Source organism: Nuphar pumila, chromosome 6 (genome assembly GCF_984573655.1).
Source record: "Nuphar pumila chromosome 6, dmNupPumi1.hap1.1, whole genome shotgun sequence".
NCBI classification, from domain to species: domain Eukaryota; kingdom Viridiplantae; phylum Streptophyta; class Magnoliopsida; order Nymphaeales; family Nymphaeaceae; genus Nuphar; species Nuphar pumila.
This window is the reverse complement of record NC_143254.1, coordinates 29,378,492-29,440,247: the sequence shown is the minus strand read 5'-3', so window position 1 is coordinate 29,440,247 and position 61,756 is coordinate 29,378,492. Positions and strand designations below refer to the sequence as shown.

The 61,756-nt window shown below is 38.1% G+C and overlaps 1 protein-coding gene across 2 annotated transcripts; it reads left to right on the top strand.

Annotated features, from left to right (window-relative positions):
* The first annotated feature begins 18,015 nt into the window (after positions 1-18,015).
* LOC149834515 (glucose-6-phosphate isomerase, cytosolic-like) lies at positions 18,016-40,498 on the top strand. Of its 2 annotated transcripts, none has more exons than XR_016432779.1 (23): positions 18,016-18,251; positions 18,372-18,448; positions 18,562-18,643; positions 18,753-18,800; positions 18,892-19,047; positions 19,134-19,230; positions 19,357-19,399; positions 20,377-20,444; positions 20,540-20,624; positions 20,722-20,770; positions 22,501-22,573; positions 22,736-22,796; positions 23,779-23,845; positions 23,927-23,983; positions 24,092-24,145; positions 24,230-24,358; positions 25,805-25,868; positions 25,982-26,055; positions 26,135-26,188; positions 26,299-26,367; positions 27,097-27,272; positions 39,195-39,284; positions 39,616-39,662. XR_016432779.1 is itself a non-coding variant. In XM_090011454.1 (23 exons), the coding sequence occupies exons 1-23, from the start codon at positions 18,198-18,200 to the stop codon at positions 40,241-40,243; spliced, it is 1,710 nt and encodes a 569-aa protein (XP_089867580.1). In that variant the 5' UTR covers positions 18,016-18,197; the 3' UTR covers positions 40,244-40,498. The 2 variants fall into 2 exon arrangements, 1 of the variants encoding a protein (XP_089867580.1); XM_090011454.1 differs by lacking the exon at positions 27,097-27,272 and adding an exon at positions 40,193-40,498 and having other exon boundaries at positions 39,616-39,723.
* Positions 40,499-61,756: the final 21,258 nt, after the last annotated feature.

Genomic DNA, 61,756 nt, shown 5'->3' with positions numbered 1-61,756 from the left:
ATTTATATAATTGTTATTTTTTTATGAATAATAAACATTGTGAAGAAAGTGAGTTATTAAAAGATAATGAAAAAAAAATTAGCCATGTTTTCTATGTGTGAACTCTGTATGTTTTCCCTCTGAGAAGTAATACCAACCGAACTCAGACTCTCGAGGTCCCAGATCAGGGTGTTACATCTACTTTATCATTTTTAAAAATATTATGAAAAATAACTTGATAGTCAAATCAAGATATTCCATAGTAATGGTGGAGGAAAATTTGTTAGTAAAAGCTTTACTCATTTTTTAAATGATTGAAGCAACAAATACTGGTTGTCTTGTCCTCATACTTCTGAACGGAATGATACCATAAAAAGAAAACATATACATGTGATTGAAACATGATTGACTCTACTATATCATGCCTTTTTGGATCATAAATTTTGGGTAGGTGCCTTTAGAACTGCAGTACATCCCATTAACTGGCTCCCTACACCAAATCTTGGCCAAAAATCATCATATGAACTTCTCTTAAAACGGGTGTCTGGGCATGAGCACATAAAAAAATTTGGATGCACATGTTATATGGATTTGGTTCGCTATGCCAAGTCCAAACTTGATTCTAAATCCAAACCTTGCATTTTTTAAGATATGACTCCAATTACAAAGGATATAGATGTTATGATCCTATGGCCAATAAAACGTTAATTTTCAGACATATTTTCTTTAATGAAGGAAAATATTCATATACAGGGAAGAAAAATCTTGTTACACTTTAAGAAGTGTCCATGTGAATACAGAGTAAAAAATCCAGTCCTATTAAGAGTCCAACTTCCATTGGGACTGCTCAAGAGACACCCATGAACCCAATACTCTTACCTAGTTTGGCTGAAATTGTCTCCTGTTGAACCATCATGTATGTTCATTTTTAAAATTGTGTTGCCTACTGAATCACCAACTCAACCGTGCCATGGATATGAAAACTCAATGCATAACCAACTCTGCCATGCCATTGGTTGTGACGTATCTGAACCCTCGTCCTCATGTGGATTCTGTTGTTGATCTCCCAAGCCTAATGCTTAATGCCTCCTAGGACCCATCATATGGTTACTGAGTCATAGGATGATATATTAAAACCTAGACTATTCTTTGGTTTTAAATATTTCATTGCACTTTTAAGTACATTGAGTCAAGAAGAACAAGTATTGTCCGCTTTTCATGAAGTTGTCTATGAACCTAAGTGGTGTCATGCTATGGAAGAAGAAATCGAGGCTCTTCACCAAAATAAAACTTGGACCCTTGTCCCTCCGGATAAAGCCTTTAATCTTGTTGAAAGGCACTTGTATGGAACCATAGCTCGATATAAGGCACGTCTAATGGCCAAGGGGTACAGTCAACCATTGTGACAAATGTCGCAAGATTTATGAAAATCTCATGATAATGTCGCAAGAAATTACCTAAAAGTTAAAAATGATAATTTCTTGTCATATTTTCAAAATATCATGTTTTTTTTGGCAAAACATAAATATCATGATTTAAATGTGATTTTGACATTATACATGACTATTTATCAGAAAAAAGCATATGGTTTTTATTTTTAAATATTTTTATTTATATCTTCTTATAAAAAATGTATTTTTTATATCTTTAATTTAGTTTTTATTGCCAAGATTTTGCCTAAAAAATGCGAGAATTTAAAAAAAATCAAGATCTCGTGAGTTTTTATTGCAAAAAAAATGTATTTTAAATTTTTGTCAATATGCAGTCAGCAAGAGGGGATCACCTATTTAGAAACTTTTAACCCTGTTATCAAATCCACATCGGTCAAGATGATCTTATCAATTTCTATTAATTTGAGTTGGCCCATTCACCAGTTAGATGTTAATAATGCCTTCCTGCCTGGTATTTAAAAAAAAATAAGTTTACATGAGTCAACCCTCTAGTTTTAAGAATAAGAAACAACTTAATTTTATATGTAAGTTGAATTGTGTCATCTATGGTTTGAAATAGGCTCCTCAAACATGGTTTTAGAGGCTTCATATATACATAAAAAAATTGAGGTTTATTGAATCAAAGGTCGATCCATTCCTATTTATCTGCCATAATAATGTTTTTTATATGTTTGTTCTCATATATGTTGATGATATCATTATTATAGAAAATTCTTATAGGAATGTAAGGCAAGTCATTCACAATTTTGGTAGTGAATTCTCTATCAAGGACTTGTGTCCTCTACATTATTTTCTTGGAATTGAACTAGATCATGAGCCCTTAGGGATAATATTGTGTTAGAGAAAATATATTTTGGACCTTTTGCTTAAAATAGGCATGACTAGGTATAAATATGTAGTTACTTCTATCAATCCTAATGTGGTTCTCTCTAAGCACGAGGGGACACTACTATAAGACGAAACCCAATACAGACGTTGGGGCATTGCAGTATGTCACCTTCACCAGATCGGATATATCATACTCGGTCAACAACACCTCTCAGTTTATGCATGAACCTATTGAAGGTCATTGAGCCTATGCAAAGTGAATTTTGAGATATCTCAAGAGAACATTAAATTTGGGCCTACTAATTCAAAAGTCCGAGACTATTTGTCAATCTGCATACTCTGATGTTGACTGAGCAGGTGTAAACACCCCAAATTTTCACTCACCTCCCTGATATTTTCACCAAACATCATCATCCAGCCTTTGAAATCACCGGAGGGCAAAATGGTCATTTTCTGAGCCCAGACCTGGCAAAAGTCCAAATTTCATCTAGAGCTCTCAAAATTTCTCTATTTTTAGATCAGATGTTCAAAATTTTATTCCTGACAATTGACAGGCATCTCCAAGTCTTGGTTCGAGATTACATTTCATAAGACATGGCATTGCATATCATTGCATGAGCATTTCATATCACTGCACTGCACAGCATGTCATTTCGAGGTCCAGAACTCTTGATTTCAAAATTTTCAATCCAGATTCAAGTTTCAACTCTTTTCAAAATTGATTTCAAAACCCTGGGTCTTAAAAATTATCAATTCTTCCCATTTTACCCCCAGGGCTCTGAATTTCAAAATATTTCCTCAGAAAAATAATCTGGATAGTTTTCAATATGGATTTCAGCCACTTCAACTCAGATTTTGCCCTTTTGTTAGCTATTTCAAATATCTTCCTTTTACAAAATCACTCTACAGGGGCCAACTCTTTCCAAAAATTCTTGTTTTACCAATTAGTCCAGATTTTATGAAAATTCCAAAAAGAAGTTGTTTTATCCTTATTTCAATAAAGAAACAATGTGGGACCCACACTGAGGTGGTGTCACACAGGCTTTTCTTTTGAAAATTTGAATTTTGAAAAACCCAAAAATATGGGAGCTACTTATCCTTTCTCTCTCCTCCCATTTACCTGCCATGTGGCAGCATAGGGTTCACCTAGAGTTGGCGCCACATGTCACCTTCTCTCTTCTGCCATCCTTTGACACGTGTCAGTGTGGGGCCACCTTAAGATGCTGTCACATGTCATTAGTCATCCTCTTCATTTTATGCCACGTGTCAATGTCTACCATCTTCACCCTGTGCCAAGTGTCATTCCAAGGTCACCATGAGATGCCACGTGTCATGTGTTGTCCTGTTCAGAAAAAGTAGAACTTGTCTCCTCTGAGGTGGCACCATTTGAATTATGTCTCCTGCAAGTGACACATGTCACTCTCTCTCCTTTCCTCAGGAAAAGCAAGCGACACGTGTCAATCTCTGCTCCTTTCAGAAAAAGCAGAGGACACATGTCTCCCTCCTATTTTTCTCAGAAAAGTAGATGACACATGTCATATCCAGCTTCCTTTAGAAAAAGTAGAAGACACATGTCACCCTCTGCTTTTCTCAGAAAAAGCAAGGGACACGTGTCTCTCTCTGCTTTCTTCAGAAAAAGCAAGTGACACATGTCACTTTCTGCCTCCTTCAGAGAAAGCTAGAATTCAAATATTCAAACTCCAGGCTGAGGTGGCGCAAATCCTGAACTTCATCTTTTCTATTTTGTGTGAGATGATGCCACGTGTCCCTTTCCCTCCTTTTCCTCCCTCTTGCCACATGGCATTGTAGGACCCACCCTGAGGTGGTGCCACATGTCCATCCTTCATTCCTCCATTGCCAACCTCCATTTGAAATTCAAATCCCCCTCTGAGGTGGCGCCATCTGAAGAACCTCCTCCAGCAGGCTGACACTTGTCAGGTATGGAACCATCCTGGACTGCCACATGTCCAGATCTCCTTTCATCAGAAAAAGTAGAATTCAAACTCCTCTGAGGTGGCACTTTCTGAGCCCACTGCTCTGTTCTTCTGACATGTGTCAAACACCTTTTGAGGTGGCGCCATTGCAAAGCTCCCACTTGGCTTCATTTTTATTTTATTTTTAGTAAAAGCAGCCCACCATGAGGTGGCGCCACCTGAGGGCTCCCTGCAAAAGCCAAATTCGAATTTCAAACCCCCAGATAGCACCCCCTGAGATGGCGCCACATGGAGGGCTCAGATTGAGCCTGTTTGAAATTCAAAATTTTTCAGAAAATCTATAAAAACAAGGCTCCACACCCAGCATAGAGAGACCATTTTTTTTTAGATCTTGTGAACTTGGAAATTCGACCTAGCCTTCCTGAAAATCCGAAATTTGCACTTTGGAATTCATGCCCCCTTTGGCTCAGTGAAGAAGGCACGGTGAATCGATCTTGGTGAATCATTCGAAGCCCGAAGCGAAGGACGAACGAAGCTCATGATAGCTGTCCCTTTCAAGAGCTTCAACGCTGCCTAACGAAGCAAGGTGCACCCCTTTTCCTCTTGATTTGATTTCATAACTCAATTCGGGAGTCGTTTGAAGAAAGAGCTCATCCGAGTGATGGATTGAGCTATTCTTATGAAACGACATATATAAAAATATTCAATCATGCCTCCTTGATGATTCTTAGCATTCATGCATTTAGCTAGGTTTAATTTGCATTTTATTTCATTAATTTAGCATGTTTCATGAATTAATTAGGACTAATTTAGCATTTATTTCAATTCTGCTCATTTTCAGTAGTTCTCTATTTTTGTCAGTCAGTCCACACGTCATTTCATGCATTTATTTTTTATTAAAAATCCCAAAAAAATCACGGAATGCGCCCTTAGGTGTCCCTAGAATTGTGCCAAAAATTCGGAAGCATTTGAATTTGTTTACTGCGGTAAACATTCAAAATGGCAAGTCGGGTTTTGTTACCCGAGATGCGTTTTAAAAATATTTGTCCGACTTGTAAAATCGAGATCTCCCTCATGAGAGATCAGATTTTCGATCCGAAAGATGTTCTGGACTCGGAAGATTTTCTCAGATTTTTCTGAATTTTTTTATGTCTGACAAAAATCCGAGAGTTCGGGACACGTGTCAGAGCCTGATTTAGGCCTCTGAGATTTTGGATCGACTTAGGGCTATGGGTTCTCTTTGTGTGTTGCTCTAAATCCAAAACTGTAAAAAGTGAAAGTCATGTCCGTGATGTCCTCTATTTGTATCTAAAAGCCTGTGGTTTTTAGAACAGCTGTGATACCTGTTTCGGATTTTTCTTGTCAGTCCTCTGTTTTGTCACATTTGTCCGTCCTGTTGATTTAGGCATAAAAAGTTATATTTTTATCTGTGTTTATGTTGATCAAATGCCAAAGTCATGAACATGAAAGTTGTCCATGTAGGTGTCGTGAATAACACTGATTAATATCATAAATTTCCATGGCTTTTTTCTATTTTTTTGGCATTTTACATCCGATTAGAGTGATTTTTACCTCTATCAGAACTAAATCCCTGTTATTGAACTCACCATGGCTCAAATCCTGAGGCTGTAAAAACCAAATATGTTCCACTTTGGGTCCTTTATCAGTCTGCAAAATATCAGAAGTTTTCATGGTGTAAATCTTGCATTATCATGTTAAGCATTGCATTTGGTTCAGATCCATGGGCGAAATCCACCATTTTAGGATTTTCTTCAAATTTTAGCATTTAAATCATATCATTTCATGATTTTTAGCATTCTAGGTTGTTTATCAGAGTAAGTAGATGCTTCATATCGAATTTTATGTAATTTGGAATCCATTTGAGGTTCGGTTTAGCCATAATATCAAAACAGGGTCCCGCAGGTCCTGGATCCAAGCGAAAAACAAGCGAAATTCGTTATTTTGGATAAATTGCAAAATGTCAAATTCTGATTTTACAGTCTTAATGTGTTTAGCAGCATGTCATCATGTCTCTTACTGCATTTCATGATCATTTGATTCAATTTGAATTTCAAAATCTCAATTTTATCAAAATTTCCTTCAAAAACCCCGATTTTAAAGGTATAACTTTAATTTTAGGGGTATTTTGGTCATTTTGACCCCAATTCCAAATTTCAAACTATTTTCCACTGAATTTCTTGCATTTACATCATTTCAAATATCAAGGAAGCATGAGAATAGGGTTTATATCCAATTAAATTCAATAATTTCATAATATTATTAGAAAATCTTGGAAAAACCCACATATTTGAGTTAACCCTATTTCAAGTTTGGCAGGGACATTCAAAAGAAGGAGCTAAAGTCTTCAAGTTGTTTTTATTTTATTTATTTAGTGATGTAATAATGTAAATTTTGGAATAAGATTTTAATTTCCTGCTTAGACTATGATGCATATCATATAGTTTAAATTTATGCAATATCCTGCTTATATGATTCATGCATTTTTATTTCAAAAGCACTACGGATGTACACGAATGGCACGTGCACCAACTCTTAGGGAGTTGATGAACTCGGTGGAATCCATATTTACGGCCCTAGTCGGAATATGGACGAGACCCAGATCCATCATCTTTCTACTAGTCACATTGAGCCTACACTCTTAGGCTATCTTAAAATGCACATCATATTTCCAAAGTTTCCAAAATCATGTGCATTAAATCAAATAAACTCTGAACATATTCATGGCCACAGTCAGAATATGTGAAGGATTTATTTTGACTTAATACACATTTTTCCAACAAATTTCTTAGAAAATCTTTCAAAATGCATTCATTCATTCATATCATTTGCATCATGAAACCATTGGTTTTCCCATGATTTTCTTAAGAAAACTTCATTATCAAGAAATCGATTTCTTAAGAAACTCTAAGAATTTTCCAAAATCGATTTTCCCCAAGTCAATTTTTTCACAGTTTTCCTTGGAAAATGTTATTTTCTTAAAGAGCTTCAAAGGAGTTTTTCAATATTTCTCCAAGATCAAAAAATCGATTTCCAAGTATTTCAAAGGTAAAATTCTCAGGATTTCGATTTCCCAAGTTTTGAATTTCCTTCCCCAATGAGTTTTCCTATAAATTTTCCCTCACTTTCCTAAGAAAACTCTCAAAGTCCAAGTTTTCCTAAGAAGTGTTCCCCTTTTCAATGGTTCACCCTTTTCTCAAGAATCACTTCCATTTTCCCAGAATTTTCAACCATTCATGATTCTCCCACAACTTCATGAACTTTCCCGTGTTTTCAAAAACCCTTTTTCACATGAGTTTTCTTGAGAAATTGACTTTCAGCTTTTTCCTGAGAGAATCTTTTCAACTCCAATTATTTCCCAAGCATACATCATGTTTTCCCAAGCTGCATTTTCCCAAAACCTCATAGCACATGCCTGAATTCTCTGTGCATTTAGGATAGAACATAACTTCAATGATTTCGCTAAGTCAAGCACAATTTTGGTCCTTGGTTCGATTACCCTTGTTAAAGGCGGCAGGAACGGTCGAACCTCGTACCGACAGGTCGAGCCTCATCCCATGGATTTTCCCGCAATTTTCAAAACGGAGGCGAGTATTTCAAAACAAATTCCAAAATCCGGTCAACTTTGAAGCGCGAAAGCGTTTTCCCTCTTTCTCTTCCGCAAGGAAGGGAAGACGGGGAAAAATTTTGCGACGATAACAACAGGGTACCCTTGGAGCTCTACCAAACAACATAATGTTGCTAGGTTTAGTACTAGAGCTGAGTATAAGGCAATAACAAGTGTCATTTTTTAGCTTGTTTGGCTCAAGCAATTGCTGACAAAATTGAACGTAGTATCAAACAAAGCCCCTAATCTATGGTATGATAATTTGGATGTCACATACCTAGATGCTAATTTTATATTTCATGCTCGAACCAAACATATTGAGATTGACTATCACTTTGTTTGCGAAAAGGTTTCTAAAGGTGATATTATTGTGAAATTCATCTCATCTCAAGATCAGGTGGTTGATATCCTCACAAAGTCTTTGGTGAAGATCAAGCCAAATCTATGCAAATGAAGTTCTCTGAAGACTAGATTTTTAGGGCCATCAAAGGTTTGTCAGGGTGGATAGCTCTAGGTTTTGATGGGTTTCATGTGGATTTCTTTATATTTTTTTGGTCTTGTGTCAAGCCTGATGTTTTTAACATGTTTGATGAGTTCTATCGCAACTCTAGATTGCCTATTCAAACCCACTTGGCAATTATATCTTTAATTCTGAAAGATGTTGCGGTCACTAATATCTCTAGGTTTCACCCGATTTTTGTTATGAGTGTCCTCTATCGGATGATCGTCAAGGTGTTGGCTAATAGGTTGAAGGTCGTAGCTCACCAAATATTTTTTGAACTCTCAGTTCACTTTTATCCACAATAAGAGGATTCACCATTCTTTCATCTTGGCCTCTGAAGTCATTCACTCCTTACATCTTAGTGGTCAACCCTATTTTTCTCTTAAATTAGATTTTCATAAAGCCTTTGATTATGTGCATTGGCCCTTTTTATTTCAAATGTTATCTAATTTTGGCATTGGTCATTGTTTTTCTGGGTGGGTGAGGGAATTAGTCTCTAATGCTTAGGCCATGATTAAGATTAACAACATCAGAGGTGGCCAGATCAAGTTGAGGAGTGGATTACGGCAAGGCTGCCCTATCTCGCCTTTGCTGTTCAATGCCGTTGTTGAGACACTCGTGGTATTGCTTAAGCATGTTGCAGAGAAGCGCCTGATAGATCCTTTAGATGTTCTGGATTTTCTGGAGTATATTCTTATTTATGCTAATGATATGATTATTTTTGGGTGAGCAAATGTGCAACAAATGCTTATATTCAAACTTATTCTCCAGTTCTTTATCTCTCTTTCTAGGCTTTCTCTAAATGATATCAAATACTCTCTTACTATGTTCAATGTTGAGTCTTCTATGCTTGTAGTTGGACAACAAATTTTTAATAGGGTGATCTCTAAGTTGCCGATGGCGTATTTGGGTCTATCGTTACAAGTGAAGCACCTCTCCTCCGATGCTTGTGCTTCAACTATTCAAAAAGTGAAAAACAAGCTTTTTTCATGACAGACATCTTATCTCTCCATCGCTGGCCATCTGACTTTAATCAGACATGTTCTTTCCTCTATCTTTGAATTTTTTATGTCAATGTTCGTGATGCCTGTGGCTGTGGAGAAACAGATTTGTCGTTTAATGGTGGATTTTCTATGGTCGGGGTGTTAACTCTAGGGTAAGCATCATTTGGTTAGTTGGCAAACAATGGTGTTGCCTAGGGGTATGGCTGGCTTAGGTGTTTTTGCGCTCAGACAAAGGAGTATTGCTCTTGTGGCCAAGCAATGTTTGATGGCCTATCAACCAGGTTCTTTATGTGCTCGTTTGCTTCATGCTAAATATGGTGCTCTTGATTTATTTCTTCTTTGTCATAGAACCCGGAGGTTGGCGATATCGCACCTGCGAAGCATGTGGCTGAGAGCCTTATCGTTCTTCAAAGATCAAATTGGGATGCAGAAAATTATGATTAGTGGTCATAATGGGCAATTGCGCCAAATGGTGCGTTCCACACCCATAAAGTGTATAGATCGTTGCTCCCCTTGAGGGTCGATTGGTTCCCTGAGTTCGTGTTATAGGCTAAGGGCCCTTCCCTAAGATCTTGGGTCTTGGCTTGGTTAATTTTGCAAGATAGGATTCAGACTCATAGTTATTTAAAGAAGTTGAGTTTTCAATTTCCTAGTTGGTATGTGCTTTGTCAAGCTGTTGAAGAAACTACTTTTCAATTATTCTGGTCTTGCTCAATCTTTGTGATCCTTTTTAATAGGACGTGGAGATCTCTAGATATGATTGTCAAAGAGGAGTCTTTCGCGCTTGATCTACTCCTGAGCCCTGTTCAGATTAGACGATGCAAGCAGTGGACGCTGATCTGGAAGACGTGGTTGCTTACTACTTGGTGGTTTGTTTGGATGGCACACAATGATGCTATTTTCTGACAAATTCCAATCGTCCTTAATAATCTTGTCCGTAAAATTCTGGTTGATGTATACGTGATTCTGCGTATGCATCTTAGAGACCTCCCCTTCCATCTGATCAATGTTCACTCATCGGTGGTGCCTTCTAGTGGAGCTTGACTTTGTTGTCTGTCTCTCTGTAGTTTCTTTTTCTTTAGCTTCTTATTTTTCTATTTTTTTATTTCTATTTTCTATCTTGTTCGGTTCATGGGTTCAACATTTTGTTGATCTTCATGAGTGCTAATGTTGATCTCCTTTCGTCCAAGTAGAGAGCGACGACATGGTTCCCGTGGTTTCTCAGATAAAATCATCGGGGCCGTCAAGTGTCGTGCAACCATCTTTGTGGGAAAATGTTAGGAGTTTATATTCTCACACTAAGATGGTTGCACGACACCTTAACGAAGAGTGTTGCATGACACTTGACGACCCGATGATTTCACCTGAGAAACCAAGGGAACCATCTCTTTCTTCAATTTTTTAAAGAAGGAAAAATTCAAAAAACACACTTGGCAACGTTTAGAAGAGTGAAAAACTCGTAACGAGATTTTTTTTATACGAGAAGTTCTTCAAAAGAAAGTTTTTTTTGTTTGTGTAACACGAGAAAATAGAGCGAGAAAATATAAAAAGATAGAGAAAAAGAAGAGGGTGGTGGTGAGATGGATGGTGGTAGTGGTGGTGGTGAGATGCAGGGAAATGGGTGGTGGGAGTGTAAAAATAAATTCTCTCTTGGTATAAAATATTCCCCGACCACCTCTCATGGATGCATGTTTCCTATCAAAAACTATACTTTTTACAAAAATTCTTTCAGCGAAAAAGTCTCTCTTATTTGAAAGGGTTGAAAAAATCCGTAAGGGATTTTCATTTTGCATCATTTTTTCTCTTTCAAATGTGCCCATAAATAAATTGTTGACAATAAAAAACATACTTAAATTGTATTCTCCCAATAATAAATATACTTCCATGAATTTAACTTGGATTATCATTAACTCAAGTTGAGTTTAACAGGATGAAGTTTTTGATCTAGCCTCAAAACAATAATTTTTTAAATAATTTCAAAACCACACCAAATGTTTTGATAACAATAAAAAGTGCACCAAATTTTGGTAATTACAGCACAATTTAAAGCCAAACTTTGATGGAAGTAACCATGAAAAGGTTTAGATGTGTTTTTAACAATATTGAAAAATTAGGTGTGTCTTTAATTATTGTTCAAAATTTATATCAGTTTTTAAAGATTTTCCTTTAGAAAAACACACAGGTGATTGATAGTTAAAAACACACTTAAGTTTTTTTTATATTGATGAAAACACACATAAAACTTTTAACACTTAATTAAAAGAATTAGAGTTTACTTCCATCAAATATGTTAAATATGTGTTGTTGGGTATGATTTTAATTACTAACAAAACTTTAATTGTGTTTTTGAATTAAAAAAAAAATTGTTTTGAAGGTAGATAAATAACTCATCCTGTAGACTCAACTTGAGTTAATGATAACCCAAGTTAAGTTGAAAGAAGTGTGTTCTAATATTATACTCAAAGTTTAAGTTGTGTCCTTGAATTTTTTTCTTTTTTTAGGAAAAAATTAATTACTTTCTCATGTAGTCCTAGTTGTGTGACACTTGGAGTCTTTTTAAGAATCATACTTGATGCTAGATAATTAAAATATGTGATATATGAAAGTGCACTAGGATCGAGGCAACGAGCACTAGAGGGGGGTGAATAGTGCTTTTAAAATTTTCTGCGGAATATTGAATGATTTTGCAAATCTCAAAGCAAACACACAAAGAACACAAGATTTTATCCTGGTTCGGTCAAACCCGACCTACATCCAGTCCCCAAGCAAAACCCGCTTGAGATTTTTCACTATCAACCTTGTAAACTACAAGATCACACAGACCATAACCGGTCCCACTTTCAGTAACAATCCTACTGAAAGCAAACAACTCCTTTACACCAAGGAGTCCTTCTTTTTACACAAAAGAAATAACAACTTACAATACAACCTATGAGCCTTCCTTTTGAATGCAAATGAGATGCAATTGGCTTTTGAGGTTGTTGAAACACTCTACTCACGAATTCACTATCTCTCAAAGTGATTTGAGTGAAAAACTGAAGTGAAAATATCACGTGAGTGAGAAAACAAATACTTGAATGAATAGGAGTGAAAAGCAAGAAGTAATTCAATATAATTCTATTGAATTTCATGTTTTTGAGTGTAGGATGTACTCATATTTATAGTTAAAAGATTCCATACGTTGAGAGTATGAAAGGGTGTCAAAACTGTCCATTTTGAACGATCAAAACGTTTGAAAAATGAAAAGACACGCCTTTTTTGAAGTTTCAGGAAAACAGCAAAATTAGTCGACTGAAACATCAGTTAGTCGACTAATAGTTAGTTATTAGTAGACTGACCGTTATCGTCGGTCAACTGATCTGTTAATCGAGCCGTTTGAAAATCTGAACTTTTGAAACTTAGTCGACTTAAGAAAAGTTAGTCGACTGATAATATCATCAGTAGACTGAAAAACCTTTTAGTCGACTGCTGCTAAAATCTTCTGAAAAACAAACATTCTGTTCGGTCGACTGATAAAAAGTATTAGTCGACTGCTGCTAAATTTTCAGAAAACATATGTTCTGTTCAGTCGACTGATAAAACCATTAGTCGACTGCTGCTAATTTTCCAAAAAACAGACATTCTGTCCAGTCGACTGATAAAATCTTCGGTCGACTAATTTGACAAGAATGACTTTTTTTAGAAAATATGGCGCGAAAGGATTAGTCGACTGATAAATTGATTGGTCGACTAATAAACATGAAAATTTAAAAAAAGAGTTTTCTAAAAAGATTTTCAAAAGAGTTTCTTTTAGAAAAGTTTTTCTAAAGACTTTTAAGGTGAAATGCAACCTAAATATGCACTCTAAGTAAGGCTCTTACAATAATCTAAGACTTTTAATGAATTAAATATTTGCACACTAGTCTTCAAGGATTCTTCACTGAATTCTTCAATTTCTTCATAGCCTTAGCTGAAATGCAGTTGATTCTACTTGCTCATCATCAAAACCTTGTACTTAAAGTATCATGTATGGCTTCATTGTTGTAACAATATATTTATAATGTTAGATTAAAATGAGTTTACGTACAAACATAACAAAAGAACAAACAAACTATCCTACAAACCTAACACTTAGGTCACTAACATACTTCTTTCATAAATTCATGCGCCTTTGGTTGTTGCATATCTTTTTCTTTCTTATTAATTTATTTTTACCATCAATTAAAATTAAATATAAATACCATTAATTTTATACACACATAACTTTAGAACACCCATTATACCCTAGACACCACAATTAGGTCCTTGCTTGGGGGCAGGGTGGGAGTTGATTCTTTTTCTTCTATGACGTTTTTCTTTATATATATAAGTATCTATCTCAAAATACTTAAGATGTAAATAGAAGACATAAAATATTAGAACAATTCATTAAAAAATAATAAATAACTACAAAGAAGCAATTCATTAAACAATTCTTATCAAATACACATTTTTCATAGGTACTCAAACATATTGTTATTTTGTGCTTCTGTCGGTTATAGCTAATCTTACCACATACATTACACTTATACGACACAACATCTTTGTATTTTGATCTTCCTTTTCACCTTAAGTCGCCGTACTTTAAAAAACACTTTTGATAAATAAACATAAATAAGAGTTGATGAAGTGATGATTGAGATATTATCAGTTGGACATCACTTGTCTTGTGTAAATAAGATGTCCTTCCAAACTAATTGGTCCATAGTGGACGCTATGGTCTCCCAAAGTTCCATAATAATGTAAAAATTGAAAATGGACATCAATAAGGCTTTGTTTGGGAACACGGAGATGAGAGGTGGTATGAAGAATCCCTAAAACCCTTTATATTTAAGATCCATTATTTGGCATAGGGAAGTGGAGATAAGAGCTAATATGGCTTCAAATCTAAATTTAGGCTATGTTTGGGAGGAGACATTTGGAATGACTCAGAGGGAGTTTGAGGGAGTACAGTTACCGGGATTCAAGGGAACTGTATTTGAAGGGAAACATGGATGCACTTGGTTGTTTGGGAGTGCTACTACTTCCCTCAGGGATCCAGGCTTACAACTCCACCTGATTCGTTATCTTGTTGAGAGAACTTCTTTACAATATGGATTTAGAGCGTGAATTATCTTGAGGCTCTGCACAAGTCCGTGTAGGTTTAACTTTTGGACATTATATTATGTCCAAAATAATGGATATGATTTGACCCAAAAGGTTTAAATAAGCAATTTGCTTAAATTGGATTACATAGGCAGGTTTTAGATCCAAACTGGATCATAATTAGGTTATAAGGGTTTAGAACCGGTTCAAATATTTAAATTTTAAGTAAAGATTATAAAGACCAAGGGGTGATAGAGAAAAATCAGTTAAAGACTGAACTAGTTGGGTAACCCAAACCCATCCTTAGGATGGTCCGAGGGTGGAGGAAGGTTGGCTTAGGGTTTTGAAGTCAGCTTCTTCAACTGACCACCATGTGGGCAGTTGACCCATAGCCCATCATTGGATATGAGTAGGGGTGTCAACGGGTTGGGTTTGGTTCGAACACAGGTGAAACTAGACTTGGACCAGATTTTCGGTTATGATATCGGGTCCGGATCACTGGGATCTACTATAAGAGAAACCTGAATCCCAGCCTACATTCACGGTTCCCAGCACTCCCTTCTCCCAAAAGATCTTCAATTGCATTGGGAATAGCTGCCTCCGAGGCCCTCTCATTTCCGCCGACAACATCGGTCCAAACACAGCCTCAGTGTAGATGTTGCACATTATATATAGATCTCATAAATCTCACAAATCGTCAACCGGAATACAGGTCTCATGTGTCATATCGATTGAGCAAGATCTGAAATGATGTATCTTATTTAAATGAATGACACATATTTCTAATAACATATCAAAATCGACAACATTTATGACCGCATAAATTGCGATTTGTGATTTGTATTTAATGACGACGCGAAATATTGCAATTTCGGAACAACAAACATTCCTTATCACTTCTTAAATTATAGTAGTCAACAGCAATAAGGAACGTTTGTTATGTAATCGCAATATTCCATGTTGTCAATAAATACTAAGATGCCCTCCCATCTCCCATTTTCAACTGCATCCTATGAAAAAAGTAGTTGACAAATTCACTCATCTCCCATTTCCACCTCTACTCCCATCTCCATTCTCTTTCCCATCTCATCTCCCATTTCCACCTCTACTCCCATCTCCATTCTCTTTCCCATCTCATCTCCAACTCCCAAACAGAACCCAAATTCTCACCTTACATTGTGCATGGTGTTCCATATATAAACATAAATGGGAGTTGGTTTTCAACTTGTTATATTTAGTGTTGGTAGAGCAAATTATTTAGCAACAATCTATCTTAAGATTAAACATCTGGTGTATTCAGCATCTCTACTGAGCTTCTTAATAACTTATAAGCTCACTTGAGAAGTACAAAACCACACATTTTCTCTACATTTCTAGAATTTTAAAAATACATGCTTCCTGAAAATGATAAGCTGGCTACTATGGATATGAAAATGAGCTTCCCTGGTATCATAAATATCTTTCTCATGTTGAAAGAATTGTACTTTTTTTAGTTTGCATTATAACTAAAATTACATATACATTTTAAATATTTATTGTAAAAATACTTATTTATTTTATCTAGTGAATTGCATGTTTTGACTACATACGTTATTTTCTACTTGTTTTTTCTATTCTTTCTTATAATCGCTTGCCCCCAAGCTTCTTAATTTTCATGCTTCACAAATACGCTAATTTTTTAACACTTCATGCTTCATTCATCTCTGCAACTGCTTCAATACTTACTCTAAAAGGAATGCTGTCAGTGCTGCATGGTTAGACGACTCACCGAGCCAACTTGGCAAAGTGTTTCACATTATAAGCAGCGGTTCTGCATGATGCAACCATGGTGACAAACGTTTTTTTCGGCAAAAATCTTATTTTGCAAAAACTTGCGAGAATTTATTTATTTTTTCATAAATCTCGTGTTTTTGGCAAAATCTCGGCAATAAAAAAATAAATTAAAAAATATAAAAAATAAATTTTATAAGAAAATAGTAATAAAAATTATTTAAAAATAAAAAACACTGTTTTTTCACAATAAATAGCCATTTAAAACATAAATATCGCATTTAAATCACAGTATTTATGTTTTTTCATAAATCTCTAGATGTTTTGAAAATCTCTCGAAAAATCACCGTTTTAAACTTTCAGGCAATTTCTCGCCATATTTGTCACTATGATCGCAACGCTACTCTCCATCTCGAGAGATGTTGAGATGGGTGGAGCATGACCCGTTGCAGAAAAACTGTCCTCATTGGCAAATCAGTCCAAGACATGAAACATTTGTTACAAATGCTTCAGGTAAAAACTTTTTTTTTTTTTGCTAAAATAAACTTGTATATAAATCATCACATTTCAAGCGATTCGTTTTGGAGTTACTGGCTGAGGAATTTTTTCTTCTTTTTTATTTTTTTTTTAAAAGGCAAGCAGGGGTTTATTCAACCATGGATATTTTTTCTATTTATAACTCGAAGAAACCGCACCCAGCGCGAAGACTGGCCACGCCGGCTCGGCTTGCCATACCTACGGTCATCATTCTGGTGGCGTAACCAATGGGTTTTGAGCTTGCAAAGTCTCATCACATGGTTTTGGAATGGGGAAAAAAACCTTTTTTATTTCCTCTTTTGGCGACTCTGACTGCTTGAAAGCGAGCAAGGGCGGCCCGCAAGAGCCAAGAGTCTCTCTCTCTCTCTCTCTAATCACCAATAAAAATGAACTTGATATGATAAATTGCACCATCATTGGGAATATTCTTATAAACCATCTATTGGGTTTTGCATAATTTGTCAAGTTTTTCATGAGAAACATAATTTGACTTCTTATATGAAAAATCTTCTTTTGATGTAGTTGCTGCCCAAGAAATTTTTGCACTGGCTCCAAAATCGTTTAAAGTGTTCACATTGATGAAAAAAAGGAGGAAATTTCATTTTTGAAACAACCTTTTGTCTTTAATTTTAAAAATAGACCTAGCATTTCTGAATTTTTGGAGCGAGTATTAAAATTTCTAAAAACTGCAAACAAAGAGCTCTCTTATAATTACTTAGGACTGATAAACAAGTTGAGCGAACTGGACTTCTTATCCCTAAAAAACAAATATGAGGCCTTTATTTGACATTTATAAAAAATGTATGATTCATATAAAAAACTTTAAAAAGTAAGGTTTATTTTTGAAATTAGAGGCAAAATAAATTTTCTCAAAGAGAAAAAACAAAAGTGTTGGGGAAATTCTCATATTCCCATCAGATGCCGGCATCTTATAGACATGGCTGGTTTGAGCATCCCGAATGTGTGGTTGAGATCAAAAGGCTCAAAAAACCGTGAACGGCATCCAAGGGGCCCTTTCTATGAGCTGATCTCCTCTCGGCTCTCCCATCAAGGTGCCCCTCTCATGCACGCCCACACCTTCACACGGGCTCTCCTTTCGACGCCATAAACGACATCAGCCGTCCATTCAAGATGCTCTAAATGCCTGTTCATGATTTGAACGGCTCAGAAAAATGGTGCGGGACCCATTCGAATCATTAATATCATGGTTGATAGTTGGATGCCGTTCATCTCATAGATGAACAGCAATAAAGGACACCTGATGGTAGCTCTGAGGTGATCCACTTTCCCTCTCTGAATTGTAAAAAAGGCAAGCAAACGAGGCTCTTCTCTACACTGTCTCGTCCATTCATCGTCGTCTCATAACCCATTCTCATCTCCATTTTTCGATCCATTCTCTTCTCGAAGAAGAAGAGGAGGAGGGGAATCCCCATCGATTTTGTTGTCTCTTTGCAGGTTCTTCCAATGGCTTCTTCTCCCGCTCTCATTAGTGATACTGATGCATGGAAAGACTTGAAGGTTCATACACAACTCCCTTTCTTCTTCCATTTTTCTGTGGGTGTAGTGAAATTATGCACATAAGAATTCAGTAATACTTTTATGGTGATTTGGTTGCTTATTCCTTTGATAAAATTTCAGGGACACGTCGAATCTATCAACAGAACGCATCTTCGGGAGCTAATGAAGGATCCCGATCGTTGCGGATCGATGATGGTGTATGTAGAATCTCTCTCTTTCACTCTCAATTTTGATTTCTGTCAACGGCTGGGGAGTTTCTTTTCTCCAGGTGAGATTCTTTTTGTTGTCGGAATGCTTTTTGCCTAAACAGGGAATTTGAAGATCTGTTTTTCGATTATTCGCGGCAACGTGTTACGAAGGAAACCATGGGGAAGCTTTATAAATTGGCAGAGGTGAAGAAAAACAGTATTTGTTTGTTATTTTCCTTTCTTAAGGCTTTGGTGGGATAAATTCGAAAATATTTCATGCTTATGCCTTCTGTATGAATGGATTTATGTGCAGGCAGCTGATCTTAAACGAAAAATCGACGGCATGTTCAGTGGTAAACGAGTAAGTCTGTATTGCAGACGAATGCGAGATTCGTTCTCGTTGTTCTTGTTTTTTTAGGAAGAAAAAACTCAGTTGTGGTGAACGTGATCAGATAAACAGAACCGAGAATCGGTCCGTTCTTCACGTAGCTCTGAGAGCTCCCAGGGATGCTGTAATCTGCAGCGACGGGAAGAATGTGGTGCCTGAAGTTTGGAATGTGCTTGACAAAATCAGTGAATTCACGGAAAGGGTTCGGAATGGGTCATGGGTAAGGCCGAAGAGGGGATTTAATTCTTATATTCATTGGAGTTTGTTTCATGATCACTTCCTGGCCATTAATCAGTTGATCTTCAGGTTGGGGTGACAGGGAAGGTGTTGAAAGATGTTATCTCCGTCGGCATTGGGGGCAGTTACTTGGGTCCTCTATTTGTCCATACTGCTCTTCAAACAGGTCCGAACAATAAATTTATTTTATTCCTTTTCTCTTTCTTTTTCCATCGACAGCGTTCTTTTTATTTTTTTATTTTTTGGCATCTTGAAACCATGATAAACTTCATACTAATCGTTGGTTTTTCAGAACCGGAAGCCATGCAATGTGCAAAGGGACGCCAGCTGAGATTGTAAGTGCCTAGCTTCTGAATTCTTGCGCCATTCCGTAATCTGAAATATATTCGACAGTCTATGGTGCCATCAGCATGCTTAAGCGTTCGGGACATTGATAGTTTTTAGGGCTTGCAAAATGCGATCAACGTATCTTTTCTTACCTTCACAACAATTTTTATTTCATTTGTTGAGAACTGGAAGCAAGCACAAAAGAGTTTGATGTATTTCCCACTAGTATGTTTCAATAATGTGTTCTACTAAAAGAAATATATTCCCACACTAATCCCCATTATTGATGGTTTATGCATGCTTCTAGGTGTCGTCCGTTAAGCTTTTTATTCCTAATGCTGTTTATCCATTTCCGTGTCTGAAGTATATCCTTTTCATTTCACTGATACGGCAACTGTCTACTCTGAAAATTTATAACGCATCTTTGGGGAGCTATAATTTTTGAGTTTTCTGATGCTGATTCAAGAACTGATTCACAATTTTGAAGGTGTGCTTATGGCTGCCATGAACATTTTATGTATATGTGCCGTACTTTTAGCCCATGGTGCAGCCACCATGATGACCTCATGTCAATTCCAGCTGCTTTATTTGGGAGGGATCACTTGGTGTTTTTTGGGGGAGTTGAGTGTTGGAGAAAAGAAAGGACTCCTAAAGGGAATCAAGTATTCTTCTCCCTGGGAGACATGTGGATCCTTGTTTCCAACAAGTTAATGCAAAAAAAAAAGTCCCCAAAGTTCCTTCTCAAAATTCCCAAGACACAACATCCCCAAAAGACACCCTTTCACCAAACAGCGTCTCCCAAGGGATTTCAACTTGGCATCCTGTATCAGATCTCCATATACCTCAAAACCTTCAAACTTCACCTCTCAAATAGAGCCTTCTTTGTTTTCCTCAAATTTATCTGATTCCTTGGAATTCTTGCCGACCTGCATATTCCCATCCTTGGTATGCTTTAACTTATTTTCCTATAAAAACTATTTGTCAGTCTGGCTAATGTTGACCCGATCGATGTTGCTCGAAGTATTGCTGGTTTAGATCCTGAAACTACCTTGGGTATGTATTTCTTTTTTATCCCTCTTCTTGGTTGCTTTAATGTCACTAATTTTATATGTGTTAATAGCTCCTTTCTCTCATGAAAAACTTAACAGTGGTGGTGGTTTCAAAGACATTTACCACAGCTGAGACCATGTTAAATGCTCGAACTTTGAGGGAATGGATTTCATCCGCTCTTGGGTAAGTTTATATGAGTAATTCTTGCAATTCTATTCTGCTATAAATGCCTGGTCTAGTGTCTTGTTTCTCAAGCAAAACACTTGTGTTTTATTTGCAGTCCAGAAGCTGTGGCAAAGCATATGGTGGCAGTCAGTACAAACCTGACGGTAATTTGAAGCCTTTAATCATCAAACAAGATCTAGACATGCATCGCAAAAATATGCTTTACTTAAAAAACTTTGTTGCCAACTTTGGATATCCTAGTTGATACACTGTTCATAGCATGTACTGAAACATTTACTTGGTTTTAAATTTTAATAGTATGACAGGTGTCTTTTATTGGGCAGTGCCCATTGATTGTTCAGATTTTTAGCTTAACCTACCTTAGTGAAGCATTTCTGGTTAGGTTTTCAAAAATATCCACATATGTATTTGCTACTGTTTTCTGTATTTCATTTCCTAACTTTTTAAAACAAAAGAATATTCTTGACAATCTGAGCCTTTGATGGGATTTTGCTTCCACAACATGGATAAGTGGAACATGCTGCAATGATAATGATGAAAGCAAGCAATGCACAATATATACGAGCACTTGAGCTACTTGTTTAAGAAAAATGAGAGTCAAAAGACCCAACATAGACCAAGCAACCACTCTTAAACCATATCTTCATTTTGATGAAAACCATTTTTTTTTTAGCAACCTGTAGACTTCCCATTTACTTTTTTGAAAAACCCTCCACCGATTCGTTAAATATGAAATTAACAACCACCATAATTGATATCTAAATGGACCCTTCTTGTTGCAGTCAACCCAGAGCAAGTTAATCAGCCATTATCTAAAACTGTCCTTGAGAAGACTCTGCTTCTCAAGGCATGAGATTTGTCTAGAAATTTGAATACAAAAGCAAATGGTCTAACCTCTTTATGCAAGTAAATGAATTGATGTTCAACCATGTAAAATAGCAATTTACACAAAAACCTTAAGCAATTAATGTCCACTTTCCCAATAAAAAGTTGCATATGCTATGCATTTAACACCAGTTTTGTGCCTCAATACTTGTTTATCAACTGGAACACATGCCTCTCAACCACAAAGAGTCCAAAAGGGGCAGGCTCTCAAATGATGGTTCTGGAAACTCCCTCTTCAGTGTTTTTCTTCAAGGTCTCTGTTAAACCTTAAGGAGGTCTCACCTGTTTCTGGAGGTAGACTCAACAACTTTTATGCTTCCTTCAGTAAGAGATGACAAACGAGGGAAGCATAGTCTTCACACTCAACTCATGTATAGGTGGTTTTATTCCTATTTATATAATTTTTACTAGAAGTATTGCTGTCAAAATCTCCATGAGGCACATCTAATTGTGATATCTGCATTTTAATCTTCATTGATATGGGTGCTACACTTGGCGGATGACTGGGGGGTAGGGGTGGGGTTTCAGGCGTGGGGAATGTCTCAATTAGTAGTTGATTCAGTAACAGAGAAGATCTTTGTTGCTACTTTCTGTGATCAATGAAAGGTATGACAATAAGGTTCTCTGTCTTCTTTAGGAGGTGGTATGGTATGTTTGCCATGTCCATTATGAAGAGATCTCCAATGTCCACTTTTATTGAGTTCCACCTACTGTTGCTGCAGTATGAAAAAGCTGTCTTAATAGAGATTTAGAGCTAAAGGATAATGTTCATGATTCTCCAAGTACGGCTTCTTCTCAGAACAAAACAATAGAGATTTTTGTTATGTCCATATGGACTTTTGTGCTCAGAGTTTATTATCGACTCATCTTGGTATTTTAGCCACAGTTTGAGTGGTTAAACTGGAAACTAGCTTTGCATTTTTTCTTTTTTCTTCTCTGTTTTTATTGACTGCAATTCATTGTTTTGCTTTTTTCATTTCTTGAGCAGCTAGTGGAAAAATTTGGAATAGACCCTACTAATGCATTTGCATTTTGGGACTGGGTCGGTGGACGCTACAGTGGTACATTTTATTTTTTATTTTTTGCAATTTTCTAGGTAATGATTTAGTGTTGCTATAGTATCCTTCCAGGATATATTTATGTCAGAATAAGTGTCATTTTTCAGCTCTTAGCTTATTACATATTTAAGGCTTGCCCTGATATATACCAAATCATATTGGCAGTTTGCAGTGCTGTTGGTGTGCTGCCGTTGTCTTTGCAGTATGGCTTCCCGCTTGTTCAGAAGTAAGAAAATTCACAGAAACACATTTTACTATGAAGACTTCAAATATTATTTTAAAGAAATAATGTAGGAAAAGGTGTTTAACACATCTGGTGTATGTCTTCTTACCTGCTTGTTATCATTTTAGAGCTTAAATCTAATGAATAAATCTTTTTTGCCTTTTATGGTTTCTTTCCTAATGTTGATGCATGGGTGAGCAGATTTGGACCATGTGTTCTCATAAGACCATGTGCTATTTGAGCCATCAATGTAATTTGATGTCTTTTAAATATATTTTTTATTGGCACCACACAGGGATTCATGTAGTTTCGGTTGTAAAGTGTCCCAATGCAAGTCCTTCTATCTACTTATCTCTCTTTGTATATTGTTGTTTATCAAATGGTATTTTGACTAGTTCTGCTTGATTTCTTTTTATGTGGACTGTTTCTAGGCTTCATTATAATGGCCAAATAGTTCATGTGCATCAAACTGTCTTTTTTTTTTATCAATACACAAGCTGGGGGAATAACCCCATGGGGTTTGAACTCCAGACAGTTGGTTATGATTATGCGACCAAACTATCCAGCTATCCTACTGGACCCCAACTATGATTTTTAATGTATTTTGGATGATTTTATATTTTTTGGCTTGCATAAAAGAATTTCTGTTGAAACTGTAATGACTAAGTTTTTTGACTTTTGGTCATATTTCAATTGGAATTGTTAGTGTTCTATTTCGAGTATGCTAACAATATTATATCATTACTTAATGATGCCATGCCTGTTTCCCATCTTTGAATAGCTATTTGCATGCATTGAACTAGGTACTCTCTATTGTTTTGTGGAACATATGGATATATCTGTAGTAATTGGATGGTCAAAGATCGGTTCCTACTTTCTAAATCAATGTCTACAAAAGATGTTTCCTGATTTTATTTACCTTTAAGTTGATCCTTCTCATTCTGTAAATATGTTTCTTATGAGGCAATACTACCGATCTATGAAGGTTTTTAGAGGGGGCTTCATGCATTGACCGCCATTTTTATTCTACACCATTTGAGAGGAATATACCAGTAAGAAAGAGTTGCTTCATGGTTTCTTTTACTGCAGCATTTATGATTGTTCATTTTGTTAATTAAGCTATTTGAAAACAGGTTCTTCTAGGACTACTAAGTGTGTGGAATGTTTCTTTTCTTGGGTATCCTGCCAGAGTAAGTGTTAGCGTACTTAAAAACTGGATCAAAATGGTGACCTGCATCCTTAAGTTTTAAAATGTTATATAGGTCCTTGTAATCATGTTTAATTTTATATCTCTGCAGGCCATCTTACCGTACTCTCAGGCATTAGAGAAATTTGCTCCTCATATCCAACAGGCATGTTCATGCATCCTGCTGTCTTTTTTCCAAATGAAGTACCTTCTCCATTTTTAGTTTTCATGCAGGTTTTTGTTATTACAGGTTAGCATGGAGAGTAATGGGAAGGGTGTGTCAATAGAAGGCATTCCACTTCCTTTTGAAGCTGGAGAGATTGACTTTGGTGAACCTGGCACGAATGGTCAACATAGCTTCTATCAGCTAATACATCAGGTATAAATGCTACTTCTGAGTGGTGAAATGGACACAAAAGTATTTATTAGTGTCAAGGATGATGCATGCTAAGCAAATCACAAGGGTAAATCCAGGTTTATGCAATGCCACTCTGACCTGCTATGAACAATAATGATTGCTGGATGATAAAATGGGTATCCAAGTAATGAATAAATTCTTTAAACACATAATGATATTGCAGAAATTAATTCTCATTTACTTCCACTGTGCATCCAAAGGAATATCCCCTCTCTCTCTCTAACATAAAACTGAACCTTATCCATTATCCTAATGGTAGGATATTTTGGTAATTATATCTACAGATTGGAATGAACACCTAAATGATAGCAGATGACTTTCTTGGGAATCTCCACACCTGTTTATTTGGCAGATCGAGTTATTTACTTTTTGAATTGACAATGTATGATAACAGTAACAAATTGGCCAGGAGAACCTATTTCTGAACAGTAATATTAACATCTTTCTTTCTTTTTTCTCAAAAAAAGTTTTAGCTTATTATAAAGAGATGAATAAAAGTAGGGTAATCATTTACAGAACATATAGAAAACACAAAATAGTTGTAACATTAAATTCCAGGAATTTTAGACAATAATAGTTTACGTTTGTGTCTTTGTTGTACTTTTATTAGCATAGATGCTAATGTAGGTAAACAGAAATGGTAATTCATTTGGTAGGTATCATGTCAGTAATGCAAAATAACCTATGTCACAAGGACATGCTATTATAGGATCCCATGTCTAAGGGACATGACATGACATGACATGTGGACAGGCCACATGCTATGTATGATTTTTAATTCTTTATATTTAATATTTTCAATGATAAATATGTTCTTATATATAATTAACAAAGTATATTTTCCAATTAAATAATAAAAAGACCACATCTGTGTGTCCTATTATCAAGAGAACTGTCATGTCATGTATCCATTATCGAATCTGCATTGTCCGTATCCATCTGACATCGAAAAAAATAGTAGATTTATTGTTTTCAGATCCTGGGTGCTAGCAGATTGCAACTATAAAGTAGATAAGCATGTGCTTTCCGTCACCATACAAGTCGCCATACAATACGAAAGAAAACATGCCATATGAATTATGTGATCATATCCTACATTGTATAACTTGTAGCATATTCTAGTCTAAATCCTATATATAGAATTCCAAAATGGATACTTTGCGTATTAACTGTTTCAATGTCTTGTTTCTCATTCCAAAAAAAGAAAGTTTCAATGTTCACGGAGCATATGCTGTGCATATTAGCCTCAATTGGTTAATTAGTCCAATGCATTTTAAAGCTTTTCCTCCAATTAAGAACACAAAAAATACACATTTCGGGATTTTGTGGTACAAAAATGCGGGTGAGTCATGATTTTCATCTCTCTCTCTCTCTCGCTATTAATGCACTTAGTGGTACATGTTTCAGGGGCGTGTTATCCCTTGTGACTTTATTGGCATTAAAAAGTCACAGCAGCCTGTCTACTTGAAAGGTATTATATCTACAGTAAGTCCGGCTCCATGAATTGGGACTTCACCAATTGTTTAGGATGATCTTTTCTTTTCGATGGCCATTTTTTCTGATGTTTGTTGCATTTTGTTTCAGGGGAACCAGTGAGTAACCATGATGAGCTCATGTCCAACTTTTTTGCGCAGCCAGATGCGCTTGCTTATGGGAAGGTAGAGACCAGGATTATAATATTCTACTTTTTTAAAAACTTAAGATGGTGTAAATGTTTCACACAGTAAGTTCTTTCAGACTCCTGAAGAGTTGCACAGTGAGAAAGTTCCTCAGCATCTTATTCCTCACAAGGTATATTCTTTTTTCTTCTTTTTCTTTTCTTTTCCTTCTCCCTCTTTTATTTTTGGTGTATGGTTTCTTTTTGTTGTATAGCTCTTTAATTCATGCAATACTAATTGCAGACCTTCCTCGGGAATAGGCCATCGTTCAGCCTTCTCCTTCCCTATCTAAATGCTTATAATATTGGACAGGTAAATGCTCTTATTGAAGTAATTTTGCTTGTAGATGCTGACAAATTCACATCTTGTTGATGGTGCGCATAAAATTTCTGTTCCTTTATTATGTTTGTTGTTCATAAAGTATTGTCATGCAGGCACTTAGCATGCCTGTTCCGTGTTGACACGACATGACACATCGTGACACTCGGATACACCAGGATGCTTCATCATTACAGTCAAACTATTAGAACAGCATTACGTCATTAATCATTATCCTTCATTTATCTTTTGTGATGGTCTCAATTACTTATTCTGTATTCACTTGCATTCCTTTCTTTGTTATTTTTAAGTTGTCACCAATTATATTACATTTCAGTTCCAACTTAGTTTTATTAGTTGATGTTTTTAATTATAATGATTTAGAATTGCCGGTGAAGAGTTTGCACTTGTTGAGAAAAAAAAGAGTACGCACTTGAGATGATATTTATGTTTTATTGGCTTAGGTTAAGAAATACACACACAGACACATCTGCATGTGTGCATGCATGCTTGCACCTGTTTTTGTGTGTGTGTAGCTGTGTCTGAAAAGAAGTCGTATTTCATATATCTGGTTTTGGATCTGATCCAGATTCAGATCCAAAATCTAGTTCATTATGACACACATAAACTAATGGACTCAATTGTATTTGTCTATGTGTAAAGGGTATTTTTGTACCCTAATGTTTGTATTGTCTTATACTTAATGATATGCCTAATACGCAGGTCCCTGATTGAGGATTTTGCAGCAGCCACGTTCTCTCTCTCCTATTCTATGCTTGTTCTTGTGGTTGAATAACGGAACCCATGATTTCTATCATGGTATCAAAGCAAAAGATCCAATCTTGAAGATCATGTCCTTCTTGTGAACATTAAGTCGAGTTTCTTTATCTCCTTCTAAGGTACCTCTCGATCGGATCTCATCTATTCTTCCTGTCTTCTTTCTTAGTGCTTTTATCGCTTTGTCCTCAAATCAAATCTTGGATCTATTCAAGTTAATGTGTTTTTCTTTCTTCCAAAATCTAAATCTTGGATTTGTTCACGTTGACATATTTTCTTCTCTCTGATTTTCTGTTCTCTCTCTTACTGTTCTCTTCGTATTGCTGCACGTGATCTTACCCTAACAACAATTTAAATAATCATGCAAGAACAGATTTGATCTATCTGTGATTTCAAAGGTTGAAATCACGTCAAACTTGTTCTCTCTACTTTTTCAAATTGACGTCAGATCAGATTTTGATCTGGACGTGATCTCAGATCTGTCTTGATTAATTGATATTATCTTTGAACTTATTTTTCTCTCTGCTTTGGATTTCTTCTCTATTTCTTTGTAATTCAGAAAAGAAAACACGTTATTTTTAAAATAACGTGCCTCTTACTGGTTGAATTTTATTCAGAACAAATTTTACTGCATAGTCTGGTTTTCTGCCTCGGGTCTGCAGATCGTAAAAAATGGGGGGGGGGGCAGCAGAATTCTCTGAAATTAAATCTCAGTTCTGAATTTTATTCAAATTCAATAGACCTTATTTGTGATTGGGCTTTTGTTCTAAAGTACACTTTCTTGTTTCTTATTCTTTCTCATTTTCAATTTCAATAGAATATGAATTCATTTCCTCCTCCTCAATCCGGTCTTTCCTAAAACTTTCTTAGTCAACTCGTGTCTGAGAAACTGAATAATTCCAATTTCCTAACCTGGAAGAGACAAATGATCCCATTCATAAGAAGTCAGAATCTTTCTGGGCATCTGGATGACTCTGTCCCTGTTCCTCCAGAGTTCATACCATAAGAAGATAAGAATGGTGAGGGAGACCCTTCTATTACCTATGTTAGAAATCCAGAGTATGTATCTTGGATGAAGCAAGATCAGGCGTTGGTTGCCTATATCACTCTACTCTGTCACAGGAGGTGCTTGTGGCAATCCCAGACGACTGCTCGGCTATGCAGTTATGACACCAACTGGTTTAGACATATTGTCAGACCATAGTACTATTTTTAAAGAAAGAGTTTCAAATGTTGAGGACAGACTCCATGACTATCATGGAGTACTTGAACAAAATAAAGACTATTACAGATCAATTGGCTATCGTGGGATGCACAGTTAGTGACAAAGATATGGTGCAACAAACTTTGAGTGTGTTGGGACCTAATTATCATACGATGGTTACTTCCTTATTGTGTTTGCCAGATTTACCTACATTTGAAGATCTCCGTGCCAAGTTTTTACAGTATGAGATGACTTTGAAGGGATTATCTGAAGATACTCATGCTCACATTGGAGCACAAGACGTTCTTGCCACAGGGGTTGCCTATGGGCGAGGACATGGCAGGTATGATTTTTGGAAAAGGGGGGTCAAAAAAGGAATTGACAAGGAACTCGTGGAATATTACCTACACCCAGTGTTATTAAAAATGCGCCTCAAGGTGCAAAAAGTGCGCCTCACCTCAAGGCGAGGGGCTTTATGCCTTGAGGCGCACATATAAAGCGCAAAAGGCTCGAGGCGTGCGCCTCATACGCCTTGAGGTGCACGCCTCGGGGCGAGGTGCGCCTCAAGCCGAGGCGTATACACATCTAATTTTTTAGTCAAATGAGGGTCAAAACCCCTATTTGACCAAAAAATAGGGGTTTTTACATAGTTTTAATTGATTAGGTTAGTAAAAAGGCATTTTCACGCTCCACATTCTCCTGTTCGATCTTCGGCTCCTCTCTTGCTCGCGCTTCCCTCTCCTCTTCTACTTGCGCTTCCCTCTCCTTACCTGCCCACATCGCCACCACTGCCACCACTAAGCCGGCTTGCTCTCCCTCTCTCGGAGGTCAGGTGTGCTCTTTCCCCCCTCTCTCTCAATCGTTGATGCTCCTCCCCCCTTTCAACGAGTGTCTGCGAAAATCAGCGACTCTGCAACTGTTGTGCTGTTAGTGTGCTATCACAGGCACGTCTAGTGCAGCGTCCCATCTCCTTTAGATGAGCCTGGATGCTTTTAGCGGGCCCAGCCCACGCGTGAGTTCTTGCATACCATTCGTTATAACATTTGATGGATTTTGCAGCCCACGCGTGATCTCTACTTCCGATGGTAGAGGTCAACCTGATGCCATTCATCCATGCGATGAACAACATCCCATATAGTGTATGTTGAAAAACCTTAGCTGGTTTCTTTTTTTGTTTCCTGTTTTGTTTTTATATTGTTGAAATGAGTGTCGTTTGCATTTCATTTATAATGAATGGTTTTTATTAGCATGTGCACACAATAGACTGCTGTATTGTTCTACTTTTTGTTTCCTTGCTGCATTTGTATTAGCATTTTATTTTCATTGGATGTCCCCTTGTTGAAAAAAACAAAAATCTGTTCATTGGATGTTCTCTTGTTGCATTAAATTATATCGTGCTATGTCTTTACCCTCTTTCCTCCTTTTACAGGATCATCTAAATGGTCTTTAAAATTTAGAATATTCGTTTGGACATTGAGATCACGTTTGGATGTTATTTATTGTTTGAATGAAAATCATTCTAAGGTGTTGTCAGATGACCTGAATTTTCTTTATTGATCACAATATTAATGACATTATATACTTTTAATATTGATTTTCACTTATCAGATTTTAATATTAATGAGATTTTTTATTTCTTGTTGGTTGTTGCTTCATCAATAAAGATTTTTTTATTTATTTATAATTTTAGATATTTTTTATAGTTTTTTTAAGTTTATTTTTTTTTGAGGCTTACGCTTTACGCCTCACCTTAGATTTTGGTGGAGCGTCTCGCTACGCCTCAACGCTTTTCACAACACTGCCTACACCCAATATTCTTCCTAATTCGCAGAGGCAAAGAACAATACCCACTTGTTTTCTATTCCACAAAAGGGGGCATATCAAAGCTAATTGTTGGTTTAATCCTCAAAATAGAGGAAAGCAATTAGAGACAAGAAAGGGGACAGATAAATTGAAGAACAATGAAGGAGTTGTTATTATCTGCCTTAGCTGAATTGAATTTAAAACAGAATGATCAGGGCACTTGGTATGTTGATTCCGGTGCAACCACTCATGTTACTGGTGATGCTGGTAAGCTCCTAACTCTTGTTCCTTATGTTGGTAGAAATAATATAGTCACTGGAGATGTGTCTCATCACCATATTTCTCACATTGGAAACTCTGTCATTCCTATGTCCAATTCTTCGCTCATTCTTTCAAATGCCATTCATACTCCTAACATCAAGAAAAATATTGTTTCTTTTTCTAAGCTTGTAGATGATATTAATGCTTCAGTTGAGTTTACTCATTTTTCTGTTCGTGTCAAGGACCTTCACACAAGAAAAACATTCGCTGAAGGAAAATGACAAGGGAATATGTACGTCTTCCAAGAGAATCCTTTGTTCAGCTTATTGGTTCCACCTTGAAGCTTACCTTACCATCTAAGTAACAGGGACCCTGCAAAGCAGGTGCCACACCCGCGTCGACGCGATGCGACGCGGGTACACGTGCGGGTGCGGCACCGGGTGCGGTCAACACGACCTTGGATGCGGTCAATGCACCCAGGGTCATTTTCGTCCATATTTCGAACGTTAAAAAAAAACCCAATGAAAAGGAGTGATTAGGGCAAATTTTTTTTGCCCAAATCACTTTCCTCTCCTCTCCTGCGCAGCTCAGCTCGAGCCCTCTCCTCCCGACGCCACCTCCTAAGCTTCTCCTCTCCCTCGTCGCAGGTATGTCCCTCTCGTTCTCTGCTTGTGTCGACAGGGGAGGGGGCCGAGCCCCCCTGCGCCCTCTCTTTCTCTTGTTGGGTCGGCAGGGGAGGGGCCGAGCCCCCCCCCCCCTGCGCCCTCTCGCTCTAAAGGTGGTTCGGCAAGGGAGGGGCCGAGCCCCCCCTGCTCCCTCTGATTTCGGCAGGGGAGGGGCCGAACCCCCCTCTCGCTCTCTTGTTGGGTCGGCAGGGGAGGGGCCGAGCCCCCCCTCTCGCTCTCTTGTTGGGTCAGTAGGGGAGGGGCTGAGCCCCCCCTGCTCCCTCTGTTTTCGGCAGGGGAGGGGTCGAGCCCCCCCCCTCTCGCTCTCTTGTTGGGTCGACAGGGGAGGGGTCGAGCCCCTCCCCCCTTTCGCTCTCTTGTTGGGTCGGCATGGGAGGGGCTGAGCCCCCCCTGCTCCCTCTGTTTTCGGCAGGGGAGGGGCCGAGCCCCCTCCTCTCGCTATCTTGTTGGGTCGGCAGGGGTGGGGCTGAGCCCCCCCTGCTCCCTCTGTTTTTGGCAGGGGAGGGGCCGAGCCCCCCCCCCCCCTCTCGCTCTCTTGTTGGGTCTGCAGCCCCTCCCTATTTTCGGCAGGGAAGGGGCCGGGCCCCCCATCTTGCTCATTTTGATTTCAGGGAAGGGGCCTAGCCCCCCTTCTCGCTCTCTTGTTGGGTCGGCAGGGGAAAGGCTGAGCCCCCCCCCCCCCCCATCCCCTCTGTTTTCGGTAGGTGAGAGTGTCAAGCCCCCGTCCCTACTCCCTATTTTTGGCAGGGGAGGGGCAGATCCCCCCTCAATGATTTTATATCAAGATAATGTCAGTCTGTATAATTGATTTAAAAATTTGAATGTATTTTTTTTTGTTTTCAGGATAAAAATGACAGATAAAGGGAAAGGACTTACGTCATCCTCATCCCAACATGTGAGTTCTGCTGCTAGTTTTGCTGATAATTGTAGTGAGATTGATGATGTGGGGCCACTATGGGTACATGTAGATAAACTTTCAAAAACTGGAGAAGGAGGTGGTGGAAACAAGAGATTTCGATGCAAGCTCTGCGAAAGAGATTTTGTTGGGTCTTACACAAGAGTGAAGTCTCATTTGTTGAAGATACCAGGACATGGCATTTCAGCTTGCAGAAAAGTTGATGAGGCAATGCGAAGACAATACAAAAAAATACAAGAAGAATATGAGAAGAGAAAGACAATGGCCGATTCTTCTGCAGTCAGTGTGTCATTTGCAAGCCACCAAGAAGATGCTGAAAAAAAGAAAAGTCAATGTAGGAGGTAGAGGAACGATACAAGCATCATTCAATACATATGGTGGAGAAGAATTGGATAGAAAAGTTGCGAGGTATTTTTATTCTGGTTCACTCCCATTTAATGCGGCTGGAAATCCTTATTGGAAGGATTTAGTAACATCTTTGGCAAATTGTAATTTGAGTGGTTATGTGCTTCCAAGTTCAGAAAAAATACGAACCACACTTCTTGCAGAATAAAGGGCCAATGTGGAGAGGTTGCTGGAGATTAAAAAATATTCATAGGAGCAAAATTGAGTTTCTATTGTGTCTGATGGATGGACAAATATTCGAAGGCGTCTACTGATCAATTTCATTGCTTGTTCGCTTAGTGACCCAATATTTTTGAAAGCAGTTGATGCATCTGGGGAATATAAAAATGCAGAGTATTTAAAGAGATTGTTTATAGAAGTCATAAAAGAAGTGGGTGATCAGAAAGTGGTACAAATCATTACAGACAATGCTTCTGTTTGTAAAAGTGCAACATTGAGTTTAGAGAGTGAGTACCCTCATATTTTTTGGACTCTCTATGTAGCACACAGCATAAATCGAACCCTAAAGAAACCCCAAAGAAGAAGAAAATTCACAAGCATATGCTTTATGTTCATGGATTGAAAATTTAGAAAGAAATATCAAAAGCATTAGGGATTTTGTTGTTAACCACCATCGTGCTAATGCTATATTTTTAATAGGCATTCTGACTTGAAATTGTTGAAGGTCGCTGAAACACGTTTTGCGTCCATCATTGTGATGGTGAAGAGGATTAAAAGAGTGAAGAATGCTTTGATTAATATGATGACTGATGAAAATTGGACATTCTATCGTGCTGATGATGATATCAAAGCTCAAGAAATTAAAAAATTCATTCTTGATGATGAGTTTTGGGACAGAGTGATATACTTCCTTCAATTTACGCAACTTATTTGGGAAATGTTAAGAGAAGTTGATAATGATGAGCCTATGCTTCACGAAGTTTATGAAATGTGGGATAATATGATTGAAAAAATACAAGCTATAGTTTTCAAGCATGAAAAAAAATCCTGTATTTGATGATTCTGATTTTTTTAATCATATTCAATCAATTTTAGTCGGAAGATGGGATAAGAGCAACACTTCTTTGCATTGCATGACACATTCTCTTAATCCAAAATATTATGCAAATAAGTGGCGGGCTGGTGGTATTGGTTGTGTCCCTCCAAATTTAAACCCAGAGCTATCAAGACATAGAAATATGTGTATGACAAGACTTTTTCTAGAAGTATATCTTCTACATCAAGTCACACAAGAGTTTGGAAAATTTTCATCTTTGAGATTATATGGACCGACATTATCCGCGAGAGAAAAAGATAATATAGATCCTATCACATCGTGGTCAACATTTGGATCAAAAACACCTCTTTTCCAATGTCTTGCATTAAGATTGCTATCGCAACCTGCTAGTTCATCTTATTGTGAAAGAAATTGGAGCACATATTCTCAAATCCACAACATGAAGAGAAACAAACTCACCAGTAAGCGTGCAGAGGATTTAGTATATGTTCATTCAAATGTTCGATTACTTTCGTGAACCAATGATGAATACAGGTACTAATTTGCTCTTTTAGTTATTTGATTATTTCTTAGTTTTTCATTTAAATATACTTGTATTGTATTTAACATTTTCAAATTGGGTTTGTAATGCAGACAAGGAACATCCAAATTTTGTGATGTAAACCCAAAAGAGTGTGACTTCGAGGGAGAGCATGATTTCAACATAAAAAATATGGATTTAGCTGAGCCCAGTATTTCTTCTAATGATGCATTTGATGATAAAGAAGAAAATTATTAACATCCATTACTTCATCAAGATATACTTTGGTATGTAATTTAGTTCTTTTATGCTTTACTTATTTGATTGATATTTAGGTTGATTTATGTAATTGCTTTACTTATTTGATTGATAATTTGATATTTAGGTTGATATACTGCATGCATGATGAATGATATTATGATTAAACTGTTAAAACTTCAAAATTATATATATATATATATATATATATATATATATATATATATATATATATATTTACATTTTTGCCCCTACTGCACCCCTGCATCCGGGTTTTTTGGAAGTGCCGCATCCTCGCACTCACACCCGCACCCATGTGACATAGCTCACGATCTTCTTCAGTACTCCTTAAGAGTGTTTTTAGTCTCTCTGAATGTATTGAGCCGAATATTTGACATGGTCGTCTAGGTCATTGTAGCAGTCGTTTTATTGAAAGCTTGTTTCAAGCAGTCTTATTGCCAAGTCAAGTCTAAGATTAAGTGTCGATGATAAAAAATGTTCTAGTTGTATTCAGCGAAGAGTCACGTTCTTCCATTTCATTCTATTAATAAAAGAGCTTCAAGACCGTTTGAAATTATCTCTTCTGATGTTTGGGGTCCTGCTCCAGTTCCCTTCTATGTCTGGAATTAGATATTATCTCATATTTGTTGATAGCTATTTTCATTGTACATGGATCTTCTTTATAAAATGTAAATCTGAAACCTTCAAGTTATTTCAAAATTTTTATTCTTTTGTTCAAAATCAATTCTTTGAGAATATTCTCTGTTTCCAATGTGATGGAGGGGGTGAATTCTCTTCAAATGACTATTAATTTTCTTCAAACAAATGGAATAAGTAGGCAGGTGTTTTGCCCTCGTACACCTCAACAGAATGAGATTGATGAATAGAAGCATCGTCATATTGTCGAGAGTGCAATGAGCATGATGCATGATAGTAATCTTCCAGTTACCTTCTGGCAGAAGTTTTTCATTCAACGGTCTATGTCATAAACAGATTGCTTATGAATATCCTAGAAGATAAATCACCCTATTTTTCTTTGTATGGTGCTCATCCAAATTATCGTGATTTGCACATATTTGGTTGTGTATGTTATGTTCATGTTGACAGTTTAATGCGGCACAAGTTCTAGGATAAGGCTCTGAAGTGCAGATTCGTGGGATATGCTGACGACTATAAAGGGTATGAATGTTATGACCCTGTGAGTAAGCGCATCAAAGTATCCAGGAATGTTGTTTTTGATAAATTAAACTTTGATCATCATGTTGACACTTCTTTTGAAATTGAAGTTTATTATCTCTGGTTGAATTCTGATCTCTTTTCCAGTATTGATGATACTTGTCCTCCAGAATGCGATCAAAGGAATGAAGAAACCATGTCTAATGTCGTACAAAGGGCTCAAGAAAGCATGAGATCTGAACCACTCTTGGCACCCGAAAGGTATAAAGGCATAGTTTACTCTCGACGAGAGAAGAAGGCTCCTTCTATCTCTAATCAAGAGATGAACTCTCCTTTTGTCTCTTCCATCTCTTGAACTTAGAAGATCTACTCGCTCTCGGCATCCGATTGAAGGTGGGTTAGTTATGAATACTTCACAATGGACTTTCAACTCTTTCTGACCTCTTTAGCTAAGGAAGAACAACCCACAATATTTTATCAAGCCGCAAGTTCAAAAGGTTGGATCGAAGCTATGAATGAAGAAATGAAGGCTCTCCATAAATGTGGCACTTGTGATATTGTTTTCAGACTACATGATAGAAATGTTGTTGGGTCGAAGTGGGTGCATAAAATAAAGTACAAGCCGGATGATACTATTGAACGATACAAAGCAAGATTTGTTGCAAAGGGATTCACACAGGAGCAAGGACAAGATTATGATGAGACCTTCAGTCCAGTCGTGTAAATGGACACTATCAAAATTATATTATCATTAGCTATTGAGCACCAATGCTCACTTAGTCAATTGGATGTCAAAAATGCATTTCTGCATAACAATCTAAAGGTGGAGGTATACATAGAACAACCCACTGGATATGCAGAAGGGAACTCCAAAGAATACATGTGTAGGTTGAAGAGAGCTATATATGGTTTGAAGCAAATGTTTCAGTTTTGGTTTGATAGTTTCTCTCTTGAAGTAGAGAAATATGATTTCAGTCGATCACTTCTTGACCATTCTCTTTTCATATTCAAATAAAAAGATATAGTTACCCTGTTATTGATATATGTGGACATTATCATTACAGGTAACTCTAATGAACATATTGATGAGGTCAAAGAGCTTCTGAATCACAGATTTAAGATGAAATCTAGGTAAATTGCAATATTTTCTTGGATTTGAAGTTGACAGGATTGTTGAAGGCACGACTCTCACCCAATACAAGTATACTATTGATGTTCTCAGCAAGGCAGGTATGAAAGATTGCAAACCTCTAGGCACACCCAACATTCTTCATCAGAAACTACGTTCCTAAGATGAAGATTTGTACGAGGACCCTACAAAATATCGCAGGATAGTAGGGATGATACAATATCTCACCTTCACTCGGCCTGGTATTGTTTACTCGGTTAATCAAGTATCTCAGTTCATGCACAAACCACATGTTGGACATATGAAAGCTGTTAAACATATTATTCGATATTTAAAGGGAACTATTGGAGATGAACTCCTGTATAGAAAGAACATGAATAGGCATCATGCGCATGAACTTCTTGCCTACACAGATGCAGACTGAGCAGGAGACCCAGATGAGCGCAGGTTAGTCTCAGGTTATTGTGTTTTCATTGGCCTAAATCTGATTTTCTAGAGTAATAGGAAACAAAAGGCTATTGCCAGATCAAGCATAAAAGCTTAATATAGATCAATGGTAGCTGCCACAACTGAAGTAACATGGATTAGACATCTGTTGACTGAAATAGGAGAATCGATCTCTCAATGTCTTCTCTTATGCGACAATCAAAGTGCCATTAACATGTCCTTTAATACCATCTATCTAAGCCGAGCCAAGCATATTGAAATAGATCAACATTTTGTGAGAAAGAAGGTTGAAGAAAAAGAAATTGAACCTGAATTTGTTCGAACTACTGATGAAGTTGCTGACTTGTTTACAAAAGGGCTGATCAAGGACAGATTTTGGATGTTAAAAGGTAAGTTGTTTATGGTTCAAAACCATGTACAACTTGAGGGAGGGTGAAAAGAAGTCGTATTTCATATATCTGGATCCAAAACCGTGTTCATTATGTCACACACAAATTAATGGACTCAATTGTATTTATCTCTATGTGTAAAGGGTATTTTTGTACCCTAATGTTTGTATTGTCTTATACTTAATGAGATGCCTAATAGCCACGGTCTCTCTCTCCTATTCTATGCTTGTTCTTGTTGTTGAATAACGGAACCCATGATTTCTATCAGTGTCCTCATGTATTAATTTTTGAGAATTGTTGTATTATACCAAGCATGTCTGCATCATTGTCCCGTTACTGCATCCATATCCATATAACGTCCTCAACCTAAAGTTAGTGACTGCTTTAGACTGGTGGATCATGAACACTTTCCAATTTTTTAAAGGGTCATTATCTTCTTTTATATAGGCATCAAACTTGGAGGATTTTAGTGAACTGAGTTTATTTCTTGTTAAATTTGGGGGTGCTTCTTTTCTTCTACCTACTTGATGAATTTTCATGTCAACAAACAAAATAACTCTGCACAGCAAGGAAAAGTGACAGATGCATCAATGGCTCAATAGCATCATACTGTTGAGTCAGGTTTTGCAGAATCAAGGGTAGTTATTGTTAATCTGCTGTCTTTAATTACTGATTCTTAATCAATAATTCATAATGTTTCATAATTTAATTAATCTTGACATTTATAAATAAAATTATTTTGCTGAGCATACCATTGTGAAGTTTTTGTACATTGTGGGTCGTTGATATTGGATGCCGTAAAAAACCTTTCTGCATGTCATGTCTCATGATTTAAAACCCAAATTTACCTAATGAAACCTTGTACATTGTAGGTTCTGACTTCTGACGTTCAAAAAAAGAAACAAGAAAATGAAAAAAAAGAGTGGTGTCTACTCATACTTTCATTAGCACCAAATATGTAATCCCACCCCCCCTCCGCACGTGCACATACTCATCTTTGCACTAGCAAGAGACTAACAGTTTGTCTAGCAACAGTGTTGGGTTTGATTGAATTCCATGTTTCCAGGGTGCCATTCTGTGTTTGTTCCCACGGCCTCACAATTGGATGCTTGTAAACCTCCAGAAACACTCTTAATGGTTTCCTTTTTGTTTTCAATACCCTTTTCAAGTACAGTGTCAATCAAATTCTTATAGTACAGTAAGATAATCACTGTAATGTAGGTTTTCCAGCGTGTTTTTCAAAACATTGATAAGCATCCATCTCCAATTCCAGGCACTTCATCTGAAGCATAAATTGATAGTTGATCGTACCAAATATCTAGTACATTTAATCAATAGATGTCGTCTCTGTATCCATTTAGTTAGGAACATGTTTCAGATAAATTGATTTTGATGTTAGCACAGGCTTTTAAGAACTTTAAGAATCAATCACACATTGCATCAAAGTTTTTTGTCAAAAGCAGGAAACGTTTTTTTTTGTTCAAAAAAAGGAGTTTTTTTTTTGTTCAAAAAAAGGAGTTTTTTCTTCTTCAAATGGCTGAAGAAGACAAGCAAGAAAGAATTTACTTTTTCTTCTAGGTTGGAAGTGATGCATATTGCTCTTTACTCACAGTTCGGAATGCTGCATGCGCATCTTTGTACCTCCATATGTGTCTCATGCTGATCAGCTTCTACTTTTGTTCTTTTAATAAAAAATACATGTGGTTCACGTGGTGAGCACCTTTATTACAAGCACTGGAACCAGTCTTTTTGTGCTATAGTTTTCATGCATTCTTCCTGGAGTTCCCATGTAGTTTTTTATTTCTGCAGCATTCAACTATTGTTGGATATTGATCTTTTTCCTGTGTCTGCAGTTATTGGGGATTTATGAGCACCGAATTGCAGTAGAAGGCTTTATATGGGGGATAAACTCTTTTGACCAGTGGGGGGTGGAGTTAGGCAAGGTAAAAGTTTAAAGTCATGTATTTCTATGTAGGGTGTGTTTGAGTGCCTTGATGCCTCAATCTGAGAGGAATTTTGGACTCATCAATCTCTGGCCCATCTCCCCCAGGTCAGGCCAGAGATTCGTGAATCTACACTAAAAATTGAATATCAAACCCTCAAAAAATCAAGGATCAAAGTGTCGGTATTTCAATTACTTCCCAGGCCAAATCCAATCCCTTGGATCCGAGATCTGAGGGGTTTAAGCACACCTTTAAATATTATATCCTTCATCTGAAGATTTACTTTTCTTCATTTATTTTTTTATCTATATATCTGTTTTTCTGCTTACAGTCCTTGGCAGCTCGAGTTAGAAACCAGCTGAGCTCCTCTTGTGCGAATGGTGCACCAATTGAAGGATTCAATTATAGTACCACTTGGTTGATGAAAAAGTATTTGGAGGTAACACTCAAACCATTCTCTGGGGGTGATATAATGGATTGATCATCATCTTTCAACTTAGCACAAGATAAATCCACATATTACATTAAGAATTGCCCAACGAAAAATTCCATGGATGGCAGATCATGTGCTTTATTGTTTTGGTGACTGAATTGGAAAAACCAACTATAACTCTAAGATCTGAATCATGCATTTGGGTTACAACTTTTGATATCTGGATTCTGAATAGAATGTTATTTCCCTTCATTTTCTGCTCATTTAATATGTTTATAAGATTAATTACGTCTCAAATTATTGTCCTAGTTCTGTCAAGAACTGCTCACGTCCATGCTTTGAAACATCACAGAATAAGGTTGCAGACTGCGCTTAGGGTTTTCCCCTTTTTTCTTAGGGAAATGCTGTTCTGGATGTAAAGTCATGGTGTATTTAGTGAATCTCCGCTTATGCTTATAGATTCTTTTTTGTGCAGGGAGGGTCTCATGTTGGTTCACATGGTTCCACTTTGCTTCCTAACCTATGATAATGGTGAAATTGCTATCAGAGTCGATCACTGAACCCACGTGTTTTTTCATTTTTGCTGTAGGTTAACCATGTGTTGTATTTGGATTATCAGGTCATGTTTTAGATATGTTTGTTATGCTTCTAGTTCCTGTGGAAAGACTTTATCATGTGTTCACAGACTGCCACTTCAAACCTCGTGAATAATTTTCATGCCTCGTTGGGGAATAAGTGTAGTAGTACGCATCAGGGATTTCAAATGAAGAGCAATTTCACATGTTCGTTTATGGCGGTTTCTTGTGTGTTTAGTTGCAATTCTGCCTTCAGTTTGAAGATGCACTGCCTGTGTTGAATCTCTTGCTCGTACGGCATTGCTATTTGCAAATCAACATGTTGGCGCGTGACTGTGGCAGGGATGAATTTTGAATTTGTTTAAGTCAGTTCCAACATAATCCTCTGCAGGGTACTTATAACTAGGGGTGTCATCTCTTGCTCATACGGCATTGCTATTTACCTATAGGGTTCGGATATGGTAATAAATACAAAGGCCCGATTAAGACCTGGGTCCGGACCCAAAGGTCCGATTAATACATGGAGCCAGGTATAGTTGTGAAATTTTATACCGGGCCCGACCAGAGTTCCGCAATTTTCAATGTAAAAATGATAAAATAAATATTATTTACTGGGTGTGGCTCAGGTCTTGTTCATGTAGTTCTTATTGGGATTGGGTATGTTTCTCTTACTGTGGGTCTGATTAAACCTGGGTTCAGATCTGATGCCATACCCGAAAATAGGGGCCTGGTCTGGTTCCACCTGGGTCTGAATCAAACCTGACCCATCGACACAGGACCGATATCTTGGTATGCTAACTCTATTCATCTGTTCTTTTAATTGTCAAGGTGCACCTGTGGGTTATTTAGCTCTTTGGATGCTCAAGGAGATATTTTTGTTGGTGTTTCTTTCAGTAAGGGGGCGTTTGTTTCATGCCCTTTCCTACAACAGAGTTAATAGAGATGAAGCAAACATTTTCATAAGAAATAAGTGGTGGGGTTCACATTGTCACGGGCTTAGAAGCGAAGGCCCCCGCGACGTAGCTTCGGGCAATCACAAACAGCGAAGGCAGGCCTTTTTAAGCGCACAAGCAATACACAACACATGAGCAAAAGCAAGAGTACGCGTATGCACAAAGAGAGCAAAGATGTAATGATGCAAAAAGCTTCTTTATAGATACTTGAAAGCAAAGTACATCCAGAGGGTTCAAATACACAAGGTGCTTAAGCCGTAAGGCCTTGTGGGGGCACTTGAGAGTGTCAAAGAGGTATATATATCAAAGCAAAAAGGTGAAAAGCATGGCGGTCCAGGACACGCTCCCCCGCCTAAGTCGGCACCATCCTTGACGCCAATTGTTCATGGTAGTCTTCTACAAGCTGTCGATATTGAAACATGTTGTTGGCCTTCTCCCAGGTGGCTTTATATTCTGGTAATCCCTTCCACTGCATTAAGTATTTTTTGACTTTTCCTAGATAGTTGTTGGAATGGTTGAGGATGACTTTGGTTCTCTGCCTGATATACTGACTGTTGTGGGAGCCTGTTGTGGGATCGAACCACGTTGAGGCATGCTTCGTTGAGGATCTCCTTCATCTTCGTGGAACGACTTCATGCTACATATGTGGAATACCGAATGCACTTAAAAGTTTGCTGGCAAGTCCAGTCGGTACACCAAGATTTTCACATGTTTGATAATGGTGAAGAGACCATCATACTTGCGGATAAAGCCTCGGTGGTGGCCCCAAAAGATAGCTGTGCAGTTGGGAAAGAGCTTGGCCAACACTTTGTCTCCAACGCAAAATTCTGCTGAATGACACTTCTCATCTGCCCATTTCTTCATGCACTTGGTCGCCTTGTTTAGGTATGCTTTCGCCAACTCAGTCTGATCTTGCCAATTCCTAACGAATTGGTATGCATAAAGTGGTTTGCCACGTCCTCGCGCAGCAAGGGAGTGCAGAGTCTGCAATTATTGTCCGATTGTGACTTCAAATAGACTGTGGCCGGAGGACTCGTTCTTTTAGAGGTTGTAGCAAAATTGAGTCGCATCAAGTAAATCAACCAAATCCCTTTGGTTGGCACTGACAAAGTGCCATAGGTATTCCTCTAGCGTACCGTTTATTTTCTCTGTTTGTCCATCGGTTTGGAGGTGAAAACTTATGCTGAAATGCAAGTTTGTCCCCATTAAGAGAAACACTTCTTGCCAAAACTTGCTAGTTAAGCGTGCATCACGATCGCTGACGATGCTCTCAAGAATTTCCCAATGCTTGATTACGTTCCGCATGAACAACTTCGCAATATCTGCAGCTGAGCAGGTGGCAGACACAAAGACAACATACTTCGAGAACCTATCCACAACCACGTAGATTGAACTACAACCTTATGCTTTCGGCAAGCTCACAACAAAATCCATGGTTATGCACTCCCACGGATGGCTTGGCACAGGTAGGGGCTCCAGTAGTCCATCGGGTCTTTGATTGATGGGCTTGTCTTGTTGGCTAATCAAGCAAGTCTGCACATAAGCATCTACATCACCACACATCTGCAGCCAGTAGAACGCGCGTTCTAACAACGCCAAGGTCTTCTGTTGCCCTGGGTGACCCACCCCGGTAGTATCGTGACACTCGTGTATCAAGCGCCTCCTCAAGGTATCCTACCACAAAATATATAGACGGTCGCTTGCGGTGCGGAGCAAATCGTCTTCTAGCCAAAATCTATGCATCTTCCCTTCCTTCACCAATGCAATCAATTGTTGAGCCATCAGGTCACTTTTTAAAGCTTCTCGCACCTGTTAGAGAAGATCGCTTGTCGGTTGGCTCACACTGCCGTCCCAAGCAAGCAAAGTTGCAAGTTCTGCCTTCTGACTCAAGGCGTCGGCCATAACATTGGTCCTGCCTGGCTTGTATTCGAGGACCATATCGAATTCTGCCAGCGCGCTTGCCTTGGACTCAGCTTCTTCTGAGTCTGAAAGTAGCTTATCGCAACGTTGTCAGTGCGCACAACGAACTGCGACCCCAAAAGGTATTGTCTCCATGTATAGAGACAGTGCACGACTGCCAACAACTCGCGCTTGTGCACAGTGTATCGACGCTCAACGTCGTTCAACTTTCTGCTTTCAAATGCGATAGGATGTCCTTCTTGGAGCAACACCCCTCAAATAGCGAAGTTAGACGCATCGGTTTGCACTTCAAATGGTTGTCGACAGTCAGGCAACTTCAACACTGGCTCCTCTATCAGGGCATGCTTCAACCCATCAAAAACCTTCTGGCAAGCATCAGACCATAGCCGTGGTCTGTCTTTCTTCAACAGATCTATAAGCGCAATATCAATTTGTGAGTATCCCTTGATGAAGAGTCGATAATAATTTGCAATCCTCAAGAAGGAACGTAACTCTGAAACCTTAGAGGATGACTCTCATGCTTGAATAGCCTCAATCTTCCTGTGGTCCATTTTAAGAGTGCCTTCTCCCACAATATGCCCAAGAAAATGGACTTTCTTCTAGCCGAATAGGCATTTTTTCCGCTTGACATACAACTCATGATCCTTTAGAGTCTAAAACACAATTTGAAGGTGCTGAACATGCTGCTCCATCCAGTCGTTATACACCACTATGTCGTTCAGGTACACGACGATAAACTTGTCAAGGTGCGGGTAGAAGATCTTATTCATTAAGATCAAAAAGGTAGCAGGCGCATTCGTCAAGCCAAAGGACATAACAAGGAATTTGAACGCCCCATATCGTGTTACACATGTAGTTTTTGGCTCATCCCCTTTTGCAACTCTGACTTGCCAATAGCCAGATCTCAAATCCAACTTAGAGAAGACCTTTGCCTTTCTAAGTTGATCAAACAAGTCCATGATCAAAGGAAGCAGATACTTGTTCTTCACTATCATTTTGTTCAGTGCCCTATAGTCGACGCACAACCACTTTAACCCATCGTGCTTTGCTTGAAACAACACGGGCACTCCAAAGGGAGCTTTGGATGTCTAGATGATCCCTGCTTCGAGTATATCATCCAGTTGTTTGCATAATTTCTGCAACTCAGGAATTGTCATGCGATAAGGAGCCATTGCAGGTGGCCGTTCACCCGGTACTAGTTCAATCTGATGGTCTATCTCACACCTTGAAGGTAGTTTTTTCGGCATCTCGGTGGGCATAACATTGTCAAACTCCTTCAATACTGGTGCTAAGTCCTCTGGGACATCCGTGGCTTCATCTGCCTCGTCTGTAGCACTGATTGTGATAAGAAAAGTCTCGTCACCACTTTTCATGCCTCTCTTCAACTGAAGCGCGGACACCAAGCACTCACAAGGCTTTTCTGATATCGCAGTAACCATGCAGGGCTAATCCTCACTCTCAAAGCTGACAACGTTGAGGTGGGGCATCAACACTGCCTTGTTGCTTCTCAAGAATTCCATCTTGAGGATGGCCTTGAAATCATCCATAGGTGCGACTGATAATGTGATCCTCTCCGACCAGTTGTGGATTCACACTGGTGCATCATGGACAACACCGTAGATGGCCTTGGCCTCTGAATTAACCGCTTTCATGCAGCTCTCTTTCCGTTCCCACTGTAATCCCAACCGTTCTGCTTCTTCACGTGAAATGAAATTATGCGTGACTCCTGTGTCTACCAATGCCTTGGTGAGTCTTCCGTTGACCAGAAGCTCCAATTACATCAGTTCTTTACATATGCTGGGTTCTGCAGCAGCTGTCACCTTCACCACATTCATCATTTGCATTGCGCCAACTGTTGGCACCTCTGCACATTGATCATCTTCCTCACCTTGAACGACATTCGCAGCTCGAGGTGCGCGGTTATCTCCATTCCCTTGACCGCGATTTCTGTTGGGACATGTATCCTGCCAATGCTCCCCGTGGCAGATACGGTAGTCACGACGATGATAATTGTTGCCTTAAAAGTTATTCCAATTTCGATTATTGTTTTGACCATGATTCTATTAGTTCCCCCAGCCAACATTCTGTCCTTGGTCATTCCTTCGGTTGTCCCTTCGATTGTTGCGATCGTTTTCTTGTTGTCTGCCTTGAAATGCATGGTCATTCCTATCAAGCTCGACAAGTTTCTCTGCAACTACAAGCGCCTCAGCTAGCGTTGCAAGGTCATGCTGAATGAGTTCTTGGTTTGCCCATCCTTGCAACCCTTTGCCAAAATAGAACAATTGATCCTTATCATCATTCTCTCAACTTCCAACATCATCGAAGAGAATGCCTTGACATAGTCATGCACTGACCCTGTTTGTTTCAATGCCAGCAACCTTTTGTGGGCTATTTTCTCTTGATTTTTATGTAGAAAGTAGTCTCGCAATTCCTTTTGGAGGTCCTCCCACGAGACTATAGCAACCAAACCCCGTTGAACATCACCCAAGCGACGTTTCCACCAGAGAGTCACTTCATTCGTAAAGTACATTATTACGATCCGCAGCCTATCTGCGTCGTCCTCTATCCTCGCAGCTTCTAAAAACTGGTATATCTCGTAGATAAAATTCTCGAGATCCTTTGAGTCCCACGTGCCTTTATACTTTGTGGGCTCAGGTAGCCTGTAACGTGGTCTCTCTACGTATGTCACAACTCCGCCGGCTAGGGTAGTCCTCAGTTGCCACTCCAACTGTTTATTCTTTCGTCGAACAACATCCAATTCAACAACCATGATGTTGAATCGACCCAACAATTGTTAAGTTTAGTGGCAAGACTTTCTACCGAGTCTTTCACTCCCTCTACTGCTGTTTTGATCTCAACATTGAGATCCTTAAAAGCAGAGTTACCAGAAGCGCCTAGGTAAAAGGGGAAGCACACTTCTCCGAAGCGCGGTTTGAAAGCACGAAACGTCACACTTCTGAAACACGTGGGGAAGCGTCCTCCTTTTTTGGGAAGCATGCTTCCCTTTTATGGGAAACACACTTTCCATTTATGGGAAGCACGCTTCCCCCTCGCTTTCCCATTTTTTCGCTTCGCCCTTGCTTTCGGTTCGCTTCCTAGGTCGCTTCTGAGACGGTTCACAATTTTCTTCTAAGTGGTCCCACGCTTTCTCGCTTTCTAAATTTTTGAAAGTGCCTTGCTTCCCGCTCCCGCTTCCTTGACTGATAACTCTGCTTAAAAGCCATACAAGTCCCATTAACCAACTTCTCCATGTTGGTCACTGTCCCCGTCAACTCCGCAACATCGTGCGAGATGGCTGACACTCGATCATCGACTATGAAATCTTCTTCAGCAGGAACCATACTACCTGAAGGAGTCATGGCATTCTTCTTTGGTGCCATTGTCACTCTCAATGTCGACAAGGCTTTGGTACCAACTTGTCACGGACTTAGAAGCGAAGGCCCCTGCGATGTAGCTTCGGGCAATCACAAACACCGAATGCAGGCCTTTTTAAGTGCACAAAAAATGCATAACACACGCTCACGAGCAAAAGCAAGAGTACACGTATGCACAAACACAAAGAGAGCAAAGAGGCAAGGATGCAAAAAGCTTCTTTATAGATACTTGAAAGCAAAGTACATCAAGAGGGGAAGAGAGGGTCCGAATACACGGGGTGCTTAAGCCGTAAGGCCTTGTGGGGCACTCGAGAGTGCTAAAGAGGTATATACATCAAAGCAAAAAGGTGAAAAGCATGGCGGTCCGAAACACACATAATAAAATGCAAAAAACAATCTTTCTTATCAAAATAGGTTCACATCTCTCTCTCACAAGGGGTTTCCCTTTCCCTCCTGACTGTCCCTTTCAAGAGGAAATTTTGCACCTTGACCATTGTGAAATCCTTTGAGCGATTATACGTTTGTCTCACCTGTGAAGGTAAGCTGTCAGATTTTGTTGCTCAACATATGCTCTAGCTACCTTTATACAAGCATGATAATAATACGTTCCTACCTCATGCCCTTCCATGGTTCTGTTTTACTAAAATTTTAATATAACCCAAAGATTCTGAACTAAGAGTAGGGCTTGGAAATGAGATGAGCAGCTTGTTGTTCGTCTTGTGAAAAGGTCTGCTCAGTTTGGGAAATGAGCTCAAAGTGCTGAGCCATGAGCCAGCTCATTTAGGTATCCGAGCTGGGTTTAAACAAGGGAAGCTTGACTTGACTTGGTTTGTCTAGGCTTGTTTATATATATAATCATCAGAACTTAAAAAAACACTTGAACAACATTTTTTTTTTAAATGATGCAGCTTGTGACCAGTTCATAACGAGCTCAGGCTGTGCTTGGCTCTTGACAAGCTCATAACCCGAGCCTCAGCAGGGATTCACTCTTAATGAGTCGAGCCCAAACAGGTCCATCTCGGCTCACTCGACTCGTTTACCAGCCCTAACTAAGAGACGTCCAACGAAAAACCTTTTTTTTTTCTCTTTATCTGAAAGGTAAGGGAAAATCTAAAAGTTCTTTACCATGCACACACGTTACAAGCACTCGTAAATTGGCTGCAGATGTAATATAAATCAAGCTCACAACGGATTGACGATGCATAATAGATCATTGCCTCGGTAGCCATCTTCTGAATTAAGAAGAAAGAAAAAGAGGATTTAAAGGTTGCCCGCTCTCTGGAAATACAACAGTGCGGTAATTATCCAGTCAGTGCCAATTGCCTTTCCAACTGGCTCCTTTCCTTTCTTACCATTACGGCGGTTGCCTCAGTGTTTTTTTCCTTTGGACCTCTCTCTTCTTTAGCTGATCATCAATGATAATTAGATTAGTTGGCCAAATTTTTGATGTTCATTCGTCAAATCGTATTTATTGTTAAGCTTAACAAGTGTTATGGACCATCAAGTTTTTTTACTTTTGTTACTTATGTAAATACGTCTTTTGCTTTTTTTAAGTGCTTATAACGGCCTTTGACTTAAGAACTTCCAGGTATAAGGTGAATTCGGGGTCCCTTTGTACTCGTTAACTTTTGCTAATAGAATTTCTTGCATTATTTCTTTCTTCTATTCTCTTACCTTCCCGCTATCTTTATGTGATTGTACACGTGCATGCATGTGCCACTATGCCCGCGGGGCATGATGAGTGATGATTAACTTGGTTTTCGTTGTGCGCTTGAAAGGCCGTTTCGGTGTTGGGGTACACCAGGGCATGTCATGTAGGCCTTCATTTTTAAACTGTGGTAAGTTGGTACCAGAGCTTTGTCGACATTGAGATTAATAATGCCTCCAAAGAAGCAGAAGGAGATTGCTTTGAGTAGTAAGATTCCTATCAAAGAAGAGTTCATGTCTGATGACTGAGTGACAACTCTCGTGCACAATGTCACTGAGTTGACAGAGACTATGACCAACATGGAGCAATTAATTAACAACACAAACATTATTTTTCTGATGTTTAATCACGAGATCAATAATGGAGTGAAGGGGGGTGGAGGACTCTGTGAATAGTCTTGCCACACAATTCGATGATCTGCTAGAAAAGTTTAACATCATAGTGTTCAAAATGCATGTTGTTCGACAAAAGAATGACCAGTTGGAGCGATAGTTAAGTGATGTCTTGGTTGGAAGGATAGGCTGCTTATCAAGTTTCTCGAGCCTACAAAGTATAAGGGCACTTAGAGAGATCTTGAGACCTTTATTTACTTGATGGACCGGTACCTCAAGGTTCATGGTATTATGGAGAATGCAGATACCTTGTGCACCACAACAATGTACCTTATGAATGACACTATGCTTTGGTGGAGACACTACATAGGCAATGTTAGGTGTAGATTGGTTGTGGTAGATTCATGAGAGAATCTTAAGAGAGAACTATACGACTATTTTTTGCCTTTCAAAAAAAAAAAAGAATAAGAAAATAATGACTAGTAACAAGATGCTAGCATTAAAGTAGATAGGGCCAATTCATGATTATATCAAGACTTTCACCTCGGTGATGTTAGACATGGGTGACACTGACCGGTTGTTCCACTTCATGCATGGATTGCAAGGGTGGGCAACTACTAAACTGAACAGATAGGATCCTCCAACTCTCATTGCAACACTAGTTGCTACTGAGAAGCTTGTTGAGATTGATAGGTGCAATCTGATATTTCAAGGCAAATAATTCAACAATGACCGTAACAATAACAATCAAAGAGATAACCGTAGTAATTACCATGAGCATAATGCTGGTAATGGAAACATGCAAAGTGACGACTAGCAGAATTGTGATCGACAGAATGGGCATAACAACAATCGGTAGAGGAACAACAACAAAGGGTGAAACTATCATCATTGTGACTGTTATGTATGTTACGATGACCATTGGGCAAATGGGTGTCCCAACAAGAATCACGTTCAAGGGAATAGAGATAAATGCAAGCCCGAAGCTACGAATGTCGTCCAAGATGAAGATGGATGTGCTACCACAGAAGCGCCAACTGTAGGAGCAATACAGATGATAAATGCAGTGAAAGTGACACCTGTCGTCGAATCACTCATGAGCAAGGAGTTGATGTACTTAAAAGTCCTGAATGAGAGACTCAACAAGGCATTGGTAGACACAGGTACCACACACAACTTCATTTTCTTAAAGAGGTAGAGTGATTGGGGTTATGTTGAAAAAAGAAAGAGAGTCGGATGAAGGTGATCAACTTCGAAGCCAAATCTATCTATGGGGTTGTTCATTATGCACTAGTGTGAATCCTAAGTTGGTCTAGAAGGGCTATAATTTTGTAGCTCTAGTGGATGATTTCAAAGTCATCATTAGAATAAATTCCTTATGAAACTACGAGGTTATGCAAAAACTTCTTCTAAATATTGTTAGTTTTGAGGATGAGAAGCAACCCTACATGATAGCTGCTCTATCAGCAGAGAAACCTTGCAAGCACTTGATGTCAACTCTCCAATTGAAGAAGGCTCTCAAGAGAGGTGATGAGACTTTCCTCATGACAATTTGCAAGACTGAAGAGGAGGGAAACATTGTTGATGCCCGAGTGGCCTTAGCATCAATGTTGAAGGAGTTTAGTGATGTTACTGAGTTATTGAGGAAGCTACTTTCGCGGAGAGAGGTAAATCATGAGATTGAGCTAGTGTCGAGTGCACGACCACCTGCAATAGCATCATACCACATGGCGACTGCTGAGTTAGCGAAATTGCGGAAGCAACTGGATGACTTGCTAGAAGCTGAGATTATTTGACAGTCCAAAACACCCTTTGGAGCTCTTGTGCTATTTCAAGCAAAGCATGATGGGTCAAAGCGCTTGTATGTAAACTACCGAGCATTGAACAAATTGACTATAAAGAACAAGTATCTGCTTCCTTTGATCACAGACTTGTTTGATCAATTGGGTAAGGCTCGTGTCTTCTCGAAGTTAGAATTTTTATCAGGTTATTGGCATGTTAGAATTGTTGAATGAGATGAAGCCAAGACCACCTATGAGACTTATTATGGGACATTTGAGTTTCTTGTTATGCCATTCGGCTTGATGAACACACCTGCAACTTTCTCTACCTTGATGAACAAGATATTCTATTTGTTTCTTGACAAGTTTATTATGGTTTATCTGAACGACATAGTAGTGTACAATAACTAAATGAAAGAGCATGCTCAACACCTTCAAATTGTGTTTTAGACTCTGAACGATAATGAGTTGTGCATAAAGTGAGAGAAGTATCTATTTGAACAGAAAGAAATGCACTTTCTTGGCCATATTATGGGAAGAGGCATGTTGAGGATGGATCACCAGAATGTCAAGATAATTCAAGTGGGAGCCGCCTGCCGAAGTCTCTGAGTTGCGTTCTTTCTTTGAGCTTACCAACTATTATTGACAATTCATTTAGAGATATTCTTTGATCGCTGCCCACTGATATGCTAAAGAAGAATATGTCATGGGTGTAGTCTGATGCTTGCAAAGAAGCTTTCAAAAAGTTAAAGTGCATGTTGATAGAGAAACCCATGCTACAGTTGTCAGATTGCCAAAAGTCATTTGAAGTATAGGCTGACATGTCTGACTTCACAGTTGGAGGGGTGTTACTACAAGAAGGACATCCCATTCTATTTGAGAGCCGCAAGATAAAGGATGTCGAACGATGCTACATTATACATGAGCGGGAGATATTAGCTATCATGCATTGCCTCAGTGCGTGGCAACACTACCTTTTGGGGTCGTAGTTCATTGTGTGCACTAACAACATGGTGACAAGTTATTTTCAGACCCAGAAGAAGTTAAGTCCAAAGCAAGCTCGTTGACTAGAATTTCTTGCAGAATTTGATATGGTTCTAAAGTATAAGCCATGTAGGACCAATGTCGTTGTTGATGCCTTGAGTCAAAAGGCAAAACTTGCAACACTGCACAAAGGGGAAGGCAACACTAGCCAACCGATGAGTGATCTTATCGAACAAGTTCAAGAAGAATTAAAGAATGATCTGATGACTTAACATATTATCACCTTGGTAAGGGAAGAAAAGAACCAAAGATTCTGGTTAGAAGATGATTTGCTATGCACTATTGGGGATCGATTGTGCATTCAATGGTGGGGTACTCGGCAAAGACGCTTAATGCAAGAGTATCATGACACATGTTGGGATGAGAACCCAGGGGTAGCAGAGGACATTGGCATTATTAGAGCATGCATATTATTGGCCGCAGATGCATGACAATGTTAATGAGTATGTACACACTTGTCTGATCTGCTAGCAAGATAAAGCCAATAACCAGAGACCAAGAAGATTATTGGAGCCCTTACCTATATCGAGTCGTTCGTGAGAGTGTATCACCATGAACATCATTGTTAGTCTACCAAAAGTACAAGGATGCAATTCAATTTTTGTGGTTGTGGACAAGTTTTTAAAGTATGCTATCTTCATACCTACCCCTGCCACTTGCTCATCTGCTGACACTGCAAAGTTGTTCGTGTGGCATATGGTGAAGCATTTGAAAAATTCTGAGAGTATTATCAATGATTACAATGTTGGTTTCATTAGAAAGTTTTGACTTGAAGTATTTTGCTTGGTGAATAAAGATTTTCATTTCAACACCAATTTTTAGCCCTAAACAGATGGGCAAACTGAACAGATTAATGGCATGCTGAAGGAGTATCTTTGACACTTTGTTAGTGCCAACCAGAGAGATTAGATGAATTTGCTTAATGTCGCCCACTTCTACTACAACCTCTAAAAGAGCGAGTCATCTGACCACAGTCGGTTTGAAATTACAACGAGATAACAATCACATACTTCACACTCTCTTGCTTCATGAGAATGTGGGAAAACACTTTATGCATACCAGTTTGTTAGAAACTGGTAGGACCATGCGGAGATGGCGAATCCGTTCTAGAAGGATCAAAATGTCAGAAGAGAACCAATCTCTCCATCGCCAATTGCTACTAAAATGAGAAAAGAAGCTCGAGAATATGAGAGCATCTGTAAGTTGCTTGTTTTTGGATTTCTCCTAGATTTTTGCACTCTAGTGATTTTTTTTTCACTTCTTTTATGAAGCAAATGCAATAGGTGATTCAATATAATTAAATGTGTGCATTTAATGTATTGTTATGTGCTTTATTAGCTTAGGAAATATCATGTGAACCCAAGAGTTGGCTCTCCTGAATCTTACTGTAAAAAGAACATTATGGGCTTTTACATTTTGATTTTCTTTCTGTTTAGTACAAGGAACTTGAGTAGCAATTAAGTTGTTCAGTTTGAGCTAGAAATTGCATTTTAGGAAAATGATTTGAATAGGTTCCTCATTTTGGAGGAAGGTTTATGGTACTTGGTCAAGCATTGCTATATCCTTTTGTTATTGCAAGATCCTTTACTAGTCTTGGCCTTTTCCCATAGTTGAAATAAATTACATTCAGGATGTCTCCTATCATTCTGTTACATGTGTCATGATTCTTTTGCTAAGATGTTCCAATAAGAGTAGCATAAATTATTTTTTGTTTTCTTACTGATGCAATACAAATGATAGATGGGAGAAGATTCGGATGACAGTTTACAGTCAAAGGAGCAAATAGAGAGCAACTTAATTAACAAACAAGAAGCTGCTATTAGAAGGGAGCGGGCATTGGCATATGCTTTTTCTCATCAGGTACTGATGGTGCTTATTCTTTCACGTGCTTCAGTCATTAGACCTTGTTGATAGCAATGCATACTTGCAACAACAATGGAGGAATTCAACTAGATCAACAAACCCGATGTTTGTGGACCCGAATAATCCACACTGGGGATGAAATTGGTTGGAGGGTTGGATGGATGCAAGGCCATGGAGAAACGTAGTGTCACAGAGAAAGAGCATTTTGATACAACATCGTCTATGGGAACTGCTACTCGCAGTGCTGGAGAGATCACCAAATCTTATGCTCGATGTGAGATCTATGGTGAGAGGCCATCACCTGTGGCTGTGAAAACAGTCTGACTTGTCATCAGAGTGTCTCCGTCCACACCACCATCAAAGCCTTCATTTGTAACTGGAAAGACAAAGTTAACAAGTCCCCACATGTATTCTAGCTATGTATTTCTAGAACAGGTCGATTTGGAGATGGCCCCACATGTATTCAATATGATTTCATGATTGTAGATATAACTTGTTTTATCTTGCATTGTGAGTCTAACTTAATTGTACATGGGCATGCATATAAGAAAATGAATAATACGAGTTAATTATAGGAAAGTAGTATTTATTTTATTTTGTCATTTATTAGTAGTTATTATTTAAAATTTTATTAATATTATATATTTTATTATTTTGATAATGAAGCTTACGCTTCAACGCCTCGAGGATTATGCCTCGCTTCATAACAGGCTCAATGCCTCGCTTTGCCTCATCGCATTTAACAACCTTGATACATATAGCAATTTTACTAAAATCTGGTTCAAAATAAAAATAATAGAAGTATGATAATAAGACATAATAGAATTTCAGAGAGCCAGAATGATGTAATAAGAGATAAAAAATGAACGATAACAATAGGGAAAAATGAAAAACATCAAGAATGAGCTAGTGTCTAGTGACAGAAGCTGGATGAAAATTTAAGAAAATCAACTTTACAAAAAATATTAGGAAAACTTTACGGTAATGTAACATGATGGAGAAATACAACTACATAAAAAAAATAAAATGTTGTATGCTGATAAATACACTTGCATGTAAAATTCACAAGCATATTGTCGACCCCACTCTTGTAGACACCCAAGATAATAACAACAAAAAAAAAACAAAGACAACACCACAATAAACAAAAGCATGAAAAATCTAAAAAAAAATAATAACATGTTGTCGAATCCACATAGTCACTAACCAACACATATCATGGTCGGTATTTTCTAATTTATTATGGTACACAAACCCCCCAACCATAGGTAGTTTATAACCCCTCTAATACAAGCATAGGATTCTAGCCAAAGAGACCCCCTGCTAGGTAAGAAACCCTCCAAAGACCATGTTTGTGTACTCAAGAGCCAAAAAAAATTCCAGCATGTTGATTCTAATATGATGAATAATCTTCATTGGCATATTCAAAATCAAGTCACAAATGGTGCCCTACCACATAAAAAAAATCAAGCATTTTAAGAAATGTGTTCCATTAAAAACAAGACTCAAGCATCCAAAACCGAAAAGAAAAAAAGAAGTCAAATACAAAAATTTGTTATTAGAACAGCTAAAAAAAGAAAAACATGCCAAGAAAAAAATTGTTACAAAAATTTGACATACTTTTGATTGGTAGCCTGATGTAGAATATGAGTAGTGGATGTGCAATGATGACCATCATCACAAACCAGTAAAGAGATAGACTGATATTGAATATTAAACTTACATTGAGCATGAAAGTATGATGTGTTACAGTCACCTTCCAAAATCCACTAAGCTCTGGACGTTTGACGCAAAAAGACTTCTTCAATATGAAATAAAGAAATAAGCTTATGTTTTAGCTCCAAGTACCCATCCACAAGCTCCACTTGTCCAGCATCAATACGATTTTCAAAGGCCATCTTTAGCATGTTGTATATTACCAAACCTAGATTTGTTTCAAAACTTAAGTGCTACTTAATGGCATAAGCTTTAACACTACTCATTGCATGGGGCAGTCGAACATGTGTTGGAACCAAAGGTCAATAACAAGCTCAGAGTAATCGTAGCCAGATGTTGAAAAAGCGAGAGGGCGTAGGCAAATCTGAGTAATATTTGAATGAAACGGTTAGTGCCTTGCGATCTAAAACTGGATTGGAAACAACCTCAACTGAGTAAGGAAACACTGAGAGCCATTGTTGATTAATTAAGCCATGATCTCCTCAAATGTGTTTCTAAGCATGATTCAAATTTCAAAATATGTTGTACTTAAAAATCATAAGAAACAAGAAAAAAGCAACAGTATAGATTCCAATTCTTTGGATGCACACTCCTGCATGCGACAATAAGACTAAAATCACGTCATTCTTGTCGAATCCGAACCTAGCACCGAAGTAAAATGCTACAGCGAGCAACCACAGATCGTTGTAAGCCTGTAAATGGCAACCAGAGACAACCAATCTTGCATCTCATCCCCTTGCAAAGCTGGTGGACAAATTTGGCATCGACGATGATGGTTGCCGAAGGTGGATAGAGAGAGAGGGTTGAGGGCCGACAAACGTGGTGCTGCTGCTGCACACGATTTAGGATTAGTATTAGGGTTAGTAAGTTAGTATATATTAATATGGTTTTCTTGTAATTTTATTAGTTAGCTTTAAATATTTTAATAATTTTATTAACGGGGATGGGGCAAGGCGGGGCGGAGGAAAGTGTAAGTTCATCCCCACCTCCATTCCTGCACGAGGATGAATTTTGACCTTCATCCCCGCCTCAATCCTTGTTTCATGCCCTTCATCTCCGGTCTATATATGGCGAGACCGGGCAGGGCTCCGTTTTCCCCCGGTCCACTGCCATCCCTAGGGTTTGGCAACCTTCAAGTCATCCCCAGTGCTGAGAAAGGTGCCAAAGTTTTGCTTTTCTTGGTTAATATTTAGTCGTCTTTTCTTTTCCTTCTTTTTTAAATGTGAAAGAGAAACCTTTTTTTTTAAGTGCAACATTGACCATTCCTTATTTTATGCAGAGGTGTTTGACAGAGACCCAGACCCTGTCCGTACCAAATCCTACAGTGTCAGGGTTTGGTGATAAAAAAAAGGAGGTTCGATTAGAAATGGGGTCAGATCCAAATGTTTGTGAAATTTCATACCAGATCTAAGTCAGAACAGAGTTCCGATTAAGACCCATGATTTTTAATATAAAAAAGATTAAAAAAATATTATTTTGCTATGGATGAAGTCTGGTTCATGCAATCCTTATAGGATCTGGGCATGGTTTTTCTTATAGCGTGTCAGATAGGACTTGGGTCTAGACCTAGTACCAGCACCTCAAAAACTTAATCGGGTTCACCTAGGTCCGAATCAGATCCAACCCATTGACACCCCTAATTTTAGGGCATCCATTATTAAAACTCAACAAATACTCACTTTTGCCTACTAGGAAAGCTTTGCATATACATTCTATTTTGCAAGGGTTTTGAACTCAAGATGGACTTGGTCTCAAGGGGGGAGCTACATTATTGCCAGGGTGGCACGTGCCCACCCTGACCTGAAAATCCCCCAATAAGGGATATCGAGTCAAGATGGGTATTGCATATGCATGAGCGGCCAGGTCAGGGTGGGCACCACACGGGTCAGACCCATATCGTAAAAAAGATGTGCCCCTGCCCAACCTCCCTCTCTCTGATCATTGCTCAGGGTTAGGGTGGTAGGCATACCATCTGCATCCAGCTCTCTACCACCTGGTGGCATATCATTGGGTCTTCTCCTTGTGCTTTTTCTTTTTTTAGGGTTTAAAGTTTCATGTGTATTTTTTTTGTCTAATTAGCATTTCGGTTTTTTATTGTGATTTTTGTCAATGAGGTGAATGTTTAATTAGGTATTTTTATGTTTTTTTAATCAACATTAGATATGATTAAACATGCTTGATTTTAGTTATAATTTGAGGAGTTTCATTTTATCTAGATTAGTATGTATATATATGAATGATTTTTGTAATAGAGTAGGTTTTTGATTTATTTTTTAAATAGTATGAATATTTAATTATGTCTTAGGGTCTTATTTTTAAATTAGCATTTAGGTTTTTTTATTTTAATTTTTAAAATAAAATAAAATTTTAATTAGGTATTCTACATGCATGATTTTAGTCAGCCTTTTCAGAATAATTTATTTATATATAAATATTGTTAATGTAGCTTATTAGGATTTATTTTTCCTTTTCACTGTGTTGGTCCCCCACCGTAGTTTAAATTCCTGGCTCCGCCCCTACTTAGTCTCCCGAGTAATATTAATTGCTTGATTGATTTCACAGTAATTGCATATTTTGTTTATAGGGAAAATTTTATTTATGGGGCATCCTTTTGCCCATAATTTCGAATATGGGTCAGATGTTTTTGAAATCTTAAATATGCACCAATTTTTTTTTTTTTTGAAAACTATCAAACAAGAGCCTGCATTTTATTATTGCCTTTAACTGAGGTTAAATTCATCTATCCAATTACAACATTAAAAGTTCACACCTTTGAAGAGGGTTTGCATGTCATTAAATAGGGCCCTTTCGTGGATTCATCTGTGGCAGAAATGGAATCCGATCCCCCACAGGAACCATTTCCACGAAAAATTCATGCCCAGCATGTAAAATGATAGGCCCATTGAGGATTTCCGGTGAAAATGGCACTTTCCACCGTTTGTGTTGTCATTGTGTGCCCCTCGGAAAATGCACGCCTGTCGATGTGTTTTCTCAAAAGCAGCCTACTTTCCATGTAAACCCTTTCCTTACTTTTTTTTAAAGAGGATAAGTACTTTTTCGTTTTTAAAGGATAATACAAGAAACCAAAAAGGACTCACGCTTTTCAATATGATAGGCGATATCCGTAACAGTTTTCATGAAAAGTTTGGTACTATTTGAAATTTCAGAAATGTGTAACCCATATTTGGAATTATGGATAATAGTTTGGCCCTTAATTGAAATTTTCTCTTGTTTATACGGTGAGTTATGAGACAAGAATAAAGTCTTTTGTTATGACATTGGAGGTCCGAAATTTGCTACTTGAAATAGTATCGGTATCGGCCCTGAATCGTTGAGCCACCGATTCAGCTGTATTGGCTGATACCGATGCTCAACTGAATCTGTATCGGCCCAAAAATAATAAAAAATTATAACGTGTCAATCATAATGTGACACATGTTAAAACTATTAAAATAAATGTAAAAATAATATTAAAAAATATCTTTTAGTATTTTTTTATAGTATTAAAAAATAGCCTATTCAGGCATGCAGCATATCGAATTTCTATTGATACTATGCGTATGGGGCCGATATGCACCGATACTGATAACATTGGAAAATATCATCACTTGTAAAATAATAATTATAAAAACTATTTAAAAATATAAGGTATAAATAAAAGTAAAATTAACATAAAAGATTAAAAATTACCTTTCTCATTAAGTTTGCAACAAAATTGCAAAATTGGTATTCGTGATGTAGCTACAGTATTGGCATTAGGGATTAAGAGCATCTTCCTCTCAAGTTTTAGTTGATCTTATGTAGTTTTGTCACCTCTTGGGCATGTTTGAATGGCCCGAACGGGGCTGACTGGTCCCCACGACGGTGCTGTCCAGCGTTTGATGTGCATGAACCAAGCAGTCCCCATGGGGACCTCTTTCTTCTTCTTCTTCTTTTCTAAGGGCAATCTGGGGTTAGGCAGACCTACAAGTTATACAACTATACCATTGGGTTTTGAACCTGCAACGTCCTAACACAAGGTGACGTGCACTAGCTGCTGCTACCAGAACTTTTGAGGAGAACATTTTATTGTTATAATAAATTCATAATTGGCATGTTTCGCCCTGTGATTCTTGGATTTTCACTTCTTCCTGTGACTGCAAATTACAACCACAATACTTTATCAACTTTAGTGACATGAAAAATAACAAGCTGCAAATGTGATTCTCACTTGAGAATGCTCCTCTCTTCAATCCTGTTAAAGTTGGTCATAAAACTAACCTTGTGTCTAAACATCATATCTAACTTTTAGACTTTTAGCTGTGATTGCTCATTCCACCTGTGACCAAAGATTTGACCTAATAATCTTAAGTCCTCTTATCTTTGATATCTCATGACCAAGTCAACTGAGAGCCAATACGAGTCGAAACAAGCAATGCAACCCACACTGCTGAGGAGCCTGTCTGACTCGATCGAACTAGTCCACTTTAGGGGCACGGCCATTGTAAACCATGTAAGCATGCATTGCTGCCAAGCACCGGACCAAGATAGATTCATGATTCGAAACTACAGGCAGGCAGGCAAACAACATCTTCTCCAAGCCGCAGCTGACTCAGCTCAAGCCGATGAAACTCGTCAATAAACACGGCTCATTCAAGAGAGGAGGTCGACTCAAACCTGGTATTCATGGTCCATGTTTGACCAAGCCACCGAAACAACCAAAAAAGACACTCGGAATGAAGCGAGCGAGCACCAGTGGAGTCTTGATTGTAAAGCCAATATATAGATTTCTAATATCCCGAAAACGATTCATAATATCCAGAAAAGATTGCAGGGCCATTTTGTTTCGATTAGACTCATGGGGAGGACGAGTGTGATTGGTGGATCATACTGACATTATCATCAGAGACGTTGAGACAGCCAACATATGAAAACACAATCTTCTGAATTTTTTTTCTAATATCAATAAACTCTTAAACCCATCTAAAATATTGCCGATGAGTCGCCACCATTCTTCTTCCTTCTGAGGATGGAGATCTCTCTAGGATCAGCCATCCACCCTGTCTTCCACTCTTCTGCTTCGGTTCTTCCTAGCCTGTTTGGTTTCCCTCAGAATCTCAGGTTCCCGCTTTGTAGCACTCATGGGAGAAGGCAGAGTGTGGTCATTAGAGCAGCTGTTGCAGTGGAACAGCCCTCACATACTAAGGTTTCGCTTGTTAAGATTGGTACAAGAGGAAGGTAAGACTCTTCCATTAGTGGGGTTCTTCTTTTCTCTTTGCTATTGTTGGTTAGTTGTTTGTTGGTACAGTTTTGTGTTTCAGGCTATAAACCATTTCATATGATTGATGTTTAATCACTTCTCAATGCTGTCATTGATGCGGTCATCTGATATTTTCTTACTGTCTTTCGGGTTTTCATTAGATTAGTGCAGATTTAAGTTGGATTTGTGTTCTGTATGGAGATTTAGGATGGCTTTATCCTTTTCTGCTTGTGTTTAGCAGCTTTTTGCACAAACTTAAGTGGATTTAGAATTCCAAGTGATGAAATTTCAGTTAAGAACCATTGAAATGGAGGAGGGTCGTCATCTATCTGCCTGAAATGTGGTGAAATTTATATGATGTTGGTTTTCTGGGGTGATTCGGATGTGCTTGGAAATAGCTTTCCTTTTATTTCTTTTTTAGAATTGGTTTAAAGAATTGGATAGAGGCATGGCGTGAACTCCAGATGATGGCTTTTCCTAAATGTAGCAAAACTGTGATTATTCTATCAGTTCTCCAGATCTTGTTTCTGAAGTCCTCTATTCAGAAACAAATAGGGTAAAGTTGAAGTTTGTGCTAGCATAAATAATTGCCACAAAAAAAATCCTTAGGTGACCTAGTAATGTTTTGAATTTTTTTTCTAAGGGCGTGCTTAGGTCAAAATGATACCTCTTTTCTTTTTTTATTTTTATTCGATGAATGTGATTAGTTAAGGGTAGGTAGGTCTTTTATGGATAGTCACTGCCAGAGAAATATTGATATCAGTAAGTAATTTGCTGCTGTCCACATTTCTCTTCCACTAAAATAGTATTCATTATTTTCTTTGGTTTCAAAAGCAGTAGTAAGGCTGAAAAAAATGTTACATAAGAAATTTTTAGTACTTTTGTTGTCTGCTTTGTTCTTTCCTATTATCTATTTGTTCTTATCATGAACTTCACCTACTTGAGCCTAAGTAGCGCATTATTGATATCACACTGAACCAACTGCATTTTGAACTGATGAGCTATTCCATATATTTTCCAAACGTCGCTACTAACATCTAGTTTGCTAGAGGAGGGACCAAATTAGTGTTGAGTTGGAAAGGATGTTACTATTCTGTAGCGCACTTGTGCTAAACATTTTTCTTAGTTTTGGAAATATGTAACATAGAGACAGAAGCTAATATGCAAGCCATTTCTAATCATTGGGAAATCTTCCCAAATTTTATTATCTTTGAAAGTAAAACCATAATTCAATGTGATGCTGCTCCTGTTATACATTCCGAAAATAAATGATTATGTTTCTTTGACCTTGTTTTTATTAATTCAAATGGATGATGAGCCTTTTACTCGTATCTGTATGAGATATTCAACTTTGGTACTTCCATCAAGATGGTATGGTGCTATCTTATCAGTCAGGCATAATCTTTTATGCGCTTCTAATCATTAACACTTGACCTTTTCTGATTTTCTAGATCATTTGATTGCTCTCTCATTACTTTTTTTTTCTTGAAAGGAGTCCCGTCTCATTTCATTATTAGAGAGAAATGGATGTGGA

Coding starts and splice junctions, on each gene's coding strand:
- LOC149834515 (XM_090011454.1), top strand. CDS start 18,198: ATGGCTTCTTCTCCCGCTCTCATTAGTGATACTGATGCATGGAAAGAC. Junction 20,771..22,500: donor CAGTCAGTACAAACCTGACG/GTAATTTGAAGC, acceptor TTTCTTGAGCAG/CTAGTGGAAAAATTTGGAAT. Junction 22,797..23,778: donor GGCTTCCCGCTTGTTCAGAA/GTAAGAAAATTC, acceptor CGATCTATGAAG/GTTTTTAGAGGGGGCTTCAT.